The sequence below is a fragment of the Micrasema longulum genome, unplaced genomic scaffold (assembly GCF_059751315.1).
Source record: "Micrasema longulum isolate JH-2025_06_02 unplaced genomic scaffold, ASM5975131v1 h1tg000745l, whole genome shotgun sequence".
NCBI lineage: Eukaryota > Metazoa > Arthropoda > Insecta > Trichoptera > Brachycentridae > Micrasema > Micrasema longulum.
The window spans coordinates 584,593-651,877 of NW_028277939.1; the positions used below are offsets into that span (position 1 = coordinate 584,593).

The 67,285-nt window shown below is 36.7% G+C and overlaps 2 protein-coding genes across 2 annotated transcripts; both read right to left on the reverse strand.

Annotated features, from left to right (window-relative positions):
* Positions 1–5,586: 5,586 nt before the first annotated feature.
* MetRS (methionyl-tRNA synthetase 1) lies at positions 5,587–49,445 on the reverse strand. Its single transcript, XM_088230259.1, has 23 exons — positions 49,247–49,445; positions 48,918–49,047; positions 46,057–46,210; positions 44,556–44,708; positions 43,271–43,404; positions 41,000–41,125; positions 39,011–39,127; positions 36,862–36,937; positions 35,005–35,132; positions 33,654–33,758; positions 32,407–32,584; positions 31,406–31,570; positions 30,309–30,410; positions 27,157–27,274; positions 25,145–25,215; positions 22,202–22,448; positions 20,664–20,796; positions 20,077–20,223; positions 18,852–19,044; positions 18,440–18,625; positions 15,696–15,899; positions 14,518–14,628; positions 5,587–5,802 (listed from the first exon to the last, which is right to left on the reverse strand). The coding sequence occupies exons 1-23, from the start codon at positions 49,347–49,349 to the stop codon at positions 5,734–5,736; spliced, it is 3,150 nt and encodes a 1,049-aa protein (XP_088086385.1). The 5' UTR covers positions 49,350–49,445; the 3' UTR covers positions 5,587–5,733.
* Positions 49,446–51,298: 1,853 nt separating this feature from the next.
* LOC148279230 (isochorismatase domain-containing protein 2A-like) lies at positions 51,299–58,840 on the reverse strand. Its single transcript, XM_088230265.1, has 4 exons — positions 58,574–58,840; positions 56,103–56,312; positions 54,594–54,710; positions 51,299–52,966 (listed from the first exon to the last, which is right to left on the reverse strand). Exons 1-4 carry the CDS (start codon positions 58,709–58,711, stop codon positions 52,802–52,804), a joined length of 630 nt encoding a protein of 209 aa, XP_088086391.1. The 5' UTR covers positions 58,712–58,840; the 3' UTR covers positions 51,299–52,801.
* Positions 58,841–67,285: the final 8,445 nt, after the last annotated feature.

Genomic DNA, 67,285 nt, shown 5'->3' on the forward strand with positions numbered 1-67,285 from the left:
ATTGCGAAAACCCAAGAAAAGACAGTCTTTTCTTAGATTTTTATGTAACGAAAAGTGAGCTTCAAAAATGACAATAAAATCTAAAGATTACAGATTATAACATGAATGATAATTTTAATGTTCAAATGAGTTATTATGAAATTGTTAATGATACGTAGTCTTAACAAATGTTATACAAAGGCGTTTTTTTAGCGTGATCCAACTTCAAATCATAGTAAACTGGCTTTTTAACTACAAACTAGAATATTTCATAGACTGGCATCTGAAGCGTAAGACTGATCATCTTACCTTCATGGAACAGAAATGATCAAGATACGCCACGATCGGTGTACCAGTGCAGTGCCCTATGCACCATTAGGTGCGGAAAGGGAGTGACGATGATGATGATGAAACTGGCTTTTACCCGGGGCTTGCAGTAAAAATTTTCCCATTGAGATAAAAAATAGCCTGTATCAACTGCCGGCCGTCCGACTATCGCTATTTTTTTATTATTAAAGAAATATTAGCGTTCTTATAATTTGCACAAATATTTCAATTTTGGTGGCCATTTTCTGCGAGTCGGCCTCGTGGTGTAATGTTCAGCGCATTTGCCTACCATGCAAGAGGTCTCAGGTTCCATTCCCGACATGGTTGATATGAAATATTATTTAAAACTGTGTTTTTACTCTAGAATATTTCAGTCCCTGGACTGGTACCTGAAGCGTAAGACTGATCATCTTACCTTCATGTAACAAAAATTGATCAAGATATGCTGTGATTGATGTACCAATGCAGTGCCCTATGCACCATTTGGTGCGGAAAGGGAATGATGATTTCAACGAGTTGTAAATAACTCACTATTAGAAAATCAAGTTGGGGTAGAGCGGGGTTTGAACCTCGGACCTCTGGCCCGTGAGTCCGCAACACTAGCCACGGAACCACAACCTTAATCGGGACAAATAGCCACTCTCTCCACCATTCACTTTAGCCTTTTAAATGTTACGAAGTTCCCTTGTGAGTTTGATTTATAATCATGATGTAAAAACTGCAATTCTTGGTAACAAAGTAACAAAGGTCTACGATGTATGCGAGGGAAGCCATTTGCTGATGAACGTCGATAAATCCAATGTGATGGTTTTTGAAAGAAATGAAAGTATGACTAAATGTGAAATCACTGGGAATGGAGTTATACTAAAACAGGTAGAGGAATTTGTGTATCTGGGAAGTATGTTTACTAGGGATGGAAGGAGGGTGAGTGCCGGGAACAGAGTGATCCAACCTTGGCAAATACATGTTTGTCGCAAGAGACAAAATTAGCAGTTCACAATGGAGTCCCGGTCCGACCCTGATGTATGGGAGCGAAGTATGGACTTGGAAGAACAGGGATGAAAGTAGGCTGAATGCTGCCGAAATGCAATCTCTCAGGCGAATGCGTGGTAAAACTCTGTACGATAGATGCGCAAATGTCGAGATCCGTACGTTATGTAAGGCCGAGATAAGCATTATTGACAAAATCAAGAAAAGAGCTCTGCGTTGATTTGGACATGTAGAGCAAATGGACAGCGAAAGAACGGCTAAAAATATTTACAATGCGAATGTTGATGGATGCAGAAAACGAGGAAGACCGAGAAAGACATGGCACGATCGAGTCCATCAAATACTTGACGATGTACATGCGAAAGTTGGTATAATCGGCGCGCATGCTTGAGAAGATGTATGAATGTAGAGGAAGCGAGATCTGCATGCAAAGATAGAGTGATGTGGCGTTCTATTATCTCTGCCTACCCTTACGGAGAAACGGTGTGATGGTTTGTTTATTTGTTTATATGTAAATATATTATCAATTCACATTAAGTGATATAAAATGATACATTTTTTATATAAACATAATGTACTTTAGTATATTATATTACACCTAATATTTAATTGAATGTTGTGAGTTAAAATACCTCAAAATGCCCGGAATATACAAGAATATCTAACTACAGTTAGATGCCTTTAAAATCAGTTCAAAAACATAGATATACATAAATATTTACGTATACAAAGCTGTAGAGTTTGAAATAAGTATTAAAAAAAAAAGAAAAATACAGGTAAACTTTGTTTTGCTCCGATTTAAAATTACGCCGGTTGGTGCCGGCGCGGGATTCCCCGGTTCGGCCGACACCAGACGACAGTAGGCGCCGCGATTCTAATAGCAGACACACTTTTACACGTTATTTTATTCTATTACCGTGTACGCGAGCAGCCTACTGTGCGTGTGAAATTGCTTCCGAGCTAGTTTTCGTTTTGTTTTTAAGAAAAATAAAAAGGGATGATTATATTTTTTATTTTGTTATTATTAAAATTGAAAGAACGTTTAAATATTTGTAGCTTTTGCTAATTTCGCAAGAAAGGAAGCAACAATCAAAGCAAATGAAATTGGATGCTTTTTTAAAAAAGTGGTGAGTTAATATCTATTATAAAAAATTCATTATTTATATCGAGAGATGATTATTTATTTTGTAAACGAATTTAAACTATATTTATTAAATACATTTATAATTTATTTAGAATATATATAGCATATGTATTAAATCAACATGTTGGATTGTTCTTAGAATTTTGACACGGAACCTGACCTTCTTCCATTATATTTAGCGTAAAATTATGTTATAAATAAATATGTATATCGATAATTATACATATAATTTGATATTAAAAATGCTAATGGAAATAATTTAATAATCCATTAAATGTCTAAAATTTTACATAAAAATTTCTTAATTTATTTTCTATAATCTATTATATCTTCATAAAATTTTAAATAAGACTATTATTTGTGGGTGGTTTCTTTTTTTATAAGGAAACAAATCCAATATACAGATTATCTCTTTCTTCTTCAATCAGACATTAACTCTTTTAACCGATGGTGTAAAGTCAATAAATTAGAACTCAATATTAAAAAATGCAAAATAATGTTATTTCATAGAACAAAACAACCAATTTCCTTCGAGTACCTATTAGAAAACTCCAAAATTGATGTAGTCAAGTCCATCAGAGATTTAGGAGTTGTTTTGGACTATAAACTGACATACAACGAGCAATATAGATAATACAGTAAATAAATCACTGAAATTACTTGGCTTCATTAACAGAATATCCTCTGATTTTACTAATGTCCGTACAATCAAAACTCTTTATTGCTCAACTGTTCGCCCTCTTCTTGAATATGCCTCAGTAGTCTGGTCTCCATTCTATGTCAATCGCATAAATCACATTGAATCAGTCCAACATCGCTCGCTTCGAAAAATAGCGTGGATGCTCGGACTAGAGAGAGATAATTATTCTTATGCTGAAATAGAGTCAATGTTAAATATTTCTAGTCTACAAAAACGTAGAACTAATATTGACTCCATATATATGTTCGGCATACTAAATGGTATAATCGATGTTCCATCATTACTGGGACAAGTAAAATTCAATATTCCGACTCGTAGATTGAGAAACAATGAAGTACTGTTCATCGATCAGCATAGAACAAACTATGGCCTAAATTCTCCAATGACCCGCCTTTGTCGTATTGTTAACTCAAGACAGGATCTGAACGTTTTTGGCTTAAGTTTACAAGGATTTAAACGAGCACTAAATAAATAGTCCAGATCTTGTCTCGATGTCCCTTATGTTTGTCAATGCTTCTTTCTTTTTTCTTTAAATGTTTTAAACTACTCTTTTATTGTAATATTTAAACCTTATAAATTGTATACATGGACAATGTCCGTTAATAAATAAATAAATAAAATGAGGAAGTTCAGCGCTACAGAAAATTGTATAGTAAACGTTTTCACCGCTGTGAAATATCAGAGCATTTAATTGTACGGGTTGTGGTCCCGTGGCTATTCTTGTGGACTTACGGATCGGAGATCCGAGGTTCGCACCCCACTCTTCCCTGACTTGATTCCCATTTTCTAATTTAGTAGCTATTTACAACTCGTTGAAAATGGCCCCGAAATTTAAATACAAACTACTTTGATTTGTCACAAGTTCTTTAGAATCAACCGATCAATGCGAGGTTATGTGTCGTGAAAGATTTCCGATTTCTGGGTAGGATTTTTTTTCAACTTTTGATGGATTTTGACGCTGCTGGGCTCTACTTTTAACCGACAAGAACTTGTGACATCTCGAGCGGAGTAATTTCTATGTAATAAAAATTTAAAAAATCATAGCGTTAAATTTACGATACATAACAAAAAAATTGGCTTAGTTTTGGGGTAGGAACTTCCTCATTAAAAGAAAAATTGGTTTCATTCGTTTTTCCCATAGACATAAACAATAGAAATATATTTGAATTTGAATGTATACTACTCCATCTTGATTCCATTCGTGTGCCAATGCATATTTTTAATACTACACAATGTTGTGTCTATTTTTTACTGCCATTTTGATTCCGAATACTGTGCCATTTATACACGACATTCTTGTACCGTCTTCTTCTTTATTTGTAAAGGTGTAGTAAATTCTGCAGTGCCTAAATTACTGAGGTACCTACGTAGATAACCGATCTACCTTCCATCGTATGCTGAGATAATATTCATACTGTCAAAATAATGTATTTTGAATGTAATAAAACCTGTATAAAAACTAATTTGGTATTTTACTACTGCCATCACGTCATTTCCCCTCGAGGTAGGCAGAGAGGATGGACCGCCACACACCTCTACCCGACATGCATTCCTAGTTTCAAGAGGTAATCTTCAAAATATTTATTTCATATTTCATTGATCTCAAACTTTCAAAACTTTCCTTCTTTTGAAAAACACTCACTATCCTGGATTCAAACTTAAGATACAGGGTGTTCTTTAAACCCTGTCACATCCGAAGCCACGATGATCAGTATGGGCAAGAAGACATATTAGCATATTTAAAAAAATATTTAGAACAAAGAAAATTCAAAAAATAAAATATTAATCAAAACAAATGGTCGCTTACTTTCTGCAGAAAAAAGAAAAGAAAACTTTATTTCCACAGACCATCAGTGTTGAGCTCCAGATCAGGGCCTGCGATCGTGTTAGTGCCGCTCGCAAGTGTCAAGTCCATCAAGAACGAGGATAAGGTTAGTGGCATCCCTTCCTAATCCATCTCATTTGCTGGGGTCGTGACCGATTGACACTGCATACTGCATAGCGAGGATACTCACTTATTTTCACTAAATTTGATTATAGTCCACACCGCTCAATAATATTGTAGAAACCCTAGGGCTTTGCCCCCACTATTTCGCGCCCCGCATCCGCAGGGAATTCGTTTACTTATTAGTGGCTAAACTTATGCATCAATTTTAAAGATTGCAAATAGCTACTTTTTTGCTTATGAGGGTAGTATACATCTGAATATTTTGTTTCTCCCTTGTAGAAGTCAGAAACCATTTGCTTTTTCTGAAATTCAATTGTTAAAAATATTATTTGTTTTAAAAATGTCTTTTCATGTGCCAATATGTCTTCTTGCTCATACTGATCATCGTGGTTTCGGATGTGACAGGGTTTAGTGAACACCCTGTATAATAATAAGGAATATTTTAATGTTTTTTTTAATATTTTTTATTTCCTTTTTTAATTAATTTTAAAAAAGTTATGGCATAATTTTTATTTTAAATAAAAAATTATAATACAAAGGTTCTTAACCACAGAAATAAATAAGAAGCTCACTTCACAACACAAAAGCGTAGAGTACAAGATCATATCATTATATTAGGACATTCAGCCCTATGGGAAATTGGATCTATTTGTTGGGCTTTGCTGATTTTTTGTTCTTTGTCACTTTGGGTTCTACAGGTGGAGTGATCCCGGCCTGTAACAAAAATAAATAAAAATATTAATTTTTAAAAAATTAGAGAAACTGAATAAACAACCACATGTGGACGTATATATGCAGAAAAGATCCAACTGTCAAATTACAGTTTTGAGATATTTGAGGAAATATAACTACTACTACTACTACCATCACGCCATACCTCCGTAGGGGTAGGCAGAGAGAATGGTCTATCCTGGCATACAATCCTAGCTTCTTCCACATTCATACATCTTGTCATACACGCCCTTCGGTTCTGTCTGCTTCTGACATGACCAGACTTAAGATTTTGGTTTATCTGATCATGCCACGTCTTCCTCGGTTGTCCCCGTCTCGCGTTGCCGTTCGTTTTTTAATATTTTTTTTAAAAAAAGAAATATTTGCGTTCTTCTGATTTACCCGAATATTTCATTTTGAGGGCCATTTTCAACGAGTTGTAAATAACTCACTATTAGAAAATGGGAATCAAGTTGAGGTAGAGTGGGATTCGAACCACGGACCTTTGGTCCACTCTACCCCGTGGAGCAAATCTGATCACTTGTTACATGAAGGTAAGATGATCAGTTTTATGTAATTATATGAAGTAGACGGAATATTTGCATTTGCGCTTTCCTGATGCAAAAATTTCTTTTACATATCTTTTATACGAAAATATTTTTTAACTAGATTAAGACCAAATATCATTGGACTATTTGTGCAAAATGTAAAATTCGTATTGCATTATGGACCGTGTTTTAAAATTGAATTACTACGCAAGTGTTTGTCTAACCGGATGGATCTTTTCTGCATATATACGTCCATATATATATAGTTGGATAATTTATACAGCGCCATTTTTGTGAAAATCACCCCCAAGGGCGCTGTACAATGAATAAGTATCCCTGCACGCCTTGCACCTATAGAGCGCATGACAATGAGGAATTCCACTGTTTTCTAATTATTTTTTTTTCTAATATCGTACTATTTAACTAAGCAAAAAATATATATATTTTTTTTTTGTGCGTTATTTACAAAGATATGATTTTTTAAAGTTACATTTATCGAATACCGCGCCAAATGACTGTAATCAGAGTGTCACTTTTCAGTAGTGACGTCATAACACGGTTGGCGTTCTTACTTTCACTGACCTGACAAGAATCTATGGAATATTGCTTTGATTATGTGGCGGGTCGACAACGACGGCACGAGCCGAACATTGCCGAACGCCGACGTAGAGCGTACGAACGGGCCAAACCGGCCAAGAGAAAACTACCGGATTCCGACCTCACCGCACGCGTCTTCGAGGCACAAAATTACCGCCAATTTAGATTTACCAACTTCATTTTATTTTGCCTAATATAGTTATTAGAATCCTTCTTTCAATGTGTTAGCTTCAGTAGTTTAGTTTCGTGAATAAATCTTTGTGTAAAACGTAAGTACCCTGTTTTACTTGCTCTCATTCTGTGCACCCACATAACTTTGTACATCACAAAATTAGGCCACCAACTAGGTGCCTACATAAAGGTGGTAACAACACGACTAAAAGTGGTATACCCCGACGTTTGAACACGAAAACACAACATTAAACAATCAATCACGGTGACCCCATTCAAATTCCATAAAAATTGCGCAAAATTTCAGACAGAAATATCTTCGCTTGACAAAATTGTACAACAATTACTTTTTTTCGGTCGGTACATGAAAAATTTAAAATTTCATTTTTAATTTGATTGCACTTTTAATTTATTTGTAATTAATCAAGGTTAATCTATTTCAAGGTTAACTTATTGTAAGGTTAATTAATTTAGTATAATAGAATTATATTATAATAATTATAATATATAATAGAATTAGATTTTTCAAAGACCGAGCGAATCGAGTGAATTTTTCTGTCGGTAACAATCTTCAATGTAAATGTAACTAATGTAAATGTAATTAATGTAACTAGTGAATTGATTAAACTGTGATTAATTTCTTAACAATATTACTCGGCCGGGATTAATTCAAACAGGTGATTCATAATTTAACTAAAATTATTATAAACAAACATAATATAATACGTTCGAGCGACTCGCTCACCAAAAATCGCACGCCGAGTAATACATTCCTACAACACATATAAATTTTATTTTTTTTTATTTTTCTTGAGTCGAACACACAAACTATTCACACGAACATTTACATAGGGTGCCAGATTGAGTAGAGGTACTTACAGGGTACCGGAACATAATTATTTTTGACAAATATTATATGGCGAGACAAGCGTGACGTAGGCATCCGAAAGTTTTCTCCTTGTGAACGCACTGCGGGAGTAAGTTTTTTTTTTTACCAGCGAAATCTATCGGAAATATTTTTCAGCTGGCGCAGTCGTGCACAATACTTGCAATTTGTAAAATTTTATTTTTGTAAACAACTTGAAACTATCAAACAAACAGATATTCGGGCGGCTAAGCCGACGAATGTTTAACTTAGTACGTGGACATTAGTATCCATACTTTTTTTCTATATACATTATATCGTGTGACTGTACTATATATGTTTATATTTTTAACCTAGGCTATGCATGTTATTATGTGTTACAGATTTGAAGTTTTACCATAAACATTTTTAAACTTGATATATTGTACAACGGACAATCAAAAGGAATATTAATATTGAGGGGACCACTCAGGCTTGGAGAATACAAATACCTAATAGTTGGAAAATGTGTTCCGCCGTATGGTAAAATAATTATTTAAATTTTCTGTTTTTAATTTTCTTTTCTATAACTTGCACAGTACATGCATAACAAATAGTGACTCTGACATTTAAAAAATAAATATTTTTGTTTGAAATTTAAATTTAAATTTAAATTTAAATCTAATAATTTAAACTTAACTTTTTAATACAACTACACTCATTATTGAATACTTTTATTTCAATATGTTAACTTATACTGTAATCATTATTACATACATTTTTCTGAATTTTTTTTTTTAAAAACGAATATTTTTAAACTGTAAACAATGGCTAACAAGGACAACACTGACTTGACAAATATCAACACAGCAAACAACATGTTCCACACGGATAGGATTAGCGTTAAACTACCACAGCTATGGGTGAACAACATCGAACTTTGGTTTAAACAGATAGAAGCACAATTCGAGTTGGCAAACATAGTTTCAGAAGACGCACGTTATAGTCACTTAGTGTCAAAACTTGAACAAACGCACATAGAACAAGTTTCAGATATTTTACTCATGGAACCGAACCGAGCAAAATATACGAGGCTGAAGGAAGCTATAATCCAACGCATGGGCTGTCCACAGGACAGAAGGAGAGAAAAACTGTTTTCTTCCTTACAGCTTGGGGATCGAAACCCATCCAGCCTACTTAGAGAGATGCGGACGCTAGCAATAGGTTTACAAATAGACGAAACGACGTTGCAATACTTGTGGATACAACAACTGCCCAAGACGATCCAAGCGCATTTAGCCATAAGCGAAGATGACTGGGATAGGCAAGCGACGATAGCAGATCGCCTAATACAGGTGTACACACAGGATAATGTAGCGGTAGTAGGTACCAACAATAAAAATAACATTTGTAGTTTAGAACAGTCCGTACAAGCTCTAACCCATAAGGTAGAGAGTTTATTTCACACAATCAACAAACAGCATAGTCACAACAACAATAACAATAGATTCAAACACACAACAAGTAACAGCAGTAACAATTTCAATAACAACAAATACAACAACAATTTCAACAAAACAAGCTATAGGGCCAACGGAAATAACAAGAAAACTATTCTTTGTTACTTCCACACAAAATTTGGCGATCAAGCTAAGAAATGCGTCACACCATGTGAATTTAAACCGCATCTAGCTTCAAAAAACTAGATGGTCGAATCATAGCGGAGGCGGCTGATTCAACCAACACAACACGTCTCTTTGTTAAAGATCGTGATACCGGTGTGTCATACCTCGTTGACTCCGGATCGGAAATATCATTAATTCCTAGATCTTTACACAAACGCCATGGAGAAAAGTCTAAGCTAATTCTCTATGCAGCGAACGGGACTACGATCCAGAATTTCGGAGTTACCACGGTAACACTGAATCTGGGATGTAAACAAATGTTTACATGGAAGTTTATAATAGCGGATACGACACGCCCTATTATAGGAGCAGATTTTCTCCACAACTTCCACCTGTTAGTAGATGTTAGGAACAAACGGTTAGTAGACAATACAAACGGCAAGATAGTCAGAGCATTTGACATCTCCACAAACAACAACATAACATGTTCCATATCATTAACAGACAAAACCAACATTTACCACTCACTCATATTGAAGTATCCACAACTAGTAGATATCAATAAACCATACGCAGGGCTGGATAAACACAACACAATCCACCATATAGATACCCGTGGCAAACCCGTTATGTGTAAGACTCGTCGGCTGTCCCCAGAACTACTGAGGCAGGCGAAGCAAGAGTTCGATCACATGGTGGCTCAAGGTATTTGTAGACCCTCCAAGAGTGAGTGGGCCTCTCCATTGCATATGGTGAAGAAGAGCGATGGTACTTATCGCCCTTGTGGCGATTACCGTAGCTTAAACGCACAGACGGTACATGATCGTTATTCCTTGCCACATATCCACGATATATGCAATGACTTATTTAACTGTAAAATTTTTTCCAAAATTGACTTACAACGAGCATATCACCAAATTCCAATTAATGAAACTGACATTAAAAAGACAGCTATAACCACACCATTCGGGTTATTTGAATTTGTAAGAATGCCATTCGGACTATCATGCGCTGCACAAACATTCCAACGTCACATCAACGAAGTCACAAGAGGTCTAGAAGGAGTACACGCATATATCGACGATATATTGATCGCTTCACCAGACGAAGAAACACATGTGGAACACTTAAAAGCTTTGTTCCAGCGACTTCAAGATCATGGAATGGTGGTAAACCCATCTAAATGCGAGTTTGCCAAGAAAACACTGTTATTTCTTGGTTATGAAATTTCGGCTGAAGGCATCGGACCCTCGCCAACAAAAGTGGAAGCCATCACGAACCTCAACAAGCCAGAAACCATTAAGCAGTTGAGAAGATTCTTGGCCATGGGAAACTTCTACCGAAGATTCATACCACGAGCAGCACACAAATTGATACGACTACACGATTACCTCAAGGGAGCAAAAAAGAATGACAACAGAAAAGTAGAGTGGAACGAAGTCACTACACACGATTTCGAAGAGGTCAAGAACTCGCTGATCAACGCCACTAAGCTTAGCTACCCAGAGGAAAGCAGCAAGATGTCAGTGTGGACAGACGCCTCAGATTACGCAATCGGAGGCGTGCTACAACAAACCACAGACGGCATCAACTACAAACCGATAAGTTTCTTCTCAAAAAAGTTGAACAAGGCTCAGGGTTCATATAGTACGTACGACAGGGAACTACTAGCCATTTTTGAGACTGTAAGGTACTTTCAACATTATCTGGAGGGCAGAGAATTCTGTATATACACGGACCATAAACCACTACAATTCGTGTTTAGAAGGAAAAGTCACGACAAAGAAAGCCCCAGACAACTCAGATATCTAGACTACATCTCACAGTTCAGCACGGACATCAAATACATAAAAGGAGAAGACAACGTCGTCGCCGATACCTTATCAAGAATCGACATGATCGAACAAGAGGCAAACATATCGTTCGAAAAGATCCATAAAGAACAAAGGCAGGACAACGAACTACTCGCACTCTTGGACGACAAGAACACTGCTCTGAACCTGATCAAAACCAACATGCAGGGACAAGAAATCGTCTTCGATCTCAACAAAGGCAACATGCGACCGTACATCCCAAAAACGCTACAGAGATCTTTCTTCAACCAAGTGCATAACCTCAACCATGCAGGAGCCGACGCCACGACCAAGACCATCAGTCAAAGAGGCGTCTGGAAAAATATGAAAGCAGACTGCGCAGCTTGGACGAAGGCCTGCATACCCTGTCAGAAGAGCAAAGTCAACAAACACACGAGGACACCGATCATCAAGATCGACATGCCGAGACAGAAATTCTGCGTGGTCCATGTCGACCTCATCGGACCTTTTCCACCATCAGAGGGACTGAGGTACTGCCTCACATGTATCGACCGATACACTCGATGGGCGGAAGTAATCCCTATCGCAGATATCCAGACCCACACAATCATCAGAGCCATCTGGGACAACTGGATTGCGAGATACGGCGTACCGGAGAAAATTATAACTGATCAGGGTAGGCAATTCATGTCTACGGACTTTAACTTGTTTTGTTCCAGATCAGGCATAGCACACTCCAACACGACGCCTTACCATCCACAAAGTAATGGCATGATCGAGCGATTTCATAGAACGCTGAAGACGGCCATTAAAGCTCACCACCCTGTTCCGTGGACAAAATCGATCAGCACCATACTACTCGGACTGAGGGCCACACTGCGCACGAATGCAGAGCACTCAGTAGCAGAGATGCTGTATGGGTGCAAACTAAAGTTACCAGCAGACATCCTGGAGCAGACGAACGACTACATTGACCCGGACTCCTACACTAGGCAACTGGTAAATTTCATGCAAAACGTCAAACCAAGGCCAGTCGAGCACCACAATAAAGGTAACGTTTTCATCCACCCGGAACTAAAGAGAGCCACACACTTGTTTCTGAGGGACGACAGAGTGTACAAACCCCTGATGCCGAACTACAAGGGGCCCTACAAGGTCATCACCAGGGCGGAAAAGACGGTAACACTGGACGTGGATGGCGAACATAAAAAGGTTTCGCTGGACAGGTGCAAGCCGGCGTTCCAGACAGCGGAAGAACGAGCCAGTCCAGCAGAAACGGAAACACCAACAGAACAACCGGCATACACAACGCGTAGCGGCAGGAGGGTGATACAGCGTCAGTTTTGAAAAACAGATTTCAAAACTTGGAAGGGGGCTGTGTGGCGGGTCGACAACGACGGCACGAGCCGAACATTGCCGAACGCCGACGTAGAGCGTACGAACGGGCCAAACCGGCCAAGAGAAAACTACCGGATTCCGACCTCACCGCACGCGTCTTCGAGGCACAAAATTACCGCCAATTTAGATTTACCAACTTCATTTTATTTTGCCTAATATAGTTATTAGAATCCTTCTTTCAATGTGTTAGCTTCAGTAGTTTAGTTTCGTGAATAAATCTTTGTGTAAAACGTAAGTACCCTGTTTTACTTGCTCTCATTCTGTGCACCCACATAACTTTGTACATCACAAAATTAGGCCACCAACTAGGTGCCTACATAAAGGTGGTAACAACACGACTAAAATTACTTCATTTAGTTGATCGTAATTTGCTCATTTCTAAGTTATGGTTGTTTTTACGAACGTTTCGATTTAGAAAAACCTAGAAAGTTGACATAATCTCCGGTTGAAATGTCAAATTATACAAATTATACTCTTTTTTTTCTATGGTCAAAACGTTCCTTACAAGGTGCGGGGGCTTTAAAGCGGAAACCGGAAATACTACACTTAGATATAAGGAGTGACGTCATTATTTACGATTTTAAAATGAATACTATTTTTAACATTTTTTATTTATTTTTGCGTGCGTTTTTGAGATATTTCATCCTACTCCAAATTTTTTTAATATTCACGTGTACACACGTGCGTTTCCAGAAATTCTCCAGCAGCCTAGTGGACCACATGGTGACGATATCTACCTAATGTCTACAAAAGATTCTCTTCGGACATCTATCTCCCTTTGTTAACCATGGAGTTGATACAGTGCTTTATTTATTTACTTTTTTATTGCTTACTTCTTGGCATGAACACTTGACAAACTTACTACTATGCTCTATTTTTTATAAATTTATTGATATCATTCTAACTTTGCTAGAATTCCACTCGTCCATGCACGATGATTGGTTATCTAGCTTTCATATACCAACTTAAAAATACCTAAATTTTATAAATGGGGTCTAGAATTCCAATCGTCTATGCGCTTAGTAGCTGCAAGACGTGTTGTAATCTTACTCCTTTTTATTATTCATATTATTTTTATTTTTTTTAGTATCATTAATACACTAAATTTATTTGTCAATTTTTAAAATGTGTAAATGGGGGCTAGATTTCTAACTGTCTATGCGCTCTGTAGCTGCAAGACGTCCTGTAATCTAGCTCCTATCTGTTATATTTTTTTATTGATCTTAATTGAAAACGAGGAACTAGAATCCCAACCGTCCATGCGCTCTGTAGCTGCAAGACGTACTGGGATATTTATTAATTGTACAGCGCCCTTGAGGTGATTTTCACAAGAATGGCGCTATATAAATTATCCAACTATATAGATGAAAACATTTTTAAAATTCAATTCCGGGTTGGGCTGGAATTCCTCATTGGGATTCTAGTTCCTCTTTTCCAAATACAGTAAAACCTCATTTTTACGTTTTTCAGCTTTGTTTCATTTTTCATAACCCCGGTTTTACGTTGAAATGTTTCAAAACTCATTTGATCTGTCAAAAGACAACGAGCCGCGCGCCGCCGCGTGAATGTTGTATAAAATTGAGGTAAATAAAAAAATGTGCAAATTGTTGTCTTCAACTAAATTCAAAGTAGGTTCAGTGTAATTGACCATTTTGTTTAGGTGTCTAATTTTGATATTTGACTGCATCGCTTAACGTATATGAGGCGTATCAAAATCTTACAGCTTTCTGGGCGTCCGTTAGTCTCTTCTTCAGGACCAGAAGTTTTTCTACTTCCGGCTGCCATGACGACTTGTCCCCGCCGCCAGCCTTCAGGGTCCGCACCTTCTCGCCCTGCAATACAGAATAATATCGCGTCATCACATCGCGTCGAGATCCGTGCATCGGGTAAGGCTGAGATAAGCATCGTATTATTACAAAGACATGGCGTAACCAAATCCCCCAATACCCCCACGGGTCAAAGTTCATTGATCAAAGACACCCAAAAAACGCTCGTTATAGGAGGCCGCTGCGTCCGTTATTTCCAATTTATGATAATTTACAGTTTTAATCATTCTGAAAAAGTTGATAAATACTCAAAATATGACTTTAATTCTTTTTTAAAAATAAAACTAATAAAACAACTTTGTTTATAAAGACTAATTTTTTATTTTTTCCACCCACCGGTTTCAAAGCGAACAAGCCTCTTCCTCAAGGTTTTACTGTTTTATTTATTGTACAAAGTGCGTAAAGCGCGATTGTCAATTGGCCCCACGTTGGGCGCCGTTATTACTGTCCATGTTTATTACAACTTTTTAAAAGTTTTAGTTCTTTTTCTACAATGATATCAGCGGCTGGTTGCGAATTATGTGGGCATGCATGGATCAAGTATTGTCACAACTTCTACATCCTTTTACCCACAACAACTGTTCACCTCCCACCTTAGTATCCTTTAATCATCCGCCACATTAAGACCTCGTGTTGTACATCGCGCATTTATTTTGTTGAACGTGTGCCGCATCATAAAACTTTGTTTCCACAGACCATCAGTGTTGAGCTCCAGATCAGGGCCTGCAATCGTGTTAGTGCCGCTCGCAAGTGTCAAGTCCATCAAGAACAAGGATAAGGTTAGTGGCATCCCTTCCTAATCCATCTCATTTTCTGGGGTCGCGACCGATTGACACTGCATACTGCATAGCGAGGATACTCACTTATTTTCACTAAATTTGATTATAGTCCACACCGCTCAATAATATTGTAGAAACCCTAGGGCTTTGCCCCCACTATTTCGCGCCCCGCATCCGCAGGGGATTCGTTTACTTATTAGTGGCTAAACTTATGTATCAATTTTAAAGATTGCAAATAGCTACTTTTTTGCTTATGAGGGTAGTATACATCTAAATATTTTTGTCGTAACAAACCTGTTTGGCAACTTCCTCTTCTATTTCGGCCACAGATTGGCTGGCTACGTTCTCCTTGTTCTCTCCTGCAGTGCTGGCCTGCTTAACACTAGTCGCAGTGGCCATAGACCCCAGCTGCTTCTTCAGAGCCAGGAGTACTTGCACCTCGGGTTGCCAAACCGACTTTTCCACGCCGCTCGCTTTCAGCTTGCGAACCTTTTCGCCCTAGAATGAAATTTTCAACGTCATTATCAGGTCTTATTTACAGGGCTAAACTCACCTTACACGCAGTGTAACATTCACCATTCTGCCTATGTTCAATCATCTATATTTCTTCCACATACTTATTTTCGTCAAGTTAAAGAATTGAAACCTTTATTGACGCAAGTAGATTTATCTTAATTATTTGACCTACGTACGAGGCAACGCATGAAACTATTTTTATACTTCTTGGAACAGTCAATTTGTAGAAATATGGTTGTTTAAACAATTTATTTATTCATATTTTTTCTCTTACAAACTATAATTAATAATAAAAATAATGTGACCTAACTGGGGTTGGGAAGACTAACTTAATAAACAGAGATAATTAAAAAAATATTCAGACAGTTTTAAACACTACGTATTTATGTTTATATTTATTTCATGTACATCTATAATATTTATATTACAAAACGCACAATGAAAAAACAAAAACCTAACATAAGCTATACACTTGTGGAGCAGTTGATTCAATATTGGCCCAAGCGAATGAGACAATACATTTTACTTCTACCTAGCTCCACTATCCATTTTTTATAGCCTTTTTGAACATTTTATCATTACTAATTGTTTTAATAGATAGTGGAAGTAGGTTATAGATTTTAATTGAATAATACTCAAAATCCCTTTGTCCGAAAGTGGTATTAGTTTGTATTTGTTTGAGTTGTCTTTGTGTTGAGGATCTAGTGATTATATTATTTGTATGTGGTGTATTGTAGGGGTTATTTCTTTCATTTGAGTAAGAATAGTTTTTGAATCTGTAAGCGAGTATTGTTTTAGCGTATAATTGCTTTGGTGTCATAAGTTGTGATTTGTGGAATATTTCTTCAGTAGATGTCTGTATCGGGACTCTGTGCAGCAAATACATTATTTAAAACTGTGTCACTCGCACCACCCCATCCGATTATACTCCAAAATTGATTGGCACAATGCAGTGAAAGGTCATGACATCTGTGTTCATTTCTCTTAAATGTTTTCCATCTCTGTTGTAATATGTTGAGAAATAAACACGCAGCTTTTAAATTTTAGTAGTTACAGGAATAAATCTATATTATTTTTTTGTCCAAAACACGTATAAAAATGTCCATTTTTATTTGTTGATTGTAGGCTTCTTACTTTCTCCGTAATTTGACGCCGTGTGGCTAAAAATTTAATAATATAAAACAAGTCAAAAAGTTTTGTCAATACGTTCAAAAGATGTGTTGACCTTTTTTACTAATTAATCATTTTATTACAGTAAAACTTCGTTTTTACGTTCCTCAATTTCACTTTTTACCTGCTATCTGGCGAGTGCCGCGTACTGAGAACTCTTTACAACTCCTCGGTGCGAAATAGACTCGAGAGTGGCTCGATGATTTGGGGGCCACATGAACTGAAGTACTCTCTTATGATAGACAAAATCCAAAAGAAGTTTCTGAGATATCTCTACATGAGAGAGTGCGGGTATTATCCTCGGCTCTGCCCGACCGAGGTTCTCTAGGGTATGCTCGGCTACGACAGTTTAGAGACTAGAAGGAATGCGTATTTGACTACACATTTTTATCTATTGTTGCGCAGTATGGTCGATAATCCTGAGATTATGATGGGCATTGGTTTGTATGTTCCTGATAATTACCTTAGAAAGATTGTTTCATATTCCGATATGCAGGAGCACCCTGCCGTTGGAAGGGCTACCGCTGCACTGAACAACATCGCTCTGGATGTTAATCTGTTCCACGTATCCAAAGGGGTTTTCCGGAGCAGGATTCTCCTACTTTTTTGACATGAGTCGCTTTATGCATTCTGTATGTATTAAATTTTAGTTTGTAATAGGACTCTTGCAAAACTATTTACAAAGCAATTGTTGAACCACACGTTAACTACTGTAGTAGCATTTTATTTTTATCAAACAAAGAAAACATAGATAAACTAACTGTATTACAAAATAAAGCCTTTAGAATCATTTTGAAAAAAAACAGAAACACGGAGGGTAAAGTCGATGGTAAATGAAATGAAATTATTAACATATAAACAAAGAATATTTTACAATACAATGATATTTGTTCATAAAATTATAAACTCTAATAAAAAAACAAAATTTTGGAAAAAAATTGATCGGAACCAGCATGAACACGATCACAATACTAGAGAAAAGAACAAAATTAGACTTCCATTTAGGAAAAAGGCAAAGTCACAAAATTAAATTTTATTTAAAGCAATTAAAAAGTATTACGAAATGGAAAAAAATATTTATGAAGAAAAAAACATATCAAAATTTAAAATAATGGTCAAGACATATGTGATAAACAATTTATAAATTAAATATATTTGCAATGTTATTATTAGAACACACATGACAATATGTATGATATGTGTGCCCTACTTTAAGATTTAAATAAATAAATGTTTGTATTATTTAAATTAAATTAATTGGATTGAATCACCTATCTTCCACTATATACACTTTAAAAAAAAACCTGGGTTGAAAGAGTTAATGATGAGGACAATTTGATCAAAGAGTTCACCTGTTTGGCGATCTCGTCTTCTATCTCGGCGACAGTTTGACTTCCGGAAGAGGCCTTATTTCCATCACCGGTTGGGGCCTTCCCCGCGACTTCCAGCTGCTTCTTCAGAGCGAGGAGAACTTGAACCTCGGGTTGCCACACTGCCTTTTCAACACCGCCCGCCTTTAACTTTCTAACTTTTTCTCCCTGTAATAAATAAAATAGTTAAATTCATTACGATTAACATTTTACAACAGAGATATATTTTAGGAAGGGAACATTGAAACTTAGGCCAAATATTGTTGAACCCAAAATATTGTTGAATCTCATTTTAATACAGAAAAATAAATCCCCAAATGACCACAAATCTGTGGATAACTTAAATAGCGCCATCTTTGTAATATAATACCTTAAGAGCGATTAGTGTCTGTACCTGCTCTAAGATTTTCTTTTCAAGCTGCGCGGGAGTCAGATTTGCGGAGACGACTTCCTTGGGCGGCGAGGACTGCCTGCCGGCGTACCTTCTCTTCAGGTCCTCGACCAGAGCGGCTTCGATCTTCTGGAAGAGCGGAGCCGGGCTGCCGATCCGGTGGCCGGCTCGGAGCAGAATCCGGAACATGGGGAACCTGCGACAAATCGCATTTTATATTTTACTAGCTGAAATAAGCAGTTCGCAATGGAGTCCTGGGCCTCGATTATGATGGGAATATAAAGTGGTCATACCTTCACCTTGATGGTATAGTTGAAGATAAATTCTTTCTAGCGATTATAAAGATATACTACCGACCCCCCTCTTCAAGTTTTGGGTAGGAACATCGATATGAATCAAGGGGAAGCATACGTCTAGGTACACATATCTACGCTCTAAAATGACATAGCTTCAGTATGACCTCATAGTTGAAGATAAAAGTCTCCAGACCGACTACAAAGGTGTAGTGCCGATACCCCCACCATCAAGTTTTGATGTAAGTACATCGTTTTATACCGACAGGTCTAGAACCCCTCGATACGTTTATCTACGCATTAAAAGTGTCAAAAATTTTGTTCAACCGAGCAATTTTTCCTTTAATTATGATTTATTAAAAATTTTAATCGTTTCGAGATTGGCACTTTTTTTCTTAAAAGCCCATTAAAAATATAAAAGAGAAATTAGTAAATTTTGAAGTCGAATTAAATTCCGATATAACTGTCACTTTAATAAAACAAACGCCTAGATGTGAAAATCATGTTGCTAGGTTCTGTCCTATTAATAAATAAGAGTATCTAGGCGTCAGACACAGATTATATGCGTCAGAAAGTTACCACCATAATTTAGTTATTATATTTTTTCCATCTGTTTTACTATCTTTACGAGTGTATGTATCGAGACGTTAAAGGAGCCGGCTTTGTAGTCGATCGATAGATACATACAGACGATCGTTAAGCGTACCGTCTAGGTGATTTCCAAAAGTCATGCAAAATTCATGTTCAAGCGAGCATTTTTTACTAGAATTGGTATTTATTGGAGTTTATAATCGCTTTGAAGTGAGCACTTTTTATTACAGAAGCCTATTTAAACAATAAATGAGAACTATTTGAAATGTTAATGACGTAAGGAAAGCGGAGTAATTGTTGAAAGTAGACTGAATACTGTTGAAATGCGATCTCTCTGTACTTACTCTGGATTCAGTTGGCCCACGTCCTCCAGCTTGGTGCCGAGCTGCGTCAGGAGCGTCTGCGAGGTCTCCGGCATGAAGGGCTTCAGCAGCACGGCCAGGAGGCAAGACATGTTGCAAGACAACCCCACAACCGTGGCCGCGCGAGCTCTGCAAAAGGACAAAACTTGCATTACAAAAGCGTTCTCTACTTCGGTTTCGATGCCACCAACGATGCCATGAAATGATGCCATCAGACTAGGCCATCTAACGATGCCATAGAACGATGTCATTGAACGATGCCATCAAACGATGCCATAGAAGGATGCCATCAAACGATGCCATCAAACGATCCCATTAAACGATGCCATCGAATGATGCTGAATGAGATAAGTCAACGTTAATCGACAGTTCCTACTACACCAAATTGATTGTTTAATTAGCGATCCATCATCAAACGATAATTGATCGATTGGTGTGGTAACCCCCTAAAAGAAAACGCGGTCTGACTTCTGGTGTCTGTCCACCTGGTGGTGTAGTCATCAGCGCGTTTGTCTACCATGCATGAAGTCTCTTCTTTTCTTCTATTCTTTAAGCCTGAAGTAACTTACTTGGCCTGCTCATCTCCCTTGAGGAGCACCCAGGGCTGTTGGGCCTGCATGTACTGGTTCCCGAGGCGGGAGATGTTCATCACGTGACGCAGCGCGTCCCGCTGCTTGCACGCCTCCATGGACTCCACATAACCTACAAAACAACACAAAGGATTAATTCCAACAATATGTGCATTACGTTAGGCTGAGATAATTACTGTCGACAGAATCAAGGAAGGAGTTCTGGGTTGGTTTGGACGCGTAGAGATAATGAACAGCAAAAAAACGGGTTAATGGATTTACGGTGTGATTTATATGGCACCAATTTTGTGAAAAATCACCTCAAGGACGTTTTACAATCGTATACGTAAACTTAAGTCACGGAAGCTTTGGATGCAGGACATCAGGTAGACTGTTCATATAATGACTTAGCCAAGGCCTTTGATACTGTCGACCATGATGTCTTGTTAAATAAGCTGTATGAGATCGGTTTCTCGAATGGTATGTTAAAATTAATGGCGAGCTACCTCCAAAACAGAAACCAATACGCCTCCTACGGTCTATTCGCATCAGAGTGTTTCCATACTTTCTCGGGTGTCCCGCAAGGCTCTAACCCGGGTCCATTGTTGTTCTCAATTTTCATTGATAATATTAAAAATGTAATTTTGAACTCCCGATTTCTGTTGTTTGCGGATGACTCAAAACCATTCTTAAAGGTGACAACTTCTGACGATTTTCGTCTTCTCCAAGCGGATATATCTAATATATCTGAATGGGGAAAGCGAAACAAACTTAGGTTTAATGTTTCTAAGTGTTCGGTCACGTCCTTCACTGGGGCCCAAGAAACTCGCTTTTTTGCTACGAAATGAATGACCAGAATCTGATACGAACATCGAATGTTAAGGATCTGGGCTTTGGATTTGTGAGCACCCTGACATTTCACGAACACATAGAGACAATCAGTGGTAATGCATTGAAGATGTTAGGATTCGTTCTGCGTACTGCCAGGCTTTTCGAAAATACCCGCGTACTGAGAACTCTTTACAACTCCTCGGTGCGAAGTAGACGCGAGAGTGGCTCGATGATTCGGGGGCCACATGAACTGAAGTACTCTCTTATGAAGGACATGCAGTTGACGCATGTTTGGGAAGAATAAAGTCTTTACATTAATAAATTACGATACAAAAAGTTTAAAAAATTGGCAATAGAAATATTATTTGAAAATAACTTCAATCTTTATAAAAACATAATGTGAAAAGGAGATAGTTTAAACAGATATCATAAAAGTGTGAAACAGTTTTGCCGCGATGTAAATGACAGTTAAAATTTTGTGGTGCCATACTAAATGGTGGCTGGCGGCCTCCGTGGCGTAGTGGTCAAGACGCTTGACTCACGCACGGAAGGTTCCGAGTTCGATTCCCGGTGAGAACACAAAAAATTAAAATGTGATTTTTCTCAAGCCTGGGTGCTCTGTGATGTAATTCACCACTGTAATTAGGCCTCCTGGCCTGTTGTGGTGCAAAAAAAAAAAATGTAAAAATAGCAGCAATCTTTCAAACCTCCGATCTCTCTGTTCACCAGTGCGAGCAGTTTCACCTCGTCGCCCCCGAGGACGACGCTAGGCACCCGCCCGGCGAAGTGGTTGGCGCAGAACACGCCCCCCCGGTTGGCGAAGTTGCCCAGGTTGTTGAGCAGCTCCGAGTTGTTCCGCGTGGCGAGGTCGTGCCAGCTGAAGTTGGCGTCCTGGCCCTCGGGGCGGATGGAGACCAGGTAGAAGCGGAACACGTCCGACGGTATACCGGTGTCCTGGAGAATTAATTCATAGTGATATTTATTTTTGTACTATGATTACTGTACTGATGAGTCCTGATGGACAATTGGACAGCTAACAGCTGTTTTGTGTTCAATATTATAACAACAACATACAGTAAAGCCTTTTTACTTTGCTTTTATTCTTCTTTCTGAACAAACACGACGGCGTGTGCGGCTCGGCGCGTGTAGCTCGGCGTTTTTTGACACATCGGATGAGTTTAGACATTTTTAAAATGTAAAATTGGGGTTAAAACTTACAAAACATTAATTGGGGGAGTATTTAAATAACATGTGTGGAAAAAAGTGCAATTTAAAAAAGCGGGCGCCATATTTAACAGTACGAAGGCTGCTTGGAGATTGGATATTTGTTCAGTGAAAACCAAACACCGTCTATACGAGGTCCGTTCAGAAAATAACAGGAGTTTTTAAATTTCGCAAGTTTGGAGAGTTCGATTGTTTGTATACATGCCCCTGAAGTATGCTAAAATTCTCGGCTAAATTCATTGATTACTTTGTCTGTGGCAGCGGCTAAGGTTAGACGTGTTTTTAGGAGCTCGGTGATTTTCATTTGTCAAAAAAAACAGATCAAAGAATTTGTATCAAATTTTGTGTAAAAAAATTAAATTAAGTGTGTGAAATGTTAACAAAGGCCTATGGTGAGTCTGTTGTGAGTAAAACGAGAGTTTGCGAGTGGTATAAGCGTTTCCAAGATGGCCGTGAAGACGTTGAAGATGACGAACGGCCCGAGCGCCCCAACACATCAACAACCGATGTAAACATGGAAAAAGTTAATGAAATGGTAATGAACCATCGCCGAATCACAATCAGAGAAGTCGCTGATGATGTTGGCATACCGATCGGCTCATGCCATGTAATTTTTTCGAATGTTTTGGGTATGAAACGCGTGGCAGCAAAATTTGTTCCAAAATTGTTGAATTTTGAACAAAAACAGCGGCGAATTGAAGTCGCTCAGGTGTCACTAAATGAAGTCCACGACGATGCAGAATTACTGAAACGTGTTATAACAGGTGACGAAACATGGGTGTACGGATATGACGTCGAAACTAAGGCTCAATCGTCCCAGTGCAGGCATTCTGGATTGCCAAGACCGAAAAAGGCCAACAAGTGCTGTCGAACGGAAGGTGATGCTCACTGCGTTCTTCGATTTTAATGGCATAGCGCATCATGGATTCTCGCCACGAAGTCAAACGGTCAATGAGGAGTCTACCTACAAGTTCAACGCCGTTTGCGTGAAGCAATCTGAAAATAACGCACGGATTTGTGGCAAAACAATTCGTGGCTTTTGCACCACGATAATGCACCGGCTCACACTTCGTCGCCATTTTGTGAATTTTAGGCCAAAAACAATACTGTAACGATGCCCCAACCTCCATATTCACCAGCCATGGCTCCGTGTGACGTTTTTCTATTTCCAAAAATAAAAGGCCGTCGTTTTACAAGCATAGATGACATTAAAAGCGCATCGCTGAAAGAGCCACAGGCTATCCAGAAGATGGAGTTTAAGAGGTGTTTGGAGGATTGGAAGAAGCGCTGGCACAAGTGCATAATATCTAATGGGGACTATTTTGAAGGCGACAACAATAATGTAGTCAATTAATATTTTTTTCTGAGCACACCTCGTACAACGCCAGCAAGGTTGAGTCAATTATATCATATGGAGTGAACAGTATTTTGAGTTTGTCCAAATTTTTGTAGACAAGGACTGGATTCAACTCCCTGGGGAGCTGTTTATATTAACATATTACAACAGAGATAAAGAACATTTAGGAAAAGGTAATATAGAAGTCTAGGCATCTACAGGGCTTATGACCTGTCAATGGCTGGTTTAAGTAGCGACTTTACACACTGTGTAACATTCACCATTCTGCCTATATTTGAACATCTATATTCCTTCAATTCTTTCATCTGTTGATGCCGCGATGTAAATGACAGTTGAAATTTTGTGGTGCCATACTAAAAAAAGAGAAACCATATTAATAAAATTTCCCAATATTCAGGGGAAAAATAGTTGCGTAAAAAAAAAAAAAAATTAAAAAGTAATCTAGATGGATGCATAAACGAGAAAGCCTAAGAAAAACATGGCACAACCAAATTCAACCTTGAAGGTAAACATGTCAAAGCATTTAAAAATTTATTTCAACAGAGAGGGAATACATTTTTGAGAAGGGAATATGGAAGTCTAGGCATTTACAGGGCTTGTGAACTGTCATTGGCTGGTTTAAGTGGCCACTTTACACACTGTGTAACATTCACCATTCTGCCCACGTTTGAACATCCACATTTCCTCTTCCATCTGTTGACTTTTGTGAAGGTCATGAGCCCTGTAAATGCCTAGACTTCCATGTTCCCTTCTCAAAAACTTTTTCCCTCTCTGTTGAAATAAATATTTTTTATATATATCGGTATCAAAAAAGACTTGATTTACTTGTATTTAATTTTTTTTAACTTTTATTTTATAGATATATTTTAAGATTTTTTTTATGTAAACTTTATTAGTTTGTGTTACCAAAATGTTTAAAGAGAGAAACCCCTGCAAAAAAACTGCTTTGGAGGGAATTAAAAAAATTGTTTTAATGAATGCTTATGTGAAAAAAAAATCTAAAAAAAATAAAAAGAGAAGAACGTAACGCAAAGTATAACTATTAAGGCCAATGAGATTTCTGTATTACCTGCGCGTCTGATCCAAACACTCCGACGCCTCGTGATTTAGAAAATTTCCCATCCTCATAGTTGAGATATTCTGGAAAGAAAAAAAATCAACTATCATTGTTGCCGACATAACGCGGCATATGCCAACTGGGCGGCCCTTCCTGGGGCCTTTCAATATAATTTTAACATAGGGACTTCAGTATGTGTAAGCGAGGTACTACCGCCCCAATAAAGACCAGTATTTGTCGCTTTCGGGGGTGGTCATCGCCATACTGAAGCATGTATAGACTAGGAATCATTTAATGTAATATTATTGACTGCCCACTATGTTATTTAATGTATCCTAAGAATAAACTTGTTCGTTATTCTGTTTGAGTGTTGATCGCCGCGCGGTCGGCGGGGAACTGAGGCCGGGTGGCGCGAGAGAGACCGATAGAGCGGGGGAATTTGCTCGCTGTCTCTCTCGCCGCGTGATTGGTCAACCTAGTACCGCCCGCTATTTAAGTTTTTCAAGAGAGCATAAAAAAAGTGTAAAACTGAGGAAAACTCTAAAGTAAGGAAATTAAAAATGTATGGAAAAAATAAAATACACATATAAATAAAATTATCAACATATTACAGCAGAGATGAAGAACATTTAAGAGAAGGTAATATAGAAGTCCAGGCATCTACAGGGCTTATGACCTGTCAATGGCTGGTTTAAGTGGCCACTTTACACACTGTGTAACATTCACCATTCTGCCTATATTTGAACATCTATATTCCTTCAATTCTTCCATCTGTTGATGTTTGTGAAGTTAAAGAGCTGAAACCTTTATTTATGCGCGTGAGATTCATCTAATTGAATTATTTCACCTACAATTTCTATACTTCTTCATGGACCAGGTAATTTATCATAAGCCCTGTAGATGCCTAGACTTCTATATTACCTTCTCTTAAATGTTCTTCATCTCTGTTGTAATATGTTAATATAAACAGCTCCCCAGAAAGTTGTATCCAGTCCTTGTCTACAAAATTTTGGACAAACTCAAAATATTGTTGAAAATTATCAATGTAAATGTTCAAAATGAAATGGAATTATTGTAAAAAATTATTAATTAATAAAAAATTTCATCTTGTATATGCTTTGGCCTCGTGGTGTAATGGTCAGCGCGTTTGCCTACCATTCCAGAGGTCTCAGGTTCGATTCCCGCCATGGTTGATATGAAATATTTATTTAAAAGGGCGTTTTCTTACTAGAATATTTTACAGAGCCTGGACTGGTGAAGCATAAGACTGATCATCTTACTTTCATGCAACGAAAATGATCAAGATAAGCTGAAATTGGTGTATCAAAACAGTGCCCTATGCACCATTTGGTGCGGAAAGGAAATGATGATGATAAGTAATTATTCCAATTTTGAAATAGAGCAATCTCTTAATCTGTCTTCATTGGAGAGACGTAGAACTGAGATGGACCTTATTTGCATTTTCAAAATACTTAATGCTTTAAGTGATGTCCCATCTCTGTTGCAATCAAATTCTTTTCATGTTCCCAACCGTGTCACCAGAACTCAACATCTGCTATTTATAAAATCTTCTAAGAGCAACTTTGGTTTTTATGCCCCAATGTCCAGAATGTGTAGATTAGTCAATTCATCACACGACTTGGAATTTTTTGGGATAGATCTTCCGGCTTTTCGTAGATCTCTTCGCGACTAAACAGTGTGGGATGAAGTTGGATTGGCATGGTTTAGCTCAAAGTTTTAGATCTTTCGTTTTTTTTAATATATTGTATACAATTATTGTTTTGCCCTTGTTTGTCTTTGCTAAATAGTTTTCTGTTCTTTTTGTTCAGTTTCTTGCATTTATGTTTCTTCATGTTACTGTTGTAATTGTCTTAGGCCGTATATATATAATAAATAAATAAATAAGCTTCTTAAACCTAAACAATCCAGTATTGATAATGTCAATATCTGTGTTTTCAATACAGCTGTACAATCTACAATGCTTCCATATCCCCGTCTCTGGTGCAAAGGTCGAGTGGGCTTACCGGTGGCCATGATGTGTTTGACCATGACGTTCTTCTGACCGATCCCGAGCAGCGTGGCCGGGAACACCACGGAGTGGAAGGGCACGTTGTCCTTGGCCATGAACTGGTACAGCGTCACCTGTAGGACAGGAATACTCATTGCAATTATAGTAATAATTAGAGACTCTTGGCTCTGGATAGCTCCACCCGTAAGCACAAACATCGTCCAAAGTTTGGACTTCCCAAGGTGGAAAGCTCTCAACAGACTTTCAACCGGATGAATCTCACCCGCATAAATAAAGGTTTCAGCTCTTTAACTTCACAAACATTTATTTATTCATTCAAAATTAAATATTTATGAACTTATTAAGGCTTTTTAGGCTATGCCCGTGTCAAGCCACAATAAATAACAATAAAAATACATAGTAAAATTAATTAGATCAAATTATAATGACAAAATAACAATCTAGAAAAAAAGGCAAATGTAATCAATAATCAAATTCCAAAGAATACAATGCAAAAAAGAAAATCAGAAATAATTTTTAAAATATAAATTATACAAATAAAGAATCACACATAATCAAATATACAAAATAGTGATATCATTAAAATTAACAAAATAATAGTAAAATATAGTAGTTTTGAAAAAAAACAAAACAAGAGTATCATTTAAATCAACAGAAAAAGAATATATATATAAAAGCATAATTGAAATGATAATTGAGATATGTTTTCTAGAAACTCACTCAATACTAAAGTAAGAAATATAAGAAATAGGACATTAACAGATGAAAGAATTAAAGGAAAGGAAGGAAGGAATTTTACAGTGTATAAAGTGGCCACTTAAACCAGCCAGTGACAAGGCATAAGCCCTGTAGATGCCTATATTTCTATATTACCTTTTCTTAAATGTTTTTCATCTCTGTTCAGCTCGAAAAACCCCAAACTTACATACAGTAAAACTTCGTTTTTACATTCCTCAATTTTACATTTTCCCGCTTTTTACACTGAAATGTTCAGGACTCATTTTTCTTCATACATTCTCATACAAATATCCCCCCCAATTAACGTTTTTTACATTTTTCATCACCCCGGTTTTACGTTTAATTTTTTTCGGAATTCATTTGATGCGTCAAAAAAGCCAAAATTATGTCGCAATAAAGGTTCCGCATGTGCCACGCGAATGAAGAATGAAAACAGGTAAACAACTAAAAAAGGATACATTATTGTCTTAACTTAAATTCAAAGCAGGTGCAGTGTAATTGACCTTTTTGTTTAAGTGTCTTCCTTTAGGGTTAATTTTAGTTTTCATTTGAACATAAATGTCATATTGACTTGGACAAATCATGATACGCAGTTGACAAACGTTTAGGGACAATGAAGTTTTAATATCAATAAATTGCGATGTTTAAAACAAAACAATGGAAATATTTAAAGTTATAAAAAAGATTATTTAAAAATTGTCATAAAAGTGTGAAACAATTTTGCAGCGATCTATATGACAGTTGTTTTTAGTGATGCCATAGAAAAAAATGTGATACCGTATAAATAAAATTTCCCAACATTTAGGGGAAAAAATGTTGTACGATATTTTATGCAAATTCAAAATTTTATTTTAGTAATTATTTATTTACATAAGAAATAATTGTAACGTGCTGTTTTTAAATCAAATAAAAAACAGATTACATGATATTGTTTGAAAAAAATACAAAACAAAAATATTTTTAGAGAAATTGTGTAAAGTGGCCACTTAAACCAGCCAATGACAGGTCATGAGTCCTGTAAATGCCTAGATTTTCACATTCCCTTCTTAAAAGTGTTTTCCCCCTCCGTTGCAACAAATTTAGATCAGAATAACTCCCTAGGCCTAGGGAGGAAATCCAGACCTCAAAACATTGTTCCTAATAAGCATTAATTATTCAATAAAAAAATCATAAAAACTATAATTTAACAAAAAATGTATAACGAAGGAATGGGTGAAATCTCAACCCATAACTTATTATATTAATGGAGATCAGAAATTTTAAGCGGGAAACATGTGTTTAGTAATAACAAACAAAATTAAAATGATGCGGATAGATTCCTTGGTACCTACACTCTACACTACGCACACGGATGCGTTTCTACTATCATCTCCCAGGGAACAGCCAAATGTGAACCAAGTGTTTTTACAGTTATTTACTAGGAAAAAGACAATAGATCCTGTTTACTGCACACCAAAATAAAACAGGGACGAGTTTGAGTATCGTCTATTGTCTTGTTAACCTTAATAATAAGTTAAGGAATGCTATCTTTGTTTAGTTTTTTATATTTTACTTTTTGTGCTGTTACATGTTCACTTAATTGCCATACTTACTAGTTCTTTGCTCGATGTATTATTATTGCGTTTTTTTTTAATTATTTTTATTATTTACTTTTTAAAATCATTCTTATGTTGTTGAAATTCCATTTGTCGATGCGTTTTGAAGCTGCAAGACTTTTTGTGATGATAGCTATCATATTATGTAAATGTTATCAAATATCTAAATTTAGTAAATGGGGTCTAGAATTTCAACCGTCCATGCGCTCAGTAGCTGCGAGACTTGTTGTTATCTAACTTCTAATTTTATAAATTTGCTTTTTATTTCGTTTTTTAAAATATCACTTAAACTCTATTATCATTGTCAAAATTTTTATTTTTTTAAACGTAAATAGGGGCTAGATTTCTCATTGTCCATGCGCTCTGTAGCTACAAGACGTGCTGGGATAATTATTTATTGTACAGCGTCCTTGAGGTGATTTTCACAAAAAAAATGGCGCTATATAAATTATTATCATTTAAACTCTTAACTTCATTGTCGAATAAAAAATTTAAAAATAAAAATGTAAATAGGGGCTAGATTTCTTATTGTCCATGCGCTCTGTAGCTGCAAGACGTTCTGTTATCTAGCTCATATATATCATAATTGTAATATATCATAATTGGAGACGAGGAACTAGAATCCCAACCGTCTATGCGCTCTATAGCTGCAAGACGTGTTGGGATATTTATTTATTGTACAGCGCCCTTGAGGTGATTTTCACAAAAATGTCGCTATATAAATTATCCAAACATTATTATTATTATTAGATGCAACGTGTACTGGCCGCACATCACTGGGAAGGGTGAAATAACGGAATGGTTGCTCACTTACGTTATGTTTGGGGTCCGGCTTCCACCATTTCTCGTACTGGTCCGTGTATCTCTTGGTGATGGAGATGTAGCCGATGGGGGCGTCAAACCACACGTAGAATACCTGAAAGTATAAATGATATTGGAAATTAAGATTAAAGGGATAGCGAAAGGGTATAAAAGGGATTTTGTAACAGTATTACAGGGATTCAAGGGGATTTTGTAGCAGTATCATAGGCATTCAAAGAGTTTTTGAAGGATTTCGTAAGAGTATTAGAGTGCTTAGGGAAATTATATTAGTGTTAGAGGGATTTTGTAACAATATTACATGGATTTTTAAGAGTACTCAAATTTTAACAGTATTATGGGGATTTTCAAGAGTTTTAAAAGAATTTTTAACAGTATTAAAGGATATTTTGAGTTTGTTCAAATTTTTGTAGACAAGGACTGGATTCAACTCCCTGGGGAGCCGTTTATATTAACATATTACAACAGAGATGAAGAACATTTAAGAGAAGGTAATATAGAAGTCCAGGCATCTACAGGGCTTATGATCTGTCAATGGCTGGTTTAAGTGGCCACTTTACACACTGTGTAACTGTGTAATATGTTAATATAAACAGCTAGTTGCAAGCCGACCGCCGTACCGTGTGGACGCCTTTGGAGCAAAGAAGCTCCCACCGTTGGATTAAAACTAATAATAAGAACCCACGCCTTTCACCAGGTAGTTATAATTCAATGCTCTTTGAGTATGTCCAATGCTTGCAGACTGGCTGGCTGGATTCCTTCCCTAGGGAGTTATTCATATTTCAATTTTAAGCCAGCCAATGACGGGTCATAAGCCCTGTAAATGCCTAGACTTCCATATTCCGTTCTCATTAATGTTTTACCTCTCTGTTGCGATACATTTAAATATGAATAACAGCCAGTCTGCAAGCATTTGGACATACTCAAATTGTTGAATAAAATAAAGTGTTCAGTAGACTCAAATCAGAGTTTGATTTCTTACATTATAAGTATTTTAAAGTGTTCCAGAGATTTACAACAGTATTTAAAAGATTTAGTTACAAGAGGGCCCCGCAAGAGGACCGCCGTGTTAAAAGCACGTAGATACTTTACTTTGTTTCTAAAGCCGTCTACTGGGACGGGCACGCCCCAGCTGAGGTCCCTGGTGATGCAGCGGGTCTTCAGGCCGGTCTTGAGCCAGGCGCGGGTGATCTGCTGCGCGCTGTTGGACCAGCCGGCCTCGCTGGAGGCCACCCATGTTTGCAGGAGAGGCTCCAACTGAAGTTGAGCATTATATACCAATTTATTTATTTGTTATTTGAGGAATATTCCATAAATCACAACTCATGACACCAAAACAATTATACGCCAAAACCATACTCGCTTACAGATTCAAAAACTACTCGTACTCAAATGGAAGACAACCCCCGCAATACATCACATACAAATAATATAATCACTAGATCCTCAACACTAAGACAACTTAAACAAATACAAACTAATGCCACTTTCGGACAAAGGGATTTTGAGTATTATTCAATTAAAATCTATAACCTACTTGCACTATCTATTAAAACAATTAGTAACGAGAAAATGTTTAAAAGGGCTATAAAAAAAATGGATAGCGGAGGTAGGCAGAAGTAAAATGATTGTCTCTTTGCCTTGTTTGCCCAAACCAATATTGAATCAACTGCTCCACAAGTGTATAGCTTATGTTAGGTTTTTGTTTTTTATTGTGCGTTTTGTAATATAAATATTATAGATGTACATGAATTAAATATAAACATAAATACGTAGTGTTTAAAACTGTCTGAACCTTTTGTTAATTATCTCTGTTTATTAAGTTAGTCTTCTTTGTTTATTCTCAAATGTAAAAACATTTCAAAAAAGTATATAGTTAAGTGTCCTCGGCACGGGTAACCCCAGTGAGGTCACATTATTTTAATTATTAATTATAGTTTGTAAGAGAAAAATATGAATAAATAAATAAATGTGAAGTTAGGGAACAAACAAATAAAGCAGCATCGATATCCGGCTGTTTGGACGAACAAGATAGCGAGGTCCGAATTTACAAAACCCATGTCAGGCCCATTATGATATTAGGATGCAAATACCTGGGGAAGGTCGAGGAAGAAGTGCGCGCTCTCCCTGAGGACGGGAGCTTTACAGCAGAGTTTGCAGCGAGGGCTGATCAGCTCCGTGGCGTTGACCAGCTTCCCGCAGCCGTCGCACTGGTCTCCGCGTGCGTCCTCGTATCCGCAGCCCGGGTGCGGACATGTCCCTTCTACAAATCTAGAGACGAAAGACGAGGAATCCTAATTATAATAATGTTTACTTGGTGCAAGAAAGAAGTCACAATCTACTGCATTTTTTTCCTATTTTAACACATAACCGACAATGTAGAACAGCTTCTAGCAACAATAGAGGCTTACCAGATCTCTTCCGCTCTCTGCAGGTTTTCCATGCAAATTCATCAAATCATTTCTTTTCCGTAGCAAAATTCACTAACTAAAATTTAGTGTATAGGAGTGGTCCAAGTACCGAGCCTTGAGGCATTCCAGTTGAAAGTTGTGAGTTTTTACCCTAGAACACAACTGAATATTCTCTGTCTAACTGACACATTATGAATGATAAATTAATATAATAATATACATTCTAATGTAGAAAATTTTCAAATAATTAAAACCTTTGCAAACATCAGGCACCATACTAAACATTTTGGGTTCTAAAAATTATATGCATCTTTGGCCAAATGACCCCATTATTACCCTATTCTTTGGATGGACTCAGACCAAATGTGATGCTAAAAACAAAAGTGGCTATCTCCAGCCACAGTCATTTTTGAAATTTTTGGGCTATACGACTGCTTATGTTGTTTTACATAATAATATTAAGATTAGACCATAGAATTACAATATACCAGAAAGCGCGCAGAATCGAGTTTGCATACATCGCACTGTGTCTAAAATTGCCAAACCGCGAACAATATATTATCATAACGCAAATATAAGATAATTTTGTGTTATGTTATGTTTTGCCACAAAAAATTATTTTACTGACTGGACTATAAAAAAAACAGATACTTTTATTAGACAAAAGTAAAAAAAAAAAACATTTTATAATCATTTGGTAATTGGGTAAAATTAATACAGTTTAATAATTAGACTAAGACTTATTAATAAAAAGCCGGGTAAAGAATTCAACTACCCTGGATTGCTAACAAAATGTCCGCCTTGTTTTATTTAACAATCTGACCCACATGAAATGTGATCCCACCCTATTCCCTTTTAATTCCAGCAGTATTTTGATACTTAAAAACGACACAGCACGGCGTAATTGAATTTAAATCGGCAATATTTACCTGTCTGCCAAAAATCGGTTGCACCCTTCACAGAGCAGTTGTTCCACTGTTTGGGTCTCAACAAATCCATTCTTGTAAAGGTCCAAGAACATTTTCTGGGCAATTCTGCAAATTAAAATTAAAAAGAGGTAAGTTTTCATACTTGAACGCACGCACGCACACACACACACGTTAAATAAATCAAATATAAACAAAGGAACAACGCGGGCCTGGCAGAAGGCAAACGTCTCGGCTGGGCAACCCAAGAGACTGGATCGGATGGAGGTGTGTGCAGGAGTTGTTCTGGGCAGCGCTAGACAGAGAGACCTTTATTTAAGTGATAATTATAATACATGCATAAGGTACATTTTTGGTCTAAAGAAATATGACCACATTTCTGATTATCGTAGGCAACTGAAATGGCTCAAAATTAGGCAGCGGAGAGACTATCACTCCCTCTCACTTCTGTGCAATGTACTTCATAGTCCTGACGCTCCTATATACCTTTGTCGACGCTCATCAGTTCATGGTTTACCTCTTCGTTCTAATTCTCAAGGCACTCTCTTAATACCCATCCACAATTCCTCTTTCTTCTCTAACTCATATAGTGTCCATGCGGCTCGACTGTGGAATCATCTCCCATCCACCATCAGAGATGTTACTACAGTATCTCTGTTTAAATCACGTCTGAAGAAACATCTCCTTTCTCTTCCTTAATCTCTCTTCCTTTTCTTTTTCCTCTTTCCTCTTTTTTCCTTTTTCCCATTGAGTAATAGTTTTGATTTAAGGTAATTTATAAACAAATACGTTTATTTCTATTTTTATACAAACAAACCATCACGCCGTTTCCCCGAAAGGGTAGGCAGAGAGGATAGAACGCCACATCACATACATCTTCTCATGCACGCGCACCGATTATTCTGACTTTTGACATGTCCGTGCATCAATGCGCTTTGTAATAATTCAGTCAGAAGAATCTCTTCGCAACAATAAAGGTTTCAGCTCTTTAACTTCACTAAAATCAACAGATGGAAGAATTGAAGAAATATGGATGTTCAAACATAGGCAAAATGGTGAATGTTACACAGTGTGTAAAGTGGCCACTTAAACCAGCCATTGACAGGTCATAAGCCCTGTCGATGCCTAGACTTCTATATTACCTATTCTTAAATGTTCTTCATCACTGTTGTAATATGTTAATATAAACAGCTCCCCAGAGAGTTGAATCCAGTGCTTGTCTACAAAAATTTGGACAAACTCAAAATATCGTTGATTTTATTGATTGGTTGGATGAAATTGCCATTTGGCAATAAGCCTGCCTATGAACAAAAAGTTAAATAAATAATTGGAGACGAGGAGATGAAGTACTTACTCGGTTTGTTCTGGCGTTGTGGTCCTCCCAAAATAATCGAACCCAATGCGGAACCAACGATACACAGAATTGTGTATCTCAAAATACTTGTCGCATATTTGCCTGGGGGTGAGTTTTTCTTCCAAAGCCTAAAAAATTTATTAAAAATAAAGCATTAAAATTTATTAGTGGAAGTATGTACATTGTAATTTGTAAATTACAATTTAAATACAATAACACTATGCACAAATTCTTGTAGACAAGGCTGGATTCCACTCCTTGGGGAGCTATTGAAATAGAAATTTATTCCAACAGAGAGATAAAACATTTTCGAGAAAGTAATATGGAACAATATTTTGAGTTTGTCCAAATTTTTGTAGACAAGGACTGGATTCAACTCCTCTTAAATGTTCTTCATCTCTGTTGTAATATTTTAATATAAACAACTCCCCAGGGAGTTGAATCCAGTCCTTGTCTACAAAAATTTGGACAAACTCAAAATATTGTTGATAAATTACCTGGTCCATGAAGAAGTATAGAAATTGAAAAAATAATATTTTCAGGCGTTGCCTAGTATGTAAGTGAAATAATTCAATTAGACGAATCTCACCCGCATAAATAAAGGTTTCAGCTCTTTAACTTCACAAAAATCAACAGATGAAAGAATTGAGGGAATATGGATGTTCAAATATAGGCAGAATGGTGAATGTTACACAGTGTGTAAAGTGGCCACTTAAACCAGCCATTGACAGGTCATAAGCCCTGTAGATGCCTAGACTTCCATATTACCTTCTCTTAAATGTTCTTCATCTCTGTTGTAATATTTTAGTAATATGGAAGTCTAGGCGATTTTAGGTTTGCGTTTTATTTATTTATTAACACCCAAAGGGCGTTTACATATACAAAAGTTATAAACAATTTACAAATATACGAGGGTTACAATTTTTTTTGCTTTTTTACAATAAACATAATAATAAAACAGAGTATTAAAAAAATAAAGCATAATTACATAGCAATGAAATACATATCAATAGTAAAAATAGTAAACAAAAAATCCCACAAAGACATGCCCTGTTCGTGGGTATACAAGAAAATGTTGATGAGTTTTTGCTCCTATAATAAATAATGGACAGTTATAATATTTTTGTGTAACATAAAAAAGAAAAAATAAAATATTCTGTAAAAGATTATATGGTATTCTTTTTTTATACTAATTAAAAAAGGAAATAAAAAATATTTTTAAAAAAACACAAAAATATTCCTTATTATTAAAGGGCAACAAAATAGATCATAGAAAAAAAGAGTTCGTATCTTTAGTTTGAATCCAGGATAGTGCGTGTTTTTTAAAAGAAGTAAAATTTTGAAAGTTTGGAATCAATGAAATATTATCAGTAAAAAAGAATTAAAACTTTTGGGCCTATAAAATATGCATGTCTCTGTGCGAGTCTCGTTTTACAATGTGGTATTTCTAACACACGATTCCTTCTTTGACTTGATCTATTTGAATTGCTTGTAAATAAATTTTGGTTCTTAAATATATATTTTAAACATTGAAAACAATATATTTGTCTTAGGTCTTAAAGCTTGCTACTTAACTTTTGAGATATGGCAACACCAGTGTGAATATGTCAAATCTGACATTGTCATCATAAAATTTGCCATTTTTAATGGTAAGCGTACTCAGAACGTTTTGCCATACGAGTGATATTTGTGTTGTTTACAGATACTTGAAAAATTAATTTTGTTAAAAGAATGGAACGAAATTGTGAACATTTAAGTGCGATTTTTTTATTTTTTTTTAGTTTTTCATAGATCACAAGAGAATTGAATGAGGCTAAAGGGCCTTTCTAGTGAAATTCCTCTGAAAGAAAAAACTACCTTAGTTTCTGTAGCAGTGCCGTACTCATCGGTGCCGCATACAAAAAGAGTGTTGTAGTTGCAAAGGCGACAATACCTAAAAATATAAACTAAATTAATAAAAACATACAAAACAATGTGTCTTCATTGCCTGGCTGGGACACTGTAGCCGTGGGACTCACCCGGAAACGAACTGGATTCAGCCCCCTAGGGAGCTGTCAATATTTACATTTTTCTTTTTTTTTTTGCACCACAACAGGCCAGGAGGCCCAATAACAGTGGTGAATTACACTACAGAACAACCAGGCTTGAGAAAAATCACATTTTAATTTTTGTGTTCTCACCAGGAATCGAACCCGGAACCTTCCGCGCGTGAGTCAAGCGTCTTGACCACTACACCACGGAGGCCGCCGTATTGCTACATTAACTACGTCACGGAAGCTCTGGATGCAGGACATCAGGTAGACTGTTCATATAATGACTTCGCCAAGGCCTTTGATACTGTCGACCATGATGTCTTGTTAAATAAGCTGTATGAGATCGGTTTCTCGGATGGTATGTTCAAATTAATGGCGAGCTACCTCCAAAATAGAAACCAATACGTCTCCTACGGTCTATTCGCGTCAGAGTGTTTCCATACTTTCTCAGGTGTCCCGCAAGGCTCTAACCCGGGTCCATTGTTATTCTCAATTTTCATTAAAAATGTAATTTTGAACTCGCGTTTTCTGTTGTTTGCGGATGACTTAAAACTATTCTTAAAGGTGACAACTTCTGACAATTTTTGTCTTCTCCAAGCGGATATATCTTATATATCTGAATGAGGAAGGCGAAACAAACTTAGGATTAATGTTTCCAAGTATTCGGTTACGGCCCAAAAAACTCTTTTTCTACGCTACAAAATGAATGACCAGAATCTGATACAAACATCGAATGTTAAGGATCTGGGCGTTAGATTTGTGAGCACCCTGACATTTCATGAACACACAGAGACAATCAGTGGTAATGCGTTGAAGATGTTAGGATTTGTTCTGCGTACTGCCAGGATTTTCAAAAATACCCGCGTACTGAGAACTCTTTACAACTCCTCGGTGCGAAGTGGCTCGATGATTTAGGGGCCACGTGAACTGAAGTACTCTCTTACGATAGAGAAAATCCAAAAGAAGTTTCTGAGATATCTCTACATGAGAGTGCGGGTTTTATCCCCGGCTCTACCCGACCGAGTTTCTCCAGGGTATGCTCGGCTACGACAGTTTAGAGACTAGAAGGAATGTGTATTTGACTACACATTTTTATCCATTGTTGCGCGGTATGATCGATAATTCTGAGATTACGATGAGCATTGGTTTGTATGTTCCTGATAATTACCTAAGACAGATTAACATATTACAACAGAGATGAAGAACATTTAAGAGAAGGTAATATAGAAGTCCAGGCATCTACAGGGCTTATGACCTGTCAATGGCTGGTTTAAGTGGCCACTTTACACTCTGTGTAACATTCACCATTCTGCCTATATTTGAACATCTATATTCCTTTAATTCTTTCATCTGTTGATTTCAATTCTTCAATCTGTTGAACTTCAGCTCTTTAACTTCACAAACATCAACAGATGAAAGAATTGAAGGAATATAGATGTTCATATATAGGCAGAATGGTGAATGTTACACAGTGTGTAAAGTGGCCACTTAAACCAGCCATTGACAGGTCATAAGCACTGTAGATGCCTGGACTTCTATATTACCTTCTCTTAAATGTTCTTCATCTCTGTTGTAATATGTTAATATAAACAGCTCCCCAGGGAGTTGAATCCAGTCCTTGTCTACAAAAATTTGGACAAACTCAAAATATTGTTGCTAAGACAGATTGTTTCATATTCCGATAGCCAGGAGCACCCTGCCGTTGGAAGGGCTACCGCTACGCTGAACAACATCGCTCTGGATGTTGATCTGTTCCATGTATCCGAAGGGGTTTTCCGGAGCAGGATTCTCCTACTACTTTGACATGAGTCTCTTTGGTGTACTTTTTTTTCTTTTTTATAATATGTACGTATTGAATATATGTTTTTAATTTATATGCTATATATAAAATAAATTAATTGAATTGAATGGAGAACATTTTAGAGACATCTAGAGACTTCTATATTCCATACGCATTCTTGAATACAATTTACCTGGCAAAGACATCCGCCGACAGCACACAGCCTATAATGTTCCCGAGATGAGGAACATTGTTCACATATGGAAGAGCGGAAGTAATAAGTATGTTTTTGTACCCTTCCTTTGGTAACCTGAAATCAAAAAATACATGTATCGTCTTTTTAACTCTGGAACTCGATGCCAGTGGAAAGATGAGCAGTTTTTTCAACGCGGGATTCTTACGCCGCCCGAAAGATGGGAGAAAGTAGTGGCCAGCGATGGACAATACTTTGAATCATAAATAGCTTGAGCAGTTTATGGCATTGATCTGTATCTAACAAATTACCTTTTAGCATACCAAAATGCTGCGTTATCTATTTATTTATATATACGCCCAATGGGCATTTTTATGGACACATTTATACATTTTTATTTTATATCCCTACAGAGATGAGGTAGATTTTTTTCAAATTCAGGATTATGGATATTCGAGCGTTTACAGGGCTTATGACCTTAACTACTTAAGAGAGAACTAAGAAGTAACTGAAGAACTAAGAAGTAAAGAAGAAACTGAAGAGTCTTAACTACATAAAATAAAGTAATCTGCTAATTAAAAATACTTAACTTCAATATCAATACATAGATGGCGCTCCAACTCGCTTGTGAATGGTTTCTCGTTTATTAACATATATACAAAAATCAAAAATGTTACCTGTGTGGATATTCGCTAATAAGCGGAATGGGGAATGTTGTAGTACCTACTTAAAGTGGCCACTTAACCCAGCCAATGACAGGTCATAAGCCCTGTAAACGCTCGAATATCCATAATCCTGAATTTGAAAAAATTCTACCTCATCTCTGTAGGGATATAAAATAAAAATATATACCTACTCCCCCTTGGGAGAAATCCAGATTTGTGTATGTACAAATACACGTACCAAAATAATGTTGACATTTATACATATTATGTAGTTCTGGAATACTTTCTTGTTACCAGATTACATGTGAGAACGAGAGTTTCCAGCCTCTCGGTGTATGGAAGCCGCTTTAGGCTCGACGACAACTTTGTAGCTGGTCTTCGGACTCTTTCCAACAAGTTGATATCCTTAACAAAATAAGGATTCCATATCTGAAACCCATATTCGAGAGTAGGTCCGAATAGATTTTGTATATTTTTAGTAGCATATTCGGTTTTATATATGAGAAGATCAATTATCAAGTAGATAATTAAATTTGTTTTTTTTGTTATGTTTAATATTTATTTATTTATTTATATATACGCCCAATGGGCATTTTAAAGGACATATTTATGCATAGAAAATTGTTATAAAGGAAAGTAGAAAGACTCAATGGTATATAGTAGACTTTGTGGAAGTGGAAGCGGGAAAGAGGTGAGGTATAATTAAATTAGATTCAGTGATCGTTTGAAAGAAGACAACTTGTTGTCAAAGAAATCAAGACTGGTATGTTTGTTGGCAGACCTGAGAATTCCGGGCATAGGGGAATGGAAACCATAGTTAGTTCTATGGTTATCGATATGAAAGAGTATGTTTTGTCTGAGGTTTCTAGTTGGGATATTTCATTTTACTGAGCTCAGTAGTTCAGGCGCATAAAAGAGTGAGTTGAGAATTTTAAATAGGACTAGAAGGTCGGATTTATTTCGACGGTTTCAAAGAGAAGATATATTTAAGCTAGTTTCTAACTTATTATACGTATATTGGTCTTCGGATAAGCCCAACCTCCAGCCTATCTTTCTTAAAAATCGATGTTGAACTAATTCTATATTATTGATGTGAACATCATAATATGGAGACCAGATAACAGAGGAATACTGTAGGTGTGGGCGAACTGGGGAACAGAAGACAGCTTTAAGGGTATTGATATTTTTGAAGTCAGTTGTGCTTCCGTTTATAAATCCAAGGAGTTTTAAGGATTTATTGATTTTATACAATAAGGTCTCAAATTTCGAAAAAAAAAAACAGCTGAAGCAAAGTTATACACCTTACAATTAGTTAGTTACTTACACGACTTTTTCATCTGGGAGTCTCTCTCTGAGCTTCTGATGTCCGTTGTTCCAGAAATCTGCCGCCGCGTTTATTTCTTCCTCTGTGACGGCTACTTCCGGCTTCTGGTCTGGGGAAGAACCGTGACTAGAAAAATTAATTACAAAAGTCAATTCTAGGTTTTGATGAATTATGTTTTAGTTACATAAAACTTTTTAGTACATTTTTTATCACAAATACCTTGACAATGATTTTAAATACTTTTTTGTCATCAGCGAACAGAAAAAAATTAGAGTTTTGAATGCATTAACTTCATCATCATTCCCTTTCTGCACCTAATGGTGCATAGAGCACTGCATTGGTACACCAATTGCAGTGTATCGTGATAATTTTTGTTACATGAAGGTTAGGTGATCAGTCTTACTCTTCGGGTACCAGTCCAGGGACTATGAAATATTCTAGTGTGAAAACATCCTTAAAATAAATGTTTCATATCAACCATGTCGGGAATCGAACCCGAGACCTCTTGCATGGTAGGCAAACGCGCCGACCATTACACCGCGAGGCCTAAACTATTATTGATATGAATAATAAAAATAAGGGTCCAAGGTGCGAACCTTGAGGGACACCAGATGAAATTGGTTTGAATGATGAATACTCGAAAAAGAATCTGATAGGGATCCACAAAAAATGTATCTAGTAAGTTGATGAATAAAACATTTACGCTTCTAACTTTTTTTTACTAGTTAAATTGAAGATTTTAAGAGCTATAAACATGCCCAGCGCACAGTTCATCATTTTGTAAAAAAATGCACATAAATCGGTCCAGCAGTTATTCATAGTTAATCGTGTTGTCCAGACGTTAAAATTTATGTAATTTTTATTTTGGTATTCTTTAATAAAATGCATGCTTCCACTTTCTACTATGCTGTATCTCAACTCAACACAGGGCTCTTGGCCCCCTTGCCCGTTGGCAACTGAACGCTCATAATTGTCTGGTTCGCGGAATGTGTTATCTTTATGCTTTGCCACTGAACCCTAATACAATGAATCCAATTCCTACCTTGCACCGGGGTTCTGGTACTTTTTTGTTTGGAACTTGTCTCGCGGCAGTCAGGATCAGATCAGATCCTGTGGTCAGGAAGGAGGGGCGCTTGACGTGGTTTCTTAATTATTTTTATTACGCGACACAGTGGATCACATTAATCTTTAACTCGTAGATTGAGAAACAATGAAGTACTGTTCATCGATCAGCATAGAACAAACTATGGCCTGAATTCTCCAATGACCCGCCTTTGTTGTATTGTTAACTCGAGACAAGATCTGGACTTTTTTGGTTTAAGTTTACAAGGATTTAAACGAGCACTAAATAAATAGTCCAAATCTTGTCTCGATGCCCCTTATGTTTGTCAATGCTTCTTTCTTTTTTAAAAAATATTTTAAACTATTCTTTTATTAACATATTACAACAGAGATGAAGAACATTTAAGAGAAGGTAATATAGAAGTCCAGGCATCTACAGGGCTTATGACCTGTCAATGGCTGGTTTAAGTGGCCACTTTACACACTGTGTAACATTCACCATTCTGCCTATATTTGAACATCTATATTCCTTCAATTCTTTCATTTGTTGATGTTTGTGAAGTTAAAGAGCTGAAACCTTTATTTATGCGGGTGAGATTCATCTAATTGAATTATTTCACCTACATACAAGACTAGGCAACGCCTGAAAATATTATTTTTTCAATTTCTATACTTCTTCATGGACCAGGTAATTTATCTTTAACTTCACAAACATCAACAGATGAAAGAATTGAAAGAATATAGATGTTCAAATATAGGCAGAATGGTGAATGTTACACAGAGTGTAAAGTGGCCACTTAAACCAGCCATTGACAGGTCATAAGTCCTGTAGATGCCTGGACTTCTATATTACCTTCTCTTAAATGTTCTTCATCTCTGTTGTAATATGTTAATATAAACAGCTCCCCGGGGAGTTGAATCCAGTCCTTGTCAACAAAAATTTGGACAAACTCAAAATATTGTTATTCTTTTATTGTAATATTTAAACCTTATAAATTGTATACATGGACAATGTCCGTTAATAAATAAATAAATAAATAAATAAATGAATAAATAAATAAAAAGGTAAAAATAAAAACTTCTAACTTGTAGATTCAAAACCCTGCCGGTATAAGAATAGGCCAAGATTCTTAACTAAATAGTAAACCAGCTTTAGCACTGTGTACTCATTCAATAACACGATACTTCGGGAATAATATTTGAGCGTACCTAGAAGACGTGACGTCTGCGCTGCCTTTACTTGAGGTAGCCGGCGATGGCAACACATAAGCTCCGGTAACAGAAGTCGTGTTTAGCACTTGAGAAGACACAGCGGTATTTATGGTGTACTCTTTCAAGGCTTCCTGAAATTTTAACAAACGAAAAATCACTACCCATCGTGCCGTTTCACCATACAAGAATATTCCGAGTTGGTCCAAATGTTTGCAAACAAAGACCGGATTTCACGGGGGAAATCATTTTAGAGGCGGAAGTATGGAAGTCTAGGCATTTATATTCTCCATTTTGCCTATGTTTGGATGTCCATATTTTTTAAAATTTATTTATAAATCATATAACACAAAGTATTTTACAGTATAATACGATTATAATTACAAGTATAATACGTTGAATTACATTCCCAGGAGTTACAACAATTCGAGACATAAATAATATTAACATTTAGAAAATAACACATATTGAGAACAACAAAGAAACAAAGCAAGTTAAGCACCTTTATAACTAAATATAGCACAACAATATTTTATTTATTTATACTTTTACATTGTTTGTATTCTTTTTTTTATACAGAATAATGTTCCCTCCCTGGGATGTCCCGTGCCGAGGGAAACCTTTTACAAAATGTGAAACATGCCTGAGATTAGCTATTTAACAAAATTAACGAAATAATAACAATAAAAAAAACGTAATTAAACCTATTACAACAGAGATGAAGAACATTTAAGAAAAGGTAATATAGAAGTCTAGGCATCTACAGGGATTATGACCTGTCAATGGCTGGTTTAAGTGGCCACTTTACACACTGTGTAACATTCACCATTCTGCCTATATTTGAACATCTATATTCCTTCAATTCTTCCATCTGTTGATACACAGTGTGTAAAGTGGCCACTTAAACCAGCCATTGACAGGTCATAAGCCCTGTAAATGCCAAGACTTCCATATCCCCTCCTCATAAATGTTTTCCCTCTCTGTTGAAATAAATTTTAAAATGCCAGATACGAATGAATTTTCGTGTGTCAATATGAATCACTCCTTAGACGTCACTACAAAGTTATCTCGTTACTATTGCTGACAACTGTCTTTCTTATCAAGCTATATTTTAAGGACTATAGTGTGGAAACACCCTTTTGAATAAATATTTCATAGCATGTCGGGAATCGAACCCGAGACCTCGTGAATTGTAGGCAAACGCGCTGACCATTACACCACGAGGCCGACGAAGAAATATAAATGGGACATTTTTTCTGGATAAACTTCGTAATATTGGCATTACCTTCACTCCGGGTAAAGCGCAGAATTTGGCATTCCAAGAATTGATGTTGGCGACGGAGGAAGCATCCGACAGGAACTGCTTAGTAAGATCTCCATTGTTGTACACGGAGTAGAGGGTACACCATACGCTGATGTCCACAGCCGACAGCTTATTCTGAAAACAAATTCAATAATCCTTTCATTGAAAAAACAAATTGCTGTTGTCAATATGTATCTTCTTTAGGTGATCCCATGTCAGTTGGATTATCGGCTACCGTTGCCCTTGAGATATTACATTACGAAAATGGCGATATATAAATTATCTAAAATTATTTATTTATTTGACACTTTATATACATATACAATAAATAAACATGTAAGGGCGGGCATATTGCCTCAAGGCAATTTCTTCCTACCTACCCAAACCGTTCAGTTTGAGAAAATTATAAATACATGGACATATTGAATCTTACAATTTTATACAAAAATTAAAAGCAAAGTTTAACACTATACTATGAAGAGAGGAGAGGGGATGGGAAGGAAAGAAGAAGGATAAAGGAACAATTTAAATATTTAGATAGTGACATTTCAATCTTGACTTAAATGTAAATAAAGAAGCGTCTCTAACATTAGTGGGTAGATTATTCCACAGTCGAGCGGCTACTACTGTGAAAGAGGAGGCAAGAAAATTAGAGCAATGACAGGGTATTAAAAGGGTTCTATCGTTACTAGAACGAAGAGATGGTCCGTGTTGTGAAAGAGGTTGGATGAGCTCTCTCAAATAATCACTACTACCATGACGCCATTTCTCCGTAAGGGAGGCAGAGAATGAACCACCACACACGTCTATCCTGGCATACATTCCTAGCTCCTTCCACATTCATACATCTTGTCATAGATGCCCTTCAGTTCTGCTTGCTTTTGACATGACCAGACTTAAATCTGATCATGCCAGGTCTTCCTCGGTCGTCCCCGTCTAACTTTACCGTTAATTTTCGCCAGATACTTGTTTTACCATTCTTTCATCGCCCATTCATTCTACGAGACCGTACCATCTCAGAGACCCTTTCTTAATTTTATCAATTATACCTGACTCAGATTTACACTCTCGCCTGATTTCATCATTCGTAACCCTGTCATAAATTGATTTCCCACACATTCGTCAATTGCATTTCGACCGCGTTCACTCGGCTTTCATCCTTCCTCTGCCAGTTCCATGTTTCACTTCCATACGTAAATTTCGGGATTAAGACTCCATTGTGCGCTGCCAGTTTAGCTTCAATTGACATATTTTTATTAGCAATTACTGTGCCTAATGTGCTGTTTATTTTGTTGACCGCATTCACTCTCCTTTCAACATCTTTTTCTACTCCTCCATCTCTTGAAAACATGCTTCCCAGATACACAAATTCTTCTACTTGTTCAAGTTATTCTAAAATAATAATATAATAAAATATAACTAAATTGGTTGCACCAGAGAGGGAAAACATTTGTAAGAAGAGTTGACAAAATAATGAACTTACACCTAGAATGAATTGTTTGCCCTGAAGTTGCTTGTTTAACTCGGTGAGCAGTTGGGCTAGTCTTCCGGAGGCCTCCGCGGCCAGGGGCTTGGGCCCTTGCAGGTTGGCAACGCTGGGGACGAGTCTCGTGGCTTCCCACTCCAGCCATTGAGAACTGAAAACATTTGTAAACATCAATTTCCCTCAGGCGAATGTGTGGTAAAACGATGTATGATAGGCGCACAAATGTCGAGATCCGTGAACTGTGTAAGGCTGAGACATGCATTATCGACAGAATCAAGAAATGGGTGCTGCGTCGGTTTGGACATGTAGAGCGAATGGACAGCGAAAGAACAGCTAAAAGGATCTACGACGCGAATGTTGATGGATGCAGAAAACGAGAAAGACCGAGAACGACATGGCGCGATCAAGTCCATCAAATACTTGAAGATGGACATGTCAAGAGTAGGAATAATCGGCATGCGTGCGTGGGAAGATGTAAAGGAAGCGAGGTCTGTATGGTTTCTTGTTGTTGTTACAATTGAAATGATTTTTCCAAGTTTCTGATTTAGGGCTTCCAGTCTCGACACAAATTCGAGTCGAGAATCGGAGACCAGGAGCCTTCTGCTAGAAAGATGTGACATTTTGTCACCCACTCGACAATAGTCGATTGGGCAACTCGATTGCTTTGTCATAATGCAATTCTTGAAAACCCTCCGACAATTTAATTACAAAGACGAATGAGAAAGTGGCAACACTAACAAATCCGTATTTATCTATGGCTTTCTAACCTTTATTGTTTCTTGTCAGACTTATTCCGTTGAATATTTTGTGTGTGGAATATTATGAAAAAAATATAAGAAAATGTTTTACTGAGACACTGCAACATTGATAATTATTAATTGCCTTTGACATAACACACATCTACATTAACATATTACAACAAAGATGAAGAACATTTAAGAGAAGGTAATATAGGAGTCTAGGCAATAAACAAATAAATAATGAATAATTGTCTTTATTCTGCATAAAAGTTACCTATATTTATTAGAGGCTGAACCTTGAGAAGGTTGTAAACCAAAATATTCAATTAAAATTCGAAGAAAATATTTATTTTTACGGAATAATCAAGAATATTATCGAGCAATCAAAGTGCTAATTAAGAAAGTAATTATCAACAATGTTTGAGTATGTCCAAATGCTCGCAGACTGGCTGGATTTTCTCCCTAGAAGTTATTCATATTTAAATTTATTTCAACAGAGAGGAAAAACGTTTTTGAGAAGGGAATATGGAAGTCTAGGCATTTACAGGGCTTATGACCTGTCAGTGGCTGGTTTAAGTGGCCACTTTACATACTGTGTAACATTCACTATTCTGCCCATATTTGAACATCTTTATTCCTTCAATTCTATCATCTGTTGATGTTTGTGAAGTTAAAGAGCTGAAACCTTTATTTATGCGGGTGAGATTCATCTAATTGAATTATTTCACCTACATACTAGGCAATGCCTGAAAATATTATTTTTTCAATTTCTATACTTCTGCATGGACCAGGTGGATTTATGAACAATATTTATTAGCCATTGACAGGTCATAAGCCCTGTAGGTGCCTAGACTCCTATATTGGCGGCCTCCGTGGTGTAGTGGTCAAGACGCTTGACTCACGCACGGAAGGTTCCGGGTTCGATTCCCGGTGAGAACACAAAAATTAAAAATGTGATTTTTCTCAAGCCTGGGTGCTCTGTGATGTAATTCACCACTGTAATTAGGCCTCCTGGCCTGTTGTGGTGCAAAAAAAAAAAAAAAATGTAAAAAAAAATGTAAATTACCTTCTCTTAAATGTTCTTCATCTCTGTTGTAGTATGTTAATATAAACAGCTCCCCAGGGAGTTAAATCCAGTTTTAGTCTAAAAAAAATTGGACAAACTCAAAATATTGTTGACACATCTACATGTCAACAATATTTTGAGTTTGTCCAATTTTTTGTAGACAAGGACTGGATTCAACTCCCTGGGGAGCTGCCTATATCAATATATTACAACAAAGATGAAGAACATTTAAGAGAAGGTAATATAGAAGTATAGGCATCTACAGGGCTTATGACCTGTCAATGGCTGGTTTAAGTGGCCACTTTACACACTGTGTATCATTCACCATTCTGCCTATATTTGAACATCTATATTCCTTCAATTCTTTCATCTGTTGATGTTTGTGAAGTTAAAGAGCTGAAACCTTTATTTATGCAGGTGAGATTCATCCAATTGAATTATTTCACCTACATACTAGGTAACGCCTGAAAATATTATTTTTTCAATTTCTATACTTCTTCATGGACCAGGTAATTTATCAGGAATATAGAAATTCAAATATAGGCAGAATGGTGAATGTAACACAGTGTGTAAAGTGGCCACTTAAACCAGCCATTGACAGGTCATAAGCCCTGTAGATGCCTATACTTCTATATTACCTTCTCTTAAATGTTCTTCATCTCTGTTACATCTACATGTTATTAGAAGTATTATATATTAATTTAATGGATTTTGAAAACATATTGTATAATATACGAGTATATCTCAAATACGAAGAGCGATAAAATAATTTTTAAATCATGTTTGTAGTGGAACTTCATTTGATAATGGATTCAAAATAAGTAAAGTTATATTTTTTGCACATTTGTTGATACGCCATCATGATAACATTGATCAGTGTTGTAAATTTTAAGTTTAAATACAACAAAAGTACCCACTCGTCATTTTCCCTCGTTAGAAAAAATATAACATTCCATCGGTAATTATTGGTAAAAAGTCAAACTAATTTCTCTCTAATACCAGGCGAGCGAAGCCGCCGGTAGAATCCAGTAATAATATAAATGAATACATACCATTCCAAAAGTTGCGCGTCAGAGTTTTTTCCCGATAGCAAATAAACACAAGCGGCATTATTTGAGAAAATATACACTTCTGGAACCTTATAGAACGTTGGGAACACGCAGGGCGAAGGGATACCTTCATCTAAAACAAATATAACCTCAAAAATCGCAGCAAAATCAAGAACAAACTACGAATCCTCATTTTCTCTCAATACTCCACCGAAACCACGAGGAAAAGAATGAAATTCACCTTAACAAAGCGTAAATTTTATTGTAAAAACATTAATAAAATGCATACACAAATTTTCCGACATATGTCATAAGCCAAACGTCAGTCTCACCTGATTTTTTTACAATTTTCACATCTACATTTTCCTTTGCGATTTTTGCGCTAATGATTAGTTTAAGCGTCGATGTGTTATTTTCATTTGAAAGTATGAGCATTTTAATTTATGTTTTATTACTAATTTCAATATGAAATACCAAACTGCCACACCGCCACAAGATTTGACATTTGACAGCTCATATATTTTTTAATCTAATTTTTACCGGTAGGCTGTCGAATAACATTGTTAAATTGAATAGTACTTATTTAAGGAAACAGAAAATTATTTCAGGGGTGATTTTTTTACCAGTTTTTTTTTATTTGTAAGAAGGAAAAAAACAGTTTCGAAAAAACTTTAGTTCTTTTATTTATTATATGTATCCAGAGAAACGGCTAATAGAGGAAGACCAAGAAAAACGGCATTACCAAATTCAATAAATACTTGAAGATGGACAAGCGAAAGTTGGAATAATCGGCGCGCGTGCATGAGATGATGTATGAATGTAGAGGAAGTGAGGTCTGTATGCAAAGATAGAGTGATGTGGCGTTTGATCCTATTTGCCGAACCTTCCGAGGAAACGGCGTAATAGTTTGTTGGGACAAAATTAAAATTCAAGCGATTCATGTTATAAGAAGTAACAAATGAAAGTAACTGAGGTATAATTAAATAAAGATGATGCATACAATTACAGGTACAAACGATGTTTCAAGAAAATTGACAAACGTCACTGAAAATGGACAAAAGCAAAGGGGCAGATTAAGAAAAATACTTTAATTGGCTGTATAATTATTTTGGTTTATTTAAAATGTTTTTTTTGCGATGACTGTTGTTGTGGTAGCATGCGCGGTATATATTACTTCACGACGTGGATTTTAATTATTAGTTCGACTTCTTTGAAAGCAGTAGTCAGCATAATAAAATCAATTATGTTGTGATATATTTTTATTGTTTGAAAATGTTTTATACCAGACGGGAAAGTGCAAAAGCAAGTTCCTAAATTTACTTATCTTTTAGGGGATTATGACGTCAGCAAAAATCTGGTTAGACATGCAATCAATTCAAATTGTGGGTCAAAAATCTTAATTTACCCTTTTTAAATTTGGCGTGGGGTTCAAACTGTCAGTAAGGTTGCAGTGAGTCACATCTTGCTGGAGGATGTGATTCTATAAAATGCTGCGAACGCCCAGTTGCATTCCACCGGCAACACTACTGACTAGTCCAACTCGTTAGCGTCCAAGTCCCAAACCCCGAGCAATGGGACCACACTCATAACGGCGTGATCACAGCAGATAGCGAGAGGACGAAAGGCGAGTTTTTGGCGCCTCAAAACCAAAACCAACCAGCTAAGGAAAGGTAACCCCGACAGAAAATCCACCGGAGAAGGCAACGGGAAACCACTCTGGTCATCTTTTCCCACGAATCACTACTGCGAGTACATCAATAAGCAGTCGTCCTGGCTGCGAAATGTAAAATTAGCGCAGGACAGATACATATGCTTTCGCTGTAGTGATCGCCAACGTCAGGGGGACCCGGCAAGGCACTAGAAGTAGAAGAAATTTGGTGTCTCACAAGGTTCCGTGCTTGATCCTATGCTCTTCACACTGTTCATTAACGATGTGCCCAAAATTATTCATTCGGGTTACGTTTTCACTGTTATGCGGATGATCATCAAATAGACTCGAACTTAATTCATCTAAAATTGAGCTTCTATTTACAGCGACAAAAAAGCGACAGCACCTTTTAGACTGATCTCGAATTTCAATATCAGGTTGTGATCAAAAAAGTAACATGCATCTTAAAATAACTTCATCATCATACCCTTTCCGCACTTAATGGTGCATAGGGCACTGCACTGGGATGCGAATCGCAGCGTATCTTGATCATTTTTAGTTACATGAACGTAAGTTGATGGACTGTGAAATATTCTAGTATGAAAACACCCTTTTAAATAAATATTTCACCTCAATCGTGTCGGGAATAAAACCCTAGACCTCTTGCATGGTAGGCAAACGCGATGACCATCACACCACGAGGCCGACAAAATAACTTAGGTTAAGACAAAAAACATTATTTAAAATTTATTTATTCATACAAAAAACAAAACAATTGATAACAATGAATATAAATATATTCCTGAACTAACAATGGTCTAACTTTACAAAGAATTTTTTTAGAGTTAACAAAGTTTTAAAACACAGCTGAATGCAGTTTTTATTATATATATTTTTTTCCGTGTTCAGGCAGATACAGTTCCGCATGTAAAATAGAACTTTGGACAATCGTATTTGACCCGAAATACGAAATCGAGTGGGGTAATGAGAGGTATATCTAGATTTCATGCCCTCGCGGTACTTTGATCGCTTGTAAGTACCGCTACCCTGACCTATTGAGGAGTTGAAGCCATGAGTTAGCTGACTATTGTGTACGCTTCATGGTGCTTGTTTAAAATGCCTTATATAATTGAAAATCCCTCCGCTTGTGAAATATGGTCTGTAATTCATCTCCTAAATGCGGAGAACATCAAACAAGTCCACATTCGTTGACACGTCACATGTCCAATAAAGTACGGAAATATAGAAAATATTGACATATTCCAATAGAGATGAATGAAATATCTTTGGGTTCCTGGCACAAGTTGGTAACGAAAATTTCACTAATTTAAATATATTGCACTTTTAAAGGGAAGTGCTCATCCCAAATCAACAATATTTTTTAAATCATTATTTTTTGTATTTTCAAAATATGACGTTTTTTATTTACCTTTTAACTCTTGTGCGGCTGTGATGTCACACTAGTCTACATAGGACACAAGACTTGATATATCTCTCTTATTTTTTGAAATGATGAAGTTGTGTATTTTGTAATCTTCAAATTGACATTTTCTCAGCGGATTCGGAAAGTCAAATTTGTATAACTATGCTGGATTTTAAAAATCTGTACCTCAGAGGCAGACGGATGCACATCCAAAAGTTCAACAAAAGCCTGAAGAATTTACTCTTTCTAAGTGATTTCTGATAATTAATCGCATTAATTTGTATTTTCAGTGTCTTAATACGGTTCTTTCATTATAAGACTTACATTTCTTCAAAACCAACGGACACGATCATAAACTGGATACGAAAATCGAAATGTTATTTCATCAAATTCTGGATTTGCATCCGTCTGCCTCTGAGGTACAGAAATATTTAACCTTGCTAAAAAGTTTTCTCTACCCTTTTCACATTGTCAACATTGTAAAAAAATATGAATGCTTATTTATCCGCATTTGAAATTTAGAAAGTGGTATGTTTGTAAGCATTTATTATAATGTTCAATAGTGACAATATGCAATGGCGATTGGATTCAAAAAACCTTTCTCTGGTAAAACGAGCAAACTCAGTCAGTCCCGTCTTCCTCGTAATAACCAAGTTTGACTGAGTTTACGGTCCAAAGGCCTTTTTAACGATAAATTATTTTTCTGAATAAGTACTTGTTTTCTTTAATCTGTCAAGCGGAACTTGCTCTCTGGATGTACCTCGTTACTACTCAATTTACTATTTTATTTTCAAGTTAAGCTTCCGAGTTCGGACTTTATAATTTGGCTATAATTGGCTGGTTCTCGAAGTCGAGGGAGTCGGCGATGGGTTCTCTGACTAGTTTGGATATCTCCTTGAACTGGGGATGGTTCTTGTCTCTCATCAGCTTGAAGAGTACGCTCTCCGACGTGGTGACGTGGCAGCCGATTTCCCGCAATCGCTGGTAACAAAAAATACATTTCACATCATAAAAAAATAAAAGATAGAGAAAATTTCACATAGTGAACAAATAATGGTTATTATGATCTTTCACACCGTGGACAAAAAAAACATACTGTAAAATAATCTACAGTACTCTATAAATAAGAGAATTGTACCAGCAGAGATTTACGAACAAAGAAGTAATAATTATCTCCTGTACTAAACAATCAAAATGTGTTTTTTTAGTGTATAAAAAAAATATTTTTTTGTGGATCTTAATCAGATCCTTTCCTTAAATTCCCTATAATTTCTACCCATTTATTTCTTTTTACTTTAATTTTGGTAATACTAAATAATATTAAATTCAATACATTTAAAAAAATCGTTTTCCTACTTAAGTACACTCCTCTGTTGGTGAGAAGACCGGAGTTTGACGTTTGCAAAAAGAATGCCATATTTGAAAAAATATTTATTTTGTGTTTTGGAATTCAACCATAAACAAGTACCTACTTAAATTTAATATTTGAATATTAACAATTTTTAGTTTTGGAATTTAATCACAAACAAGTACCTAGGTATATATTTTTTATTAATATCCCTACAGAGATGAGGTAGAATTTTTTCAAATTCAGGATTATGGATATTCGAGCGTTTACAGGGCTTATGACCTGTCATTGGCTGGGTTAAGTGGCCACTTTACGTACTACAACATTCCCCATTCCGCTTATTAGCGAATATCGACACAGGTAACATTTTTGATTTTTGTATATATGTTATTAAATGAGAAACCATTCACAAGCGTGTTGGAGCGCCATCTATGTATTGATATTGAAGTTAAGTATTTTTAATTAGCATATTACTTTATTTTATGTTTTTAAGACTCTTCCGAGTTAAATTAAGTACTAGTAATCGCCTGCAGATGACTCTGCAATTTATTTTTACTTGTATGTACAAAATACACGTACCAAAAATAAGTACCTAAGTACCTACGTATCAATAAAAAGTATTTTTCCAAGGTTAGCCAACCTTCGGGCAGGACAACGTCTGTCGGGTCAGCTAGTAAACATATACATCAATAAACATCTGGACAACACGCTTAAAAGTATATAAATCTAAGCAATATCTCGCAGCAGTCTCCTGCAATGGTCTCTTTCTTTAGACAAAATACAAACTTGTACGCTCTTTCTGAAAATGGCTTTCATTTTGGAGAACTAATTGTAATATGTTCATCCAGAACATTAAACCCTCTTGGAACCACAAGAGAAATTCCTCAGAGCAAAAGTCATATGTGTTTTGGGTATAAAATAATTCAAATTACAGGAAAATCTCGTACGAGCATTCTGCTGGGATCTGCTCTTGTGACCACATGACCAGAAATGTGTCAAACACTCTTAAAAATAAATAATTAATAATTTATTAAATTCAATAATTAATTAGCTTAATAAAATAAAATTCTTCTTCTTTTCCACATCGGCTCCTAAGTGGAGCATGTGGACATCACCAGTTGCCTCCAGGAGACCGTGTAGCCAGCCATCCCTCTCGCCTCCTCTCACGTCAATCCAGCGCCCCTTAGTTCCGCCGAATAAAGTCGAAAGATCGTCATCGACGACCTTCCAGGGAGAGGTTGACTGTGTGAGTATATTTACCTGCAGAGCGAGGAGCCTGTCGCTCTGAGTGCGAGATATGCAACCGTCGGCCAAGACGTGCACCGCTATATCCTGGCTGAGGAAATCCATGGCAGTTTGTTCCACGCAAACGTGAGCCTGAAAATACACCGAAATAAATCGTTATTAACATATCGATGTTTTTTATTGATATTTCTTGATAAAACTCCGTAGTTAATGATTATGATAAAATTATAAATAAAATTATCAATGAAACTTCTAGGTTAAGTTTTACTTTTTATTATTTTGACATCTTCGAGACTGGTGAATTGTTTACAACGTTTACAGCTTTTACACTATTCATAACATATTTTAGAGATAAGATCAAATAAGTATTTTAACAAGGGTTTAACATCTGTTAAAATGTGTACTTTGCCTTGTGTTCTTTTCCCCCACCTTTTAAATAATAAAAGCTTAATCCCAATTTCGGTCCAAAAACTCCCAAAAATGAACTGTTTAGCAAACTAGTTGTAAATATTTATGTTTCTGTCCCCTGACCAAATACTTATTTGATCTTATCTCCAAAATATGTTAAAAATAGTATAAAAGCTGTAAACCTTGTAAACAATTCACCAGTCGAAAGCGCTCGTTGGTCAAAATAATAAAAAGTAAAACTTAACCATGAAGTTTCATTGATAAGTTTATTTATATTTTGTTTAGCAGTTTGGCTGTAAGTACAAAGCGTATCATATTGAATCGGTAGAATATCATCTTCTAAGCAAAGTAGCATGGATAATTGGCCTCGAGAGGGGAGACTACACTTATGAGAAATGGAGTCAATACTCAAAATCTCAAGTCTACAAAAACGTAGAAATAATATTAATCCACATTTATGTTTAATTTACTGAATGGCTTAATTGATGTACCATCGTTACTGGAACAGGTGGCATTCAATGTTCCGATCAACACAGCACAAACTATGGCTCGCATGCACCAATGTCCCGATTGTGTCGCATTGTAAACTCGAGACAAGATCTGGACTTTTTGGTGCAAGTTTTTTTAGATTTAAATCACTGAGATGGATCAGATCTTGCCTCGAGGTAGTAATGATCATTTAATTTTTTGTCCTAGATTAGTGGTATTTTATTTCCATTATACCTGTATATATTTTAAAGAAATGTATTTGCCATTGATAAATGGACTTAATAAATCCGTAAATAAATAAATAAATTATGTAAGGCTGAGAAAACCATTATTGACAAAATCAAGAGAAGGGTTCTGCTTCAGTTTGGACATGTAGAGCGAATGGATGGCGAAAGAACAGCTAAAAAGCTTTACAATGCAAATGTTGACAGATGCAGGAAACGAGGAAGATCCAACAAATAATTGACACACATGCATTAGAAGATGAATTAATGTAAAAGAAGCGTGATCTGGACAATCTGGAAATCAGAGTGGTATAACGTTCTATCCTTTCTGCCTAGCGGCGCGTTGGTTTGTTTGTTTGTAAATTTCTAGTAAATAAAATTTGAAAATGTAAATACAAGTCACCTCCAGCCCGTAGAGCACGACCGCATCAAGTTTGCTCGGGAACCTCCTTCTCAGCTCGTCCAGGAGGGTCGGGGAGGCCATGCTGAAGCGCGTCTTGTCGTACACCAGTGCGGCCCGGGCTATATCCACAGCTGGGCTCGTAGGGCCGAGCCCGCGGGGGTATTGTTCGGAGACAAACAGAGGGATGTTCAATATGCCAGCAGCTGCAGACTGCAAGATAAAAGGTTTATTATCATCATCTGCGTACTGCTAGAATTTTTGGTAATACAATTTATTTATTCATTTATTAACGGACATTGTCCATGTATACAATTTATAGGGTTTAAATATTACAATAAAAGGATAGTTGAAAACATTTTTTAAAAAAGAAAAGAAGCATTGACAAACATAAGGGACATCGAGACAAGATTTAGTGCTTGTTTAAATCATTGTAAACTTAAACCAAAAAAGTCCAGATCTTGTTTCGAGTTAACAATACGACAAAGACGTTCGGCGAATGAAGGCCATAGTTTGTTCTGTGCTGATCGACGAACAGTACATTGTTTCTCAACCTATGAGTCGGAATATTGAATTTTACTTGTCTCAGTAATGATGGAACATCGATTATACTATTTAGTACACCGAACATATATATGGAATCAATATTAGTTCTACGTTTTTGTAGACTAGAAATATTGAACATTGACTCTATATCAGCATAAAAATAGTTACCTCTCTCTAGTCCAAGCATCCACGCTACTTTTCGAAGTAAGCGATGTTGGACTGGTTCAATGTGATTTATGTGATTCACATAGAATGGAAACCAGACCACTATTCTAGGAGGCATATTCTAGAAGAGGGGGAACTGTTGAGCAATAAAGAGTTTTGATTGTACGGACATTAGTCAAATCAGAGGATATTCTTTTGATGAAGCCAAGTAATTTCAGTGATTTATTTACTGTATTATCTATATGCTCATTGTGTCTGTTTAGTGTCCAAAACAACTCCTAAATCTCTGATGGACTTAACTACATCAATTTTGGAGTTAGCACAACTCGTTGGTGCAAATTAGACTCGAGAGAGGCTCGACGATTTGGGGATCTTGCGAGTTAAAGTACTCTCTTATGGTGGAGAGGGTTTACGAGAATTTCTTTCATTTACATTTGAGTGAAGTATAGAAATAGAAAAAATAAGATCTTCAGGCGTTGCCTAGTATGTAGGTGAAATAATTCGATTAAATGAATCTCACCCGCATAAATAAAGGTTTCAGCTCTTTGACTTCCCAAACATCAACAGACGAAAGAATTGAAGGGATATAGATGTTCAAATATGGGCAGAATGATGAATGTTACACAGTGTGTAAAATAGCCACTTAAACCAGCCAACGACAGGTCATAAGCCCTGTAGATGCCTAGACTTCTATATTACCTTCTCTAAAATTTTCTTCATCTCTGTTGCTATATGTTAATAACAGCCCCCCAGGGAGTTGAATCTAGTCCTTGTCTACAAAAATTTGGACAAACTCAAAATATTGTTGATAAATCATCATTTTTGTGGGACTGACCCGGAAACCGATGCCCACTGTCACCCAGTGGCAAACGGATTTTTTTTTATAGGTAAGCTACAAAAAATTATCATATATTTGTGCCTACATAAATGATATGAGTAGGCCACTTTTTCTGTGGTTTTCGGAGGTAATATGTTAGTAACAGCTCCCCAGGGAGTTGAATCCAGTCCTTGTCTACAAAAATTTGGACAAACTCAAAATATTGTTGATAAATCATCATTTTTGTGGGACTGACCCGGAAACCGATGCCCACTGTCACCCAGTGGCAAACGGATTTTTTTTTATAGGTAAGCTACAAAAAATTATCATATATTTGTGCCTACATAAATGATATGAGTAGGCTACTTTTTCTGTGGTTTTCGGAGGTAATATGTTAGTAACGGCTCCCCAGGGAGTTGAATCCAGTCCTTGTCTACAAAAATTTGGACAAACTCAAAATATTGTTGATAAATCATCATTTTTGTGGGACTGACCCGGAAACCGAAACCCACTGTCACTTAGTGCAAACGGATTTTTTTTTATAGGTAAGCTACAAAAAATGATCATATATTTGTGCCTACATAAATGATATGAATAGGCTACTTTTTCTGTGGTTTTCGGAGGTAATATGTTAATAACAGCTCCCCAGGGAGTTGAATCCAGTCCTTGTATACAAAAATTTGGACAAACTCAAAATATTGTTCAGTGATATATCTCTGATTTTGATCAAATGCTTTTTCTGTTCCCAAAAAGTATTAATAATTTAATCAAAAATATTTTAACCTATATGCAAATGTATAATGAAGGAATATCGAAAATCTTGGCCTATAATTTATTATATTTATAGATATTACAGTAATTAGATCCAATGCGTACTGGCTACATTAGAAGGAAGAGTTGAAACAAATTAAACACATCAAAATAAATTGAATAAAGCCGGCCGTACCATTCTGTTGGCGACTTGCACCAAGTTGTCGAAGTTCGTCATGGATTTCCTGAAGGCCTCCTGTATGTCGCACGCCAGGAAGGCGGTCCTCGAGGTGTCCAGGAAGCCCAACTTGGCTAAATTCTTGGCCGCCATCATCGCGATACTATTCACCGCGAACGATACCACACTAAATACATATATACATAAACAAGACAAATATTTCGACCTTCAGACCGGGTTTGACGTAACACAATATTATTTTATTTTGACGTTTGTCGTCTGTGTTCAGGGGCTGTAAACTTATTTTATTAGATGTTAACATACGCGATACGCAGGTCCGTTTTTTCCTAATTTAAAAATAACCACCAAAAGTAAAACAAGATTGTAAAGGTTATAGGTACGTCATTTCAAAGAAAATTTTGTGCTTTATAAGATATTGTACATGTATATTGTGCTTGCTTTTACTTTAGAAAATTTATTTTATTTGATCACAAGCCTTAGAAAGAAACAAAGAAATAATATTTTACCATATATACGTACCTATATAATACATCATTATCGTATCTTATAATTATTATCTATCTGCATTGGTGCAAAAATGCAGCATATCGGGACCTACAATATGATAAGCGAACGCGCTAACTGCTACACAACGAGGCAGACATTAATGGATTATCTTTTTTAGATTTTTGTAGCCACCGAGTAAATAAATACTTACTCGACCAGAATTCTTGTTTTATCTTACGAAAAAAACTGTATTCTTCATCTGCCAGAATAAGGAAAGATAATGCATATTCTCTAACATATTCAGCAGGTAATTGAAATATACTATATTTTTATTTATTTTAAATTATTTATTGACAATTCTTGATGTAATGGTAAAGATAGCGTGGCATAGCGTTTCACCCTATCAACCAATATACTGTAAAAAGGCAAGGTATGTTAGGTCTGTAAATTAAAGTATTTAAGATCGATTCAGTGGGTAGGTAGTTTTCATTTTAAAAGTTACATTAAATTTATAAAAATAATGTTCTACGTTTCTTGCTTGAGTACCACTGGAAAGTATTGCCAGTATAAATAAAATAGTATTTTTCTTAAGTACGTACCTGTTCGATATTCAATTGTTTTTTTTTATACATATTTTGTCAAGATTTCTCAATGATGTATACAGACAAACTTGTATCTACATAAAAAGTATGCTTTTGCAAAAAAGTATTTACTCCTACAAGTTATGTGTAATTTATCCCCGATTATGAGACACTTTTATCTTTTTGGTCCCATAAAACCTATTTTTTACTATGTAGTCAAAAGTTTTCAAAATTTCAATTCCTTTGAAACTAACATAAATCCTAAAGACCTTCTGCCCATTCATCGTTTCCCATTTTACGTATTTACTTATGCCACAAGTATTGAACTGGCAATCAAAATTGAAAGCCTCTTGCCCCGGAGTACCTCCTCTAAAATGCTCTCCATCTCTGTTATAATATGTTAATTGTAATCCTCCTTTTAACTCTTGTGTGGGCGTAATGTTGCTCTAATCTACAAATGATACAAGACTCTCTTATCTACATCTCATATCTCTCTTATTTTCTTAAATCATCAAGTGGTATTTTTCGTAATCTTCAAATGGACATTTTCACACTTGATTGGAATGTAAAATTTGTATAACTATGCTGGACTTTAATACATCCTTCGCGGAGCCTGTAACCGCTAGAGGACGCGTCCCCAGATGGTGGATAGGGGAACACTCGGCAGATAAGAAGAAGGGTAGGAGCGAAATAAAATACCTCCCGTGAACCAAACATTCAGTAGCGTCTGACCCGGCGGCGGGGCGGCTAAAAACAGCGTCTGCTCCATATGTTAAGAGCGGCTTAATCCAAACTCACCAACACGTCTGGCAAGCGTGGTGTTTTAATGCCAAAAACCTCCAAACAAAACAAAGAGACATTTGGAAGAGGCCTTTATCTAGCAGTAGAGAGAATAAGGCTGAAGAAGAAGAAGATGCTGGATTTTAATACAAAAAATATTTATGTTTGCTATGCGAAGAATTAATATGACGCCAGTACAGCAATAAATATGCATAAAAGAGCACAAAAATAGAACTCATAACAAGGGAGACAGAGACGCTGTTCTGTCTTTATTATTATGGATAACTTATATAGCGCCATTTTCATAACATGATACCTCAAAGGCGAAAGCGCCTTGATTAAAATGTAAAGACACAGTGATTCTATGGATAAATAAATTTGATTGAAGCTTTTAAATTTGTAATTCAATTAAAACAATTTATTTTGTTATCACATGCTACGGATTTATTCAAATAATTTAGAGAACAAGTGGGTTTTAAGTTTTTTTCCAAAACATCACTTCACTCTCACATTCCATGCATTAAATTTATATCTTACTCTCACTACTACTACTACTACTACCATCACGCCATTTCCCGTAGGGGTAGGCAGAGAGAATGGACCGCCACACACGTCTATCCTGGCATACACTCCTAGCCTCTTCCACATTCATACATCTTGTCATACATGCCCTTCGGTTCTGTCTGCTTTTGACATGACCAGACTTAAGATTTTGGTTTATCTGATCATGCCACGTCTTCCTTGGTCGTCCTCGTCTAACGTTGCCGTTCATTTTTGCCATATATACTTGTTTTACCATTCTCTCATCGTCCATTCGTTCTACGTGACCAAACCATCTCAGAGACCCTTTTTTAATCTTATCGATTATACTTGTCTCAGATTTACACTCTCTCCTGATTTCATCATTCGTAACCCTGTCATACATTGATTTCCCACACATTCGTCTAAGAGATCGCATTTCAACCGCGTTCACTCGGCTTTCATCCTTCCTCTGCCAGTTCCATGTTTCACTTCCATACATAAGTGTTGGGACTAAAACTCCGTTGTGCACTGCCAGTTTAGCTTCGATTGACATATTTTTATTAGAAATTACTGTGCTTAGTGCTCCGTTCATTTCGTTGCCCGCATTCACTCTTCTTTCAACATCTTTTTCTACTCTTCCATCTCTTGAAAACATGCTTCCCAGGTACACAAATTCTTCTACTTGCTCGAGACATTCGTTGTTTACATTTATTACGCAGTCAGTAACCTCACTATCCCTTTCAAATACCATCACTTTTGACTTACTTTCGTTCATCGCCAATTCGCTCTCCAGGCATACATCATACATTCTAGAGACTATTTGCTGCAAATCAGCCTTGCTGCTTGCTAACAGAACTGCATCGTCAGCATACAACAAGCAGCTTACTGAAAAATTATCCATTTTTGCTCCAATACCCATACATTCTATCTCTTTCATACAGTTGTCCATGTATAGATTAAACAACCATGGTGACATTACACATCCCTGTTTCACGCCTTTTGAGATCGCAAACCAAGATGTAAATCCCCCATTAACTCTTATACACGCTGAACTCTCCTCATAGAGAGACGATACTGCACGTATAAGTTTATTGTTTACTCCATACTTTTCCAACACGCCCCACAATTTCATTCTATCTACTTTATCATACGCTTTTTGCAAATCGACAAATGCGCAGAATAGTTTTTGACTTTTTGCCAAAAACTTCTCCGTTAGCATTCGCAGCGCAAAAATTTGATCCGTGCATCCACGTCCACTCATAAAGGCTCCTTGCACGTCCCACACTTTGTCTTTCGTCACCTTTCTTACTTTCTCGATTATAATTTTCCCATACAGTTTACCGACAGAACTCAGAAGACTGATGGCCCTATAGTTTCCACATTCCGCACGAGATCCCTTTCCCTTATATAAAGGCATGACAACTGCCCTCCTCCAATCCAACGGCGTATGTCCTTCCTTTAGGCAGAGATTGAAAAGTCTGTGCAGCCATGTGCTCACGATCTGGCCACCACTCTTCAGATATTCCACAGCAACCTTATCATACCCAACGGATTTTCCGTTTTTCATACTTTTCAGCGCGCTCTTTATTTCTACCATGCTTATCACACATGACCTATTATCACTCGTATCTTCCTCTGCACAACCAAGCTGTTGCTCAGGGACACTTTCAGTACTTTCGTATACTTCCATAAAGTATTCCATCCATCTCTCTTTCACTCCTTCGTCATTCGTTAGCATTCGGCCATCTTTTGATTTTATCGCTTTAATGTTTCCACTTTCGGAGGAGTTCTTTGTCTTTTTCACCTCTTTCCAAAACAGTTTTATGTTTTCATGAAAATGAGTGGACAATTTTATACCTTCCTCTTCGTTTAGTCGTTTTTTGCGTTCTTTCACTCCATTCTTAACCAACCTCTTGCATACTTTATAACTACTTTTCGCACTTTCATACTCGCTGCTATTGATGTCACTAATTGATATAAGCTTCATCCATGCATTCTTTTTTTCCTTTACAAGGTCTTTAATACTATCATCCCACCATGCATCTCCTTTTTTTCCTCTTCGGGACGCCATTCCGCATACACTCTTTGCCGATTCACACAAGCACGATTTAAATCGTTCCCACATTTGGTCGATATTGACTTCTATTTCATTCTTTCCTAAACTTTCGGTTAAATCCCGTTCATACTTCACTCTTACATTATCGACTTGCAACTTTTCAACCTTGACTCTAGACGAAGTTGTCACAGTTTTCGTTCGTGAGCGCCATCCACGAAATAGAATCACTCGTGTTACAACAAGAAAATGATCTGATTCCATTTCAGCGCCCCGAAACACGCGGGTGTCGGTTGTGTTTGTTCTTAATCTAGAGTCAACAACCACGTAATCAATTATCGTTCTTTCATTCCCTCTTTCCCATGTGTATTGGTGAATACCCTTATGTTTAAAAAAGGTATTCGAAACAAAAAGGTTCCACTCAAGACACACTTCGAGCAAACTTTTTCCATTTCCATTTATCCTAGAATCGCCATACATTCCAAGGGCTGTTTCTAGGCCATCTCGACGAGTACCTACCCATCCATTCAGATCACCGGCTAAAATTATTCTTTCATTCGGTTTTTTCCTCGCACATACTTCCCTTACATTTTCCCAGAACTCACGCTTCACATCTTCACCAGCCGAATCGACTGGGGCATATCCGATAATTAACATAATGCTCGTTATTCCAATCTTAAAGGTGATCCACATGAGTCTGGCGCTAACAAATTCATACTCACTCAAGCACTCTACCATTCTAAGAGAGAGCATCGCCGCAACCCCCCGACTTGCCCTTTCTGATTCTGGCACACCAGACCACAGCACGAGCGTGTCATTGTGCTCCAGCGATCCACTCTCCTTTTTCATGCTCTCACTTATACAAAGAACATCTAGACCCTTATCCTTCATACTATCACACAGTTCATTCATCTTCTTATCCATTCCTCCTCTTATATTCCATACGCCAATACGGCACTCCATTCTCCTCTTTGCACCCCCCCGAGAGACGCGGCATGATGGGTGGTGAGCCTTATCGCTGCCTACAGGCATTCTCTCGTCTTCCTGCCGTCCTACTTAATTTTAATATTTCGCATAACTACTTACATACTACCTACACTTATGATTAAAATATTACCTTATGCTCTTATAATACAACGGAAATACAATTATATTTCTTAACACTAAAATACACACAAATATCTAACGCTTAACTTCACAAAAGTCACTTCGTACTAAAATTGTCATAAATCATCCACTCATTGCGTCCCTATTTCTTCCCCTGTCCCCTTTCGTGCTTCCGTCTGCGGTGGCCGGTCTTCGCTGGCACAATTTCCAGATGGTCCACTGTAGCTGTAGAATCCGTCCGGTGCGGCCCTCGCCCGCCTGCACATGGTGCGGCGTGACCGGCTTCCGAGAACTACGGCCTCTGACATGTGTGGGTGCACAGGCGCCCGGCCCGGTATTGTGACTAACTACTCTAACTACTCTAACGACTAACTACTCTTACTCTCACATTTATGTAAAGATATAAATTTTAATTTAAGAAAAATAAAGTACTTTGTCACCACATGCTAAGAATTTATTTAAATGATTTAGAGAACAAGTAGGTTTTAAGTTTCTTCAGAAACATCACTCCACTCACAGCCTCGCTCCTCTGCTGGAAGAGCATTCCATGCCGTAGGGTCTGCGACCGCAAATGCGCGTTCACTGAATTTAGTGCGCTGTTTGCGTAGAGGTATAATTACATTTTCTCTCGCCGTAGACGTAGCTGATCTAAGCGTAAGACGCCTATCAGCTAGTTCATCTGGAATGCAGAGTTCCCTTAGATATTCCGGAGCAGAGTTGTGCAGTGACTTATACATAAGCCAACAGAGTTTGTATTCCACCCTCAATGCGGCCGGTCTTTTCATGAAACAGATTAAGTCGGTTAAAGACAGTGATGGGGGACACACACATGTAAGATAAACGGCGTATTTATGATTTTAAATTTATTTTGTCATAACAGGGCTAAATTATAAGTTTATTTTTATAAATTATGGAAAATTAATTAATAAACAGTATGTTTCCGTGTTCTTTTTTCAATGTCAAAACTTTAGAATATTCCGCCTTTTGTTTGTGGTAACACGATGTTACATCACTACGCACAAAGGAATAATTTACCACAGTCCTTTGAGAGTTAACCAATCCATCTGGTTAAAGGCACAATGATTTTTTAAGTATCTAGTAAAATAAGTGGAAATATATAAATAAGCATCATACATTTAAATAAAACAAAAATAAAGTAAATGAAACACAAATAAATTAAAAATATTTTATTTCAAGTGAGAATTTATATTATAATCATTTGTACTGCATTTGTGCATTTTTAATAAGTAAAGGACACACGTACACACCTATACATTATAGCCATTTAAAAATAAAATGACTTGACAATATCAAATTTCTAATGTAACCCTAACGGGTTTTTTAAAATTGTAAATAAATAAAAAAAAAAGAAATATATCAAAGTAGCTTTCATTTGTGTTTTTTGCCATCGCAGCGCTGTGATTGCAGCTTTGCGCATGCGTGGTACTCACCCTGACCTATTGAGGAGTTGACTTCATTATGAGCAAGCTGTTTGTTGTGCACGCTTCATGGTGCTTGTTTGAATAAAATTAAAAACTCCGCCGCTTGTGAGATAAGGTATATAATTCCCTTCCCTCTTGTGTGGCTGTGGTGTAAAACGAGTCTACATAGGAAGAAAGACTTGATATTTCTCTCTTATTTATTTAAATGATGAAGTTGTATTTTTCGTAATTTTCAAACGGACATTTTCACATCGGATTTGGAAAGTAATATTTATTTATTTATTTATTAACGGACATTGTCCATGTATACAATTTATAAGGTTTAAATATTACAATAAAAGAGTAGTTTAAAACATTTAAAGAAAAAAGAAAGAAGCATTGACAAACATAAGGGACATCGAGACAAGATCTGGACTAAATAGGTGCGAAGGTTTTCACGGTCACTGTTATCAATATTATGTATCTTTTTTGGGTGATACCGTGGATGTTGGATTTGATCCGACGTTTCGGCTACCATTGCAGGAGCCATCTTCAGGGAAAACTGTGTGTTTTATAGAGAAATGTATGTGTTTAAGTACTAGTAATTTGTACCGTGTCACAGTCAGCAGTAGGCACATTTCTTGTTTTGTAGGAAAGAATAATTATGTTTATGTACTAGTAATTTGTACTGTGTCGCAGCCGGCAGTAGGCACATTTCTATTCGTTTTTGTCATATGTAGTGCTGGGAACCATGTTGAATTTAATTTAAGCCCGTCGTCTTTGTTTATATTATTTGGATGTCTGTGTATTTCAATTGCCTCTTTTATTATTCGTGCACTATAATTACTAGTTTTATGTAGAATTTTTGGTTCAAAGGCGAAAAAATGTCCTGTGTCTATAAAGTGTTCCGCTATTGCGGATTTGTCTGGATGTCCAAGTTTACACGCTCTTTTGTGTTCGTCAATTCTCATCTTTGCTGTGCGCCCTGTTTGTCCAATATACACTTTTTCACATCCTTGGCAACTTAGTTTGTACACGGCTTCAGTTTCCAGAGGATTTTTATCTTTTGGTTTTACTAAATGGTCTTTTATTTTTCCCACAGTCCCAAACGTTGTTGCAATATTTTGTTTCTTCAGCACTTTGGCTATCCTGTCAGTTACATTCTGTACATATGGTAGGTATGCAGTCCCTCTGGTAATATCTTCTTCCTTGTTCTTCTTTGTCCCTTGCGATTTAATAATGTTGTCAATTTGTTTCTTCTTATATCCATTATGCTCCAATGCATGTGAAATTTTGTTGAACTCTTCGCCCTTTTCGGAATCTTCGCATAGTCGAGTCGCTCTTGTTAGAAGTGTATTTATTAATCCTCGTTTTTGGGCTGGATGATGATGTGAATCAGCGTGTAAGTATCGATTCGTATGTGTTGGTTTTCTATATACCGTATGCCCAAGACTGCCGTTTGGTTTTCTTTTTACTTCTACATCCAAGAATGGAAGAGAGTCGTTCGTTTGTAATTCCATTGTAAACTTTATCAGAGGATGTAATGCATTTAAATGATCTAGAAAGGTATTTAATTCATTCATCCCATGTGGCCAGACTGCAAAGATATCGTCTACGTATCTCAGCCACACTTTCGGTATAAGAGTTGCTGTATCCAATGCTGTATCTTCAAATTTTTCCATGAAGAAATTTGCTATCACTGGCGAAAGTGGAGAACCCATGGCCACTCCTTCTATTTGTTCATAAATTTCACCTTGAA

Excerpts from the sequence above, each read along its gene's own strand:
- MetRS (XM_088230259.1), bottom strand. The coding sequence starts at position 49,349 with ATGCTCATACTTTCAAATGAAAATAACACATCGACGCTTAAACTAATC. Across the intron at positions 35,133-36,861 it reads GCACTGCTACAGAAACTAAG|GCTTTGGAAGAAAAACTCAC; the intron begins GTAGTTTTTTCT and ends TAAATTTTTTAG. Across the intron at positions 14,629-15,695 it reads AAGAGGAAGTTGCCAAACAG|GGCGAGAAGGTGCGGACCCT; the intron begins GTTTGTTACGAC and ends TCTGTATTGCAG.
- LOC148279230 (XM_088230265.1), bottom strand. The coding sequence starts at position 58,711 with ATGATGGCGGCCAAGAATTTAGCCAAGTTGGGCTTCCTGGACACCTCG. Across the intron at positions 56,313-58,573 it reads TGCAAGTCGCCAACAGAATG|TCTGCAGCTGCTGGCATATT; the intron begins GTACGGCCGGCT and ends TTTATCTTGCAG. Across the intron at positions 54,711-56,102 it reads TCGTGCTCTACGGGCTGGAG|GCTCACGTTTGCGTGGAACA; the intron begins GTGACTTGTATT and ends GTGTATTTTCAG.